This window comes from Hemiscyllium ocellatum, chromosome 34 (genome assembly GCF_020745735.1).
Source record: "Hemiscyllium ocellatum isolate sHemOce1 chromosome 34, sHemOce1.pat.X.cur, whole genome shotgun sequence".
In the NCBI taxonomy this organism is placed as follows: Eukaryota; Metazoa; Chordata; class Chondrichthyes; order Orectolobiformes; family Hemiscylliidae; genus Hemiscyllium; species Hemiscyllium ocellatum.
The window spans coordinates 41,929,540-42,001,628 of record NC_083434.1 but is presented as its reverse complement, the minus strand read 5'-3'; the positions used below and the strand labels follow the sequence as shown (position 1 = coordinate 42,001,628).

Genomic DNA, 72,089 nt, shown 5'->3' with positions numbered 1-72,089 from the left:
CCATTCCCACAATTGCATTCAAATAAACAGAAGATTAATTCTCTTGAGATACTTGCTCTTTTACTGCAAACTCTATCCTGTTTGCCAATATCATACCTACTGTTCACCTCCAATTATTGAGCCAATTTCTTTGTGATGGGGGAACATACCCCAGGTATGTGCTATTTTCACATGCAGGTCATTCTGCTATAATGCATTCCATCAATATGAATTCACTGTAACACGATTGACAAATCAGGGATGCTGTTTCTACAGCATAAATTTTTAAAATGTGCGCTGGATGTTTTTCGATTACAGCACCAACACTTTCAGTGCTGTTTCTAGAGTGTAATTCTTCGACAACATGGGGCCACACACGTACTCAACCATCACGTTATAGAAGGTTAGGATTGTTTCCATCAGAAAAAAGGAGATTGAGGGAGGACCTGATTGAGGTCTACAAAATCATGAAGGGTATAGACAGATGGAAATAAGCTTTTTTCCAGGGTGAGGGGTTCAGTAACGAGAGGTCATGCATTCAAGGTGAGAGGTGTAAAGTTTAAGGGGGATACACACAGAGGGTGGTAGGTGCCTGGAACACGTTGCCAGCAGAGGTAGTAGAGGCAGGCACGATAGATTCATTTAAGGTGCATCTGGACAGATGCATGAGTAGATGGAGAGCAGAGGGACACAGATCCTTAGGAATTGGGAGATAGATTTAGACAGTGGGTTTGGATTGGCACAGGCTTGGAGGGCCGAAGGGCCTGTTCTTGGGCTGTAAATCTTTTTTGTTTTTGGTTCTAACTGACTGCATGAGAAACTAGCCACAAACGTGCTGTGTGAGTGGAGGGACTGGCATTATATAGCTCACGTCAGCCTTTTGTGCAAAGCCCATTGTCATCACAAAGCAAGCACCTGAACACAAAAGACATCAAATTAACCTAGCGATTGCCTGGTGTGAAATCTGCGGGTTGTTTCGATGCTGTCTGTCAGCTGTGGTAATACAGACAGTCAAAGCGACCACAGCAGCTTGTGAGGATCCTTGGATTTGATCGTCCAACTATTGGGGAATGTGACTTAAGTTGCCGGAGCCTAAAGTCTGAATTTTCTTTCCAAAACTTCTCCATTTCTCAGTGTCTTACCTTGAAGACACTCTTTAAAACCTACTGGTTTGACCTAGTTTTTGACCATAAATAAAAACAGTAACATCATTAGGTTGGTATTTCATGCTAATTAATGTTGTTGAGGTACAGTTTAAACCCTACACTGTAGCAGCTGGTGCAACTTTAAAACTGAGTTCATAACTCTGAAATGTAAAACTGATCTCATTAGTGCTGGCGACCATCACAACCATCGTTGAGCATTGGTAAAATCCCATCTGGTTCACTAATGTCATTCAGGTCAGGATCTCTGCCATTCCTTACCTGCTCTGGCCTTCTTGTGACTCCAGATCCAGAACAACATAACAACAAAAAAACAAAGAACTGTGGATGCTGGAAATCAGAAACAAAAACAGAAATCACTGGAGGAACTCAACAGATCGGTTAGCATCTGTGGATTTATCAATAGCAACATCTGTGAAGGGTCACTGGATCTGAAATATCAACTCTGCTTTCTCTTCATAGATGCTTCCAGACGCGCCAAATTTTTGCAGAAATGTTTAACTCAAAACCGTCCTCTGCAATGACCTAGCAAGCCATTCAGTTCAAAGGTAATTTTGAATGAGCAACAAAAGCTGGTCTTACTCGCAATGCACACATCACATGAAAGAAAATGAGGAAACCTCTGATCTAATATCTCTTTGGTTGGCATGTTTTCATATTCTGCTTCATCATAATCCTGTGAATTACCTCAGGACCTTTTATTGTAATAAAGGTGAAATGTAAATAAAAAAGTTAAAAATCACACAACACCAGGTTATAGTCTAACAGGTTTATTTGGAAACACTAGCTTTCAGAGCACTGCTCCTTTATCAGGTGGTTGTGAAGTGTAAGATCGTAAGACACAGAATTTATAGCAAACGTTTACAGTGTGATGTAACTGAAATTATATTGACAAAGACCTGGATATATAATTTCAGTTACATCACACTGTAAACATTTGCTATAAATTCTGTGTCTTACGATCTTACACTTCACAACCACCTGATAAAGGAGCAGTGCTCTGAAAGCTAGTGTTTCCAAATAATCCTGTTGGATTATAACCTGGTGTTGTTTGATTTTTAACGTTGTCCACCCCAGTCTAACACCAGCTCCTCCATGCCTGTAAATAAAAGTTACTGTTGTTGTGAAGCAATAGTATTCCAAAAGGTATTTTTTAATATTCAGTCACGAGACGTGGGTGTCACTGGCTAGGCCAGCATTTATTACCCATCTCTAATTTGCCCAGAAGGCCATCAAGAATCAACCACATTGCTGTAGACTGGGAGTCACATGTACGTCAGACTGGGTAAGGATGGCAGTTTCTCTCCCTAAAGAACATCAGTGAACCAGATGGGTTTTTATGACAATCAATGCTGGTTTCATTATCATCATTAAACACTTAATTCCAGATTTTTATCGAATTTAAATTTCACCACTGCTCAGGGTGGGTTTCAGACCTGGGTCTCCTAAAGATTACCTGGGTTTCTGGATTAATAATCTCAAGGTAATACACTAAATCATTGCCTTCCCATTTCATTCAGCGTTTCGAGTCATAGAATACATGGAGTCATACAGCGTGGAAACAGACCTTAGGGTCCAACCAGTCTATAACAACCATGTTCCCAGACTAAATTAGTGCCACTTGCCTGCACTTGGTCCATTTCCCTCCAAAACCTTCCTATTCATGTATTTATCCAATTGTCTTTTAAATGTTGTCGTTGTATCTGCATTCATCACTTTCTCCGTCGGCTCATTCCAGACATGAACCACTCTCTGTGTAGAAAGAGCCCCTGATGTCCTTTTTAAAACTTTTTCTCTCACATTAAAAGGAACCCCTCTAATTTTGGAACTCTCCCACCCTTGGGAAAAGACTTTTGTCATTCACTTTATCCACACCCCTCATGGTTTCATAAATCTTTGTAAGGTCACTCCTCAACCTCCTACGCTCCAGTGAAAAAAGTCCCAGCCTATCCAGCTTTTCTTTATAACTCAAACTTCCATTCCCTGCCACACCCTGGTAAATATTGTCTGAATCCTGTCCATTTTTAATAATATCCTTCCTCTAACTGGGCTAAAAATGTGTTGCTGGAAAAGCGCAGCAGGTCAGGCAGCATCCAAGGAACAGGAGATTCGACGTTTCGGGCATAAGCCCTTCTTCAGGAATCTGAAGAACTGGGCTACCAGAACTGCACACAATATTCCAGAAGAGGCCTCACCAACATCCTGTACAGCCTCAACATGACGTCTCAACTCTGACACTCAAAAATCTGAGCAATGAAGGCAAGTGTGCCTGGGTTTGTGAAGATCACCTTTATTTCTCATTTCTTTCACTTATTTTTTTTCTCCTTCCCAATTTAGGATAAGGAAAAATAAATTTTACTCAGGGGTAAAACAGTTCCAAATAAAATGTTTAAAGTTGGCAATGAGTCCAGCTTCAGAATTGCGCAGGTTCTTGAGATGTTGTAGTTCTGCATCGAAACTGCTGCAAATCTCCAGGAATACAGAAATGTGGAATATAAACATGATAATTTAATAATGTCAGCTTTAAAAACACACAGCTTGTTTCAAATTCCTGAGTTATAACATGTATTTCTCATGTGGTAACTACATTCATTATTAAATGAAAGTAGGCTATAAATTATTAAAGCAATAACTAAATTAATAAGAAATTCAGGCTTCAAACAAATTAATTAAATAGAGTGACTAATTTAGTTTTTGGGTATAAGGTTTTTCACTATTTATTAAATTTAGGGAACAAATTCTCAAAATGGAACCAAGTGACTGACTGAATGGTAAATGTTGAACTCCAGGAGAGATTTATTGTCAGGGCTCAATACTATTCAGTGCACACAGTTAGCAGTTTTTGCAACCTGTGTTAGCCCCATTACTTTATAGTTCTTTATCAATTCTATTAGAATCATAGAGTCCCTACAGTGTGGAAGCAGGCCTTTGGCCCATTGAGTCCACACTAGCCCTCTGAAGAGCATCTTGTAACCCTGCATTTCCCACAGCTAACTCACCTAGCCTGCAACGCCCTGGACTTTATGGGCAATTTAGCATGACCAATCCACCCAACCTGCACATCTTTGGACTGCGGAGGAAACCTGTGCAGATGTGGGGAAAATGTGCAAACCCCACACAGACAGTCACCTGAGACTGGAATTGAACCTGGATCCCTGGTGCTGTGAGGCAGCAGTGCTAACCACTGAGTCACTGCTCCACCCCACGTGTTCTACCTACAGTGAACATCACCACTCCAAAAGCAGTGCAGCTCTGTCCCAGTATTAAGCTTCTGACCTCATTGTGTCCCCATTACCCTCAACCAAAACCCAGTCTCAGGTAGTCCAGTCAACTGGTGTCCATCGCTGAGATCATCCAGCTTTGTCACATTGCCCATCTCCACTTCGGTTTCATCCCTTTAGTGACCTCCAGACCTGCAGGGCTCTGCTCACCAAACTCCTACCTTGCACCTTCGGTAGAACATAGAACATAGAACAATACAGCACAGAACAGGCCCTTCGGCCCACGATGTTGTGCCGAACATCTATCCTAGATTAAGCACCCATCCATGTACCTATCCAATTGCCGCTTAAAGGTCGCCAATGATTCTGACTCTACCACTCCCACGGGCAGCGCATTCCATGCCCCCACCACTCTCTGGGTAAAGAACCCACCCCTGACATCTCCCCTATACCTTCCACCCTTCACCTTAAATTTATGTCCCCTTGTAACACTCTGTTGTACCTGGGGGAAAAGTTTCTGACTGTCTACTCTATCTATTCCTCTGATCATCTTATAAACCTCTATCAAGTCACCCCTCATCCTTCGCCGTTCCAACGAGAAAAGGCCGCGAACTCTCAACCTATCCTCGTACGACCTATCTCCATTCCAGGCAACATCCTGGTAAATCTTCTCTGCACCCTCTCCAAAGCTTCCACATCTTTCCTAAAGTGAGGCGACCAGAACTGCACACAGTACTCCAAATGTGGCCTAACCAAAGTCCTGTACAGCTGCAACATCACTTCACAACTCTTGAATTCAATCCCTCTGCTAATGAACGCTAATACACCATAGGCCTTCTTACAAGCTCTATCCACCTGAGTGGCAACTTTCAAAGATCTATGTACATAGACCCCAAGATCCCTCTGTTCCTCCACCTGACTAAGAACCCTACCATTAACCCTGTATTCCGCATTCTTATTTATTCTTCCAAAATGGACAACCTCACACTTGGCAGGGTTGAACTCCATCTGACACTCCTCAGTCCAGCTCTGCATCATATCTAAGTCCCTTTGCAGCCGACAACAGCCCTCCTCACTGTCCACAACTCCACCAATCTTCATATCATCTGCAAATTTACTGCCCCACCCTTCGACTCCCTCATCCAAGTCATTAATAAAAATTACAAACAGCAGAGGACCCAAAACTGATCCCTGTGGAACTCCACTTGTAACTGGGCTCCAGGCTGAATATTTACCATCTACCACCACTCTCTGACTTCGACCGGTTAGCCAGTTTTCTATCCAATTGGCCACATTTCCCTCTATCCCATGCCTCCTGACTTTCCGCATAAGCCTACCATGGGGAACCTTATCAAATGCCTTACTAAAATCCATGTACACTACATCCACTGCTCTACCCTCATCCACATGCTTGGTCACCTCCTCAAAGAATTCAATAAGACTTGTAAGGCAAGACCTACCCTTCACAAACCGCTCTGTATCTTAACTTGCATCAGGTTCCATTCATCCCAGCCCTTGCTCAACTATACTGACTCTCCTCCCCTCAATGCTTCGATTTTAAAATTCTCATCCTTGTCTTCGAATCTGTCCAGTACCTCACCTCTCCCTATCACAGTGCCTGGCTCTGTCACTGTTTTGAATCCACCTTATAAACCTCTGAGATCTCTGTGTTCCTGCCCAGTTTGATTTGGATCTCACATCCACTGGTGTTAAGGCATTCAACAGCCTATGCCCTGAACTACGGAATTCCCCTGTAAACCTCTCTACCTGTATCTTCTCTACTAAATTACTCCTTAACACCTACCTTTAACGTGTTTGGTCACTGTTGTGGCTTATGTAGCGTAAAGGGTTAATAATAAAGACATAAGTAACCAGTCTGCATCATGAGTGATGGAAAAGGTCACATAAAACTAACTTGCACTTGAGAGAGAGAGAGAGAGATGGTTCTGTGCTTTGACAGGGTGCTTTTTTTTTAACAGGTTCATTCATGGGAGATGGTCATCGCTATATGGGCCAGCATTCAGTACCTGTCACTCGATTGAGAAGAGGAGGGTGAACTGCCTTCTTGAACGACTGCAGTTCAAGTGCTAAAGGTAGACCTAAAATGCCATTAGTGAGGGAATTCCAGGAATTTAACCCAGCAACACTGATGGAACAGTGACATATCTCCAAGACAGGGTGGCCAGAGGCTTGGAGGTGAACTTGCAGGTGGAGGTGTTCACACGTCCTTGTCCTTCGAGGTGGAAGTGGTTGTAAGTTTGAGAAGTGCAGTTCAACAGTCTTTGGTGAATTTCTGCAGTGCATTTTGTAGATTTTAAACACTGCTGCTACTGAGCATTAGCCGTAGAAGGAGTGCATGCTTATGGATGTGGTGTCAACCAAGTGAGCTGCTTTGTCCTGGATGGTGCCAAGCTTCTCGAGTTTTGTTGAAGGCAAATGGGGAGTGTTCCATCACACTCCTGACATGTGCCTTTTAAATGATGGACAGATTTTGGGGAGTCAAGAGATTAGTTAATTGCTACAGTATTCCTAACCTCTGACTTACTCTTGTAGCCACTGTGATTACATGGTGAGCCCAGTTGAGTTTCAGGTCAATGGTAACCCCCAGGATGTTGATAGCGGGGGATTCAGCGACGATAATGATGATGTTGATGGGTGGTGTTAGTTTGTCTTTTGTAGGTGATGGTCAGTCGCTCATCTGTCACCTTCTCTGTGGAATCCAGCTCTTTTGTCCATGTTTGAACCAAAGCTGTGATGAGGTTAGAAGCTGGGTGGAAATGATGAGACACAAACTGGGCTATAGGGATTGGGTAATTACTCCAAACAAACATTGCTTGATAGCACCTTTGCTGACAAGTTCCATCGCTTTACTGATGATTGAGAGTAGACTGACTGGCCAGGTTAGATTTGTTCTGGAATAAACTGACAGCTATGTTCCTCTGTGACCTCGTGCTATAGAAAACTATGCAATGGAAAACTGCCGAAGAAACTCACACTGTAGGAAATTGCTATGGGAAAAGGCACTGTAGAAGACTACTATGGAAAATGACACTGAAGGAGATCGCTGAGAAAAATCGCACTGTAGCAGATCGCTATGGAAAATTGCGCTGTGGCAGATCGTTGTGGAAAAGCGTTCTGTAGGAGATCGCTATGGAAAATAACACTGTTGAATTTCAACGTGGAAAATCACTCTGTGTAGGATCACTATGGAAAATCACTCTATAGAGGATCGCTATGGAAAATAACACTATAGGAGATCGCTATGGAAAATCATGTTGTAGGTCGCTATGGAAAACCATGCTGTAGGAAATCATTATGAAAAATTGCACTGTAGGAGATCGCTATGGAAAATCATATTGTAGATCGCTATGGAAAACCGTGCTGTAGGAAATCATAATGGAAAATTGCACTGTAGGAGATCGCTATGGAAAACCACACATTAGAGGATCATTATGGGAAATCGCACTGTAGAGGATCACCACAGACAATCACCCCGTAGGAGATCACTATGGAATATCGCGCTATAGGAGATCATTATGGAAAATCATTCTGTAGGAGATCAATATGGAAAATTGCACAGTAGAGGTTCACTATGGAAAATCACTCTGTAGAAGATCGTAGTGGAAAATAATGCTGTCGAGGATCGCTATGGAAAATCACTCTGCAGAGGATCAGTATGGAAAATCGCGGTGTCGAGGACCACTATGGAAAATCACACTGTAGAGGATAGTTGTGGAAATCCCCACAGTAAAAGATCATTATGGAAAATCATGCTGTAGAAGCTTGCTATGGAAGATCGCATTGGAGAGGATCGTTATGGAAAAACATGATGTAGGAGATCACCATGGAAAATCACACTGTCAGGGATCGCTATTGAAAATCACATGTAGGAGATCGTTATGGAAAATCACTCTGCCAGAAATCGCTGTGGAAAATCACTCTGTAGAAGGTCACTATGGAAAATCACGGTGTAAAAGATCACTGTTGAAGATCGCGCTGTCAAGGATCTCTATGGAAAATCACTCTGTAAAAGATCGCTATGGAATATCACACTATAGGAGATCACTATGGAAAATCACGCATTTGAGGATCACTATGGAAAATTGCACTATAGAGGATCACTATAGAAAATCTCACCATACAAGATCGCTATGGAAAATTGTGCTGTTGAAGATCACTATGGAAAATCACACTGTAGAGGGTCGCTTTGGAAAACTGCACCGTAGAAGATCGTTATGGAAAATCGTGCTGCAGAAGATCACTATGGAAAAACACAATATCGGAGATCGCTATGGAAACACACGCGGTAGGAGATCACTATGGAAAATCGCACAATAGAGGATAATACAGAAACTTGCACTGTCGAGGATCGGTGTGGAAAATCACTCTGTACAGGATCACTATGGAAAATCATGCTGTCGAGGATCGCTATGGAAAATAGCGCTATACAGGGTCAGTATGGAAAATCACGCTGTAGAAGATCACTATGGAAAATCGTGCTGTCGGGAATCGCAATAGAAAATCGCACTGTAGAGGATCAGTATGGAAAAACTCTCTGTAGATGATCGCTAATAAAAATCGCGCTGTAGGAACTCGCTATGGAAAATCGCGTCGTCGAGGATCGCTATGGAAAATCGCACTATAGGAGATCGCTATGGAAAACCACACAATAGAGGATCACTATGGGAAATTGCGCTGTAGAGGATCACCACAGAAAATCACGCTGTAGAAAATTGCTGTTAAAGATCTTGCTGTAGAGGTTCGCTATGGAAAATCGCACTGGAGGGGATCACTATGGAAGATCGCGCTGTCGAGGATCACTGTGGGAAATCACACTGCAGGAGATCGCTATGGGAAATCACGGTGTAAAAGATCGCTGTTGAAGATCGTGCTGTCAAGGATCACTATGGAAAATGGCACTGTATAGACGATCGCTATGGATAATCACTCTGTTCAGGATCACTATAAAAATCACTCCGAAGGAGATTCCTATGGAAAATCAATCTGTCGAGGATCGCTATGGAAACTTGCACTGTAGAGGATCAGTATGGAAAATCACGCTGTAGAAGATCACTCTGCAGAAGATCACTATGGAAAATCGCACTGTAGGAGATCACTTGGAAAATCATTCTGTAGAAAATTAGACAATAGACAATAGGTGCAGGAGTAGGCCATTCCGCCCTTCGAGCCTGCACCACCATTCAATATGATCATGGCAGATCATCCTTAATCAGTATCCGCTCCCTGCCTTATCTCCATAACCCTTGATTCCACTATCCTTGAGAGCTCTATCCAACTCTTTCTTAAATGAATCCAGAGACTGGGCTTCCACTGCCCTCTGGGGCATTGCATTCCACACAGCCACCACTCTCTGGGTGAAGAAGTCTCTCCTCATCTCTGTCCTAAATGATCTACCCTGTATTTTTAAGCTGTGTCCTCTGGTTCGGCACTCACCCATCAGCGGAAACATGTTTCCTACCTCCAGAGTGTCCAATCCTTTAATAATCTTATATGTCTCAATCAGATCCCCTCTCAGTCTTCTAAACCCCAGGGTATACAAGCCCAGTAACTCCAGTCTTTCAGCGTAAGGAATTGACCTGGATTGCTACGGAAAATCACACTGTAGGAGATCGCTATGGAAAATCGTTATACCTGTTCAATAGAAAGTTCACATTATCTGAACAGCAATCACATTATAGCCAATTCGCATTGATGAAGTGTGCATTATACAAGAACGACCTGTATCAATAGTACTGAGGACCACTGCAGGAGGCTAAGATTGATCACCCAGTTGACACTTCTGAGTGAAGATTGCTATGAATGTTTCAGCTTTATTTTCTGTATTGATATGTTTGGCTTCCCCATCATTGAGCATGGATTTGATCTTGATTTGATTTGAATTATAACTGTCATATGTACCAAGATACAGTGAAGAGTATTGTATTGCGCACTAATCAGATAAATCATTCCTTATATAAGTACATCAATATTTATAACTACATATTTATGGAGCCTCTTCCCCCAGTGAGCTGTTTAATTATCCACTAGTTTTCATGACTGGATGCAGTGGGACTGCAGAGAATCTGATCCATTTGTTGTCTTAGATCAGAGTTGAGCTAATCTGTTCTATGATGACATGATGTGGTTCTACAGAGCAATAGCGAACTTTCAATTCGAAAGCAGATCAGAGTTAGATTTATTTCTTTCGTGTCTCTAGCTGTTTCATTTTTTCATTACACAAAGAAGGATTGGGAGAGATGTTTCTGTTTACAGGTTTCTGAATGTTCTGGCTGCGTTGCACTTACCGACGTGTATCACAAAGCAGATGAACCAATTTGAAGGCTATCATTAAGCAGCTTCTCTTTAACTCAAAGGCTCCTGGTGTCACAGTGTCCCACAATGTATCCACCTCACTGCTCTGAAAATCACATTAGTCCTCCATTGCTAGAGTCTAGCCCACACAATCCCATTTCATCTTCAAGTTACGGAATAAAAATATCCACTTCCCATACTCTGTAGCTGCATGGCGTTTTCCAATTTCCACTTTCCAATTTATAATACAGAAGAAAAAGTATGTAGTCACTTTAAACCATTCAAGACATGGATTGTGAAACTTAAAAAAGTACTGGAAATATTCAGTGAGTCCGCTATTATCTATTGAGAAAGAAACAAATTTCTCATTTTGTTCAATGGCCTTTCATCAGATTTGGAACCAAGAATGGACATTCAGAGACACAGTCACAGATACATCCTCACGAGCACGCACTCACATACTAACATGTACATGCACAAAAGCACAAACACGCACCCATATATAAACATACCAATGCACATTCACCCGCACATATGTAATGATACATAGACACACACACCCAGACCCACAAACACATACACAACTACATGGACACACACACACACGTAAACATATGCCTAAATATGAAACCCGTTCACAAACACGTAAACTCATGCGTACAAACATAACATCACACAAAGATATACTTTTCACACGTACACCTGAACGTGAGTACATGATACAGGAGCACAGACACAGACATGCATAGACACACACACACACAGATACACACCCGCACATACACACACATGACAAACACACAGATATACATACATGCAATTTCACCGTAAATGATCAGGTTTCATTCAGAAGTCCTTTCTCCAACTTACCTACAGGCTAGAAGGGCTGAATGGCCTGCTCCTGCTCCCATTTTCTGTTTCCCTGAATTCTATCCTCAACTGCAAGACGTTGAATGCGGAGCCAGGCTACATTTAGTGTGTTTGGTGACACCCACTGGGCAATTGTGGGAAAGCACCCATTCGCAATTATTCTCATTCTCAATTACTTCAACACAGGCTGGAGGCAGCAGAGTGGGGTCAGAAATTTATCACAGGATCTTACCTGCTCCAGTCTCCACCAAGAGAATAATGTGTACATGAAGGAGAGGCTTGGATTGGCTGCCAGGGTATAATAGCACAGTAAATTTGCATGTATAAAGCAATAAGCGAAGAGCTTTCAAACTAAATCCCAGGTATTACCTGCTGATGGGAGAAAGTGAACACCCAAGTATGAAGAGACAGACTGCAAATATTGCAACAAGTGAGTTGTTCAATATATATCCAAATGAAGTGTGCTGAGTAATTGATAATTAGTATATGTTAACGTGAACAGATCAAGGCAGTGTCCCCTTTTTGAAAAGTGTTGTAATGGAATATGATTTGAGAAAACAGCCAGCTGCAATTAATTCTGTTTCTTTTTTAGTTGTAATTATTTCTGCTGTCCATTTTCTTTGTTTAAGCAATTAAGTACATTGTTTAGAGGGAAGTTGATTAATTTCGTGATGTGATGCAGGTTTAGCTGAATTTTTTACAAATCTAATGTTATTCAGAATTAGAAAGCAGAGCTAACAGAAAATTAACTTCAAAGATCATCAAATCGTTTGGGGTTAACAGCACTTGTGAAAGTGTTACTTTTGTAACTTTGGGCCATCAAACTATACAGAACATCTAAATTTCTGGTACCACAATTCACAAGTAAAATTAATGACTGTCTTGAAAGTCTGAATGACCAGTTCTGGTTCTTACACCTAATTCAGCCATCAAACAGCCTAAAACACATAGAGAATTAAGACCAGAGTCAACCATTGTCACTGAGCACTAAACAGATGAACCACAAGCAGCAATAATAGTGTCCACTAAGCTGAAACTCTACCACCCAGTACCACTAGCCTAAAGGTCATTGTCCCTAAAGGTGCTGAAACAGTTCCTCACTTCCTTCGATCCCAGGTGAGGAGACAAGTGCAATCCAGATGACCCCTGACCTCTCCTTCCCTCTGCAATGTGGTAATGTGAGGACCCAGGGAAGGGAAGAGGAGAGACAGAGAGGAAACATCATGGTCTTTGCAGAAAGAAGGTTGGCAGCTCGCCTTAGTGTTGAGCTGGCTTCCTTGTCATGGTTCATCAACTCTGAAAGAGAATCTCGTCCACTTCCTAGTGGGAGAGTTGTCTAAGATCTGCCTCTTCCTGTCCTTGTTTCTCCTGTCCCTATCTCCACACTCCATTGGAGCCTCCATGTGTGTGTGTCTGTGTGTGTGTGTGTGTGTCTGTGAATGTGTGAGTGTGTCTGTGTGTGTGGGTGGGTGTGGGTGTGTGTGGGTGTGTATGTGTGGAGGTTGCTCTATGAAAGGCTGAGTAAATGTGATCGACATTCTCAGGCTGGGAGGTGATCTCATTGAAGCACGTACAATTCTGCAGAGACTTGTCCTGATAGATACTGAGAGGCTGGTTTATCTGGTTAGGCAATGCAGAACACAGGGGCACATTTCGATCTGAGATAAGGGGAATTTTCTTCATCCATGCAGCCGTGATTGTTTGAAATTATAGAGGGTGGTCAAGGCCCATAGTTGAATATAATTAAAGGGGGGAATTGATGAGTTTTGGTGTCTCCAGAAGTCAAGGAATATGGGCAGTGGGTAGGAAAGTGGTGCTGAAGCACAAGATCAGGATAGATACTGACTGGGTTGCATGATGGTGTGTATTCCAGACCAGGCTGCATTGTACCTTTAGGCCAGTTAAATACATTGTGATATTTGCCACCTCATCTATAGTCACCCTTTATGTATAATGGTGCCAGTGTAATGTGCTCAGTCAGTCAGGTATATGTAATATCAGTAACAACAGATTCCAGACTACGTATGAGTGTCACAACCAAGTAAGTAGTTAGCATTGTAAATAAACTTCAAGTCTTTGCATGATATGGTACATGGGCTAACACATAGAAACCACACATGGCTTCAATGTGATGACCCTAGTCCTTGAGTTCTTGTACCTAGTGAGACAAAGAAAATCCCATAGTAGGAGCAGTCAACTGGCATTTTTTTTGTTGAACTGAATTTTTAAAAAATCCCTGAAAGCTGCAAGATTCTCATGAAAACTCAACAGGATCTGTCTTCAGCAGGGGTACTGATTGACCTCTGTGATCTACTCTGTGTGTGTGTATCTTCAGTTCCCCATTGACACTCTTTTCCCTTACATCATATCGGAATTACCAACAAACACATCACCCATATTCCTTACGACGCAAGGGCAAGTATGTTTTACATTAAAAAAAGAATGGACTGCCCATTCATAATTCACTACCATAAAGTTAACTTGTAAAACTCTTTGTTGGTAATCATTAAGTCCTGTGTCATGATTTTTGTATTTTTTTGGCAATTTGAATCACTCAAATGGTTTGTACCAAAATATATTATGACTTTTTTCCTTACAATTAAAATTAATTTGTCGGAAAAGTTGGTTCACAATAGTAATAGAACTTCATGAACATGACCAATTGTATCCAATGTATTATCTTTAATCTGTTAATTTCAAAGCCTTAAACTTTCTCTAAATTGCGCATACTTCATATATTTCAAAAATTTCCTAGGATTAGCGATGGGCAAGTCCCTTGTGGATTCATCAATTGGCTTGTTTTAAAATTCTTGGAAATAGGCTGGACCGGCAAGTTTGTCAATGCTGACAAACATGCGCTTCATTATGAAGGATTCAAAACCTGACAACACCTGTGATGACAGCAGTTACAGTTTGTCAGCAAACAACAATTAAGTGTCAAAGCTAGGTTGTTAGGATTCACGTGTTATAGGCGATGCAAGCAAGATGATTGCAATAACCTGGTGACTATGACATTAGAATAAAAACAGGAAGTGCTAGACAAACTCAACAGGTCTGGTAGTATCAGTGGACAAAGTTAAAAATCACACAACACCAGTTTATAATCCAACAGGTTTATTTGGAAATACTAGCTTTCAGAGCACTGCTCCTTCATCAGATAGCTAGTGGGGCAGGATCATAGGACACATAATTTATAGTAAAGGATCAAAGTGTAACACAACTGGTGTGACGTATTGAACAAACATAGATTGCTGTTAAATTTTTAATCACTTGAATGGGTTGCAGGTTTCGATTCATTAATATGTAAATCCCAGAACTTCTATCAAGTCATATTCCTGAGGTGACTTAAGGTTTTATTTAAAAAACTGTATCTGTGAACAGAGAGAGAGTTAAGGTTTTGAGTCCAATGTAACTCTTCTTTGGAATGACAATCAGACTGGGTTAGCAATGCAACATTCTAGTCATTTGTAACCAGACTAGCTAGAGTGACAGTTAGGGTTGTTGACATTGAGAATTCACTTTAAAACAAAATCTTTCTCTAGTGAACAGATGCAAAGACATTTCTCATATGAAGATATGGAAATTTTGTAAATGATAACGCTTTGAATGTGTTGATGTTTGTTTAAAAAGAACATAAGGAACAGAAGCAGGTGATGGCCATCGTGTCTTCAAGTCTGCTCCACCATTTAACACGATCATGGCTGAAATTCAAATCAACTCTCCAGCACTATCCCTTGATTTCCCTCAGTACGTAAAGACCAATCAATCTCTATTTTCATCATACTCAACCACAAAGCATCACCAGCCCCACAGAAAGAAGAAATTCACCACTCACTCGGCAAAGAAATCTCTCTTCCTCTTAGTCCCAAATGGTAAACACCGTATCCTGACAAGCCAGAAGTCACATGACACCAGATTATAGTCCAACAGGTTGATTTGAAATCACAAGATTTTGGAGCACCGCTCCATCATCAGGTAACCTGGTGTCATGTGACTTCTGACTTTGTCCACCCCAGACCAACACCAACACCTCCATAACATGACCTTATCCTGAGACTGACCTTCAGTAAAAAGATGATAAAGGAAGTTCCATCTTTTCTTTCAGATGGACATAAAATTCCACTAAAACATTTTGAACAAGAGCATGGTAATTCTTCCTGGCCTCTTGGCCAGTATAAACTCCACAAAAAACATTGTTAAACAAAAGGGTTGCTGTTCATTGCTGTTTGTAGTATCTTGATCTGTACTAATTGGCTGCTGCGTTCGCTACATTATAAACAACATTGAATACACTTCAAACACACTTATTTAAAACAGATTGAGAACTGCTAATCATGCAGAAAACAGACAGTGGAATTAAAGGTTTGTTTTCAGGTTAACAGGCTCCAGTAATGATACAGTAAGAATTAGGCAAAAGTGAGGACTGCAGATGCTGGAGATCGGAGTCTAGATTAAAGCGGTGCTGGAAAAGCACAGCAGGTCAGACAGCATCTGAGGAGCAGAAAAATTGACATTTCGGGCAAAAGCCCTTCATCAGTGCTTGGGCCTCAGCTGTTCACAATAAATATTAATGGTTTGGATGTGGGATTACCCCATATTTCCAAATTTGAAGCTGATTTTAAACTATAGGCAAGAGTTAGGAGGAGTTTGAGAAGACTGCAAGGAGATGTGGAGAGACTAAGTGAGTCAGCAAAACATTGGCAGATGGAATACAATGTAGGGTTATTCACTTCATTCAGAATAAAAGAAATAAAGAGTATTTCTTAAATCCTAGGACTTTAGTCACTGGAGTTTAAATGAATATGGGGGGGGGGTGGGTGCAGTAATCTTGTAGAAACCTATAAAATTATAACAGCACTACTCAGGATAAATACAGGAAGGGTGTTCCCAATGACCAGGAAGTGCAGGACCAGGGGTCACAGTGTAAGGATATGAAGTAGGCCATTTTGGATTGAAATGGAGGGAAATTTCTTCACCCAGAGCACAATGAGCCTGTGGAATTCACTGCCACAGAAAGCAGTTGAAGCCAAACACTGAATGTTTTTAAGAAAGATTGGCTATAGTTCTCAGGGCTAAAGGGCTTAAAGGATATGGAGAGAAAGAGGGAACAGGGGATTGATTTGGATGATCGGCCATGATCACATTGAGTGGTGGAGCAGGCCTGAAGGGCTGAATGGCCTACTCCTGTGTTTCTGTGTTTCTAAATGGTGAGGTTCTGGGTAGTGTTGAACTTCAAAGGGACTTTGATTAACCTGTTTCTGAATTATTGGAAATAAACATACAGCTACAGGAAGCAGGTAAGGAGGCAAACGGTATGTTGAGCTTCATTAGAAGAAGATTTAAAACTAGGAATAAGGATATTGTACTGCAATTCTACCCAGCCTCAGTGAAACCATACCTGAGGCATTGTGTGCATTTTTAGTTACCTTACCTAGCAATGGGAGTCAGTTAGCTCAGTTAGTTGGATGGCTGGTTTACAGTGTTGACTACCACCAAGAATATGGGCTCAATTCCTGCACTAGTTGAGGTTACCATTGAAGGACTCTCCTATGGAACTTTTCCCCATAACTGAGGCATGGCGATCTTTGGGTTAAACCACCACCAGTTGTTTCTCCCCAATAACTGACCAGGACTTTGTCACTATCTTGAAGAATGTTTAATTGTCTAATGATTTTGCAAAGAGAAAGTGAGGTCTGCAGATGCTGGAGTATCAGAGCTGAAAATGTGTTGCTGGAAAAGCGCAGCGGGTCAGGCAGCATCCAAGGAACAGGAAATTCGACATTTCGGGCATAAGCCCTTGCAATGAAGGTTTACCAAATTAATTCCTGTATGGAGGGAATATCCTACAAAGAGACATTGAATCGACTGGGCTAGGGTTATACCCTCTGGAGTTCAGATGAATGAGAGGTGATCTCGTTCGATCAAACAGTGTTCCGTAGGGTAGATGCAGGAAAGATGTGTCACCTGACTGGAGGAGCTGGAGGGAGACGGTTTAGTTCCAGGGCATACAGCCTCAGAGTAAACAGCACGCCATTTAGGTCTGAGATAGGGAGGAATACCATCACTGAGGGGGTGGTGAATCCTAAAAATACTCACACCCAAAGGCCATAGACCCTCAGTCGTTGAGTATAATCAAGACAGAGACCTGTTGTATATGGGTCTGTCATGTTAATATCTGGAAATATTTGATCAGCATGGCCCACTGCGATGATGTCACCTGGGCGTTGTCAGCCTGAGTCAGACAGGAGAGTGGCATGGAAGGCTTCGAGCATAAAAAGCAGAGCTCATAGAAATTACTCACCTTACCTGGATATATTTGCAACAAAACAAATTTCTTATTGGTTATTTTAAGCAAATCACAAGATCTCAACAGACCACAGAAGAAGCTTGCCCTAATCCACGACAAAATTTATAGATTCCTAACCCATCAAAGGAATAGTGCAGAAGGATGGTGGGGTTTCTTGTTTTTCAGTTGCAGGATGTGGGCCTTACTGACTGGGCCAACATTTATTGCCTCTCCCTTTTTGCTCTTAAGAAGGTGATGGTGAGCTGCTTTCTTGAACTGTTGCAGTCCACTTAGTGTAGAAACACCCACAATGCCATTAGGGAGGGAATTCCAGGATTTTGACCCAATGACACAGAAGGAATGACGATGTATTTCCAAGTCAGGATGATGCGTCGCTTGATGGTCTTGAACTTGCAGGTGGTGGTGTTCCCATGTTTCTGCTGCTTTTATCCTTCTAAATGGAAATGCTCATGGGTGTGAAAGATGCTGTTAAGGATCATTGGTGAATTTCTGCAGTGCATCTTGCCAATGGTACATACTGCTGCTCCTGCGCATTGGTGGTGGAGGGAGTGGATGTGGCGCCAATCTTTGTCCTGGATGGTGTCAAACTTCTTGGGAGTTGTTGGGGCTGCACCTATTCAGGCAATGGGAGAATATTCCATCACACTCCTGACTTGTGCCTTGTAGATGGTGGAAAAGGGAGTCATTTGTATGACTAGTCCAGTCAGATTCTGGTCACTGGCAACTGCCAGGATGTGATAGGAGAAGATTCTGTGACGGTAACGCCATCGAATGCCAAGGAACATTAGTGAGAGCTCCCTCCCTTGTTGAAGTCAAATAATCAGCCACAATCTCAATAAAGCTCAAAGGGCTGAATGGCCAACTCTGATGTTCTTATAACAGGCTGTAAAGCACTTAGAATCGGACTGAGATTTAAGAGCAGATTTACATTCTGAAAATTACATAATTTTGTAGGTTTCTTGGAAAGGATGTCCAGAGATGGTCAAAATGATGTGAATCCAGACTTTCTGAAAACTCCACCAGCCTCCAGTCTGTGGCAGGATAAGGACAACCAAGAGTCTCTCACTGAACAGGATGGAGCAGATTTCTCCAACATTTTTGCAAAAGGTATAATGCGGAGTCTTTTACAATGGCACGGTGGCTTAGTGGTTAGTAGTTAGCACTGCAACCTCACAGCCAGGGACCTGGGTTCGATCCCAGTCTTGGGTGACTGTCTGTGGAGTTTGTACAATCTCCCTGTGTCTGCGTGTGTTTCCTCCGGGTTCTCAGGTTTCCTCCCACAGTCCAAAGATGTGCAGGTCAGGTGGATTGGCCATGCTAAATTGCCCACAGTGTTAGGTGCATTAGTCAGGAGGGAAAGGGTCTGGGTGGGTTACTCTTCAGAGGGTGGGTATAGACTTGTTGGGCGGTCGGGCCTGTTTCCAAACTGTGGGGAATCTAATCTAATCTAATAACATATTTCTGTCACCAGAGCAGAAAATGCTCCAAACAGAGTAATAAGAACAGAAGGAATGGTTTGGTTAAAGTTTTCAAGATATTAGTGGGAGCTGATTGGGCAGATAGACAAAAATTATTTACACTAGTGGGAGGAGGCCAGACCTAGCCTAAAGGTTAGAGACAGAACCTTCAGGAATGAAGAGCAGAGGCTCTTCTCCACATACACAGGGCAGACAGAAGGTCAATCAGCCCTTCAAGCCTACTCTGACATTAGACTGCATCATGGCTGCCCATCGTTTCTGCATAATTTTCCTATACTCTCAATCTTATTAGAATTTAGGCATCCAATAACTTCTGTTTTGAGCACACTCAAAGGCTGAGCTTCCACAACTCTCTAGGGTAGGAATCCCATAGATTTGCAATGCTCTGATTGAGGAAATTCCTCCTCATCTCAGTCATCAATGACTTGCTCCTGATTCTGCTGAATGCCGATCATCGTTATCGGTGGTCCCTCTCAGACAAGGATGACTTTCTCCCACCCTCAGAGTGAGTCCGTAGGTGACTGTACAGACAGACTGTGGCTTCCGCAGAATCTGTTACACTTGGGGCAGAAGGTGGTTGTGGGAAGGGGTGGGTTGGGCATTGGTGAGGCAACCTGCTCCTGGCTTCTGCTTTATCCCGACAGCAGATCACAAGGTGCTTGATGCCTTCCCGAATGCTTCTCCTCCATTTTTGGATGGTCTGGGGCCAGTGATTCTCAGGGGTCTGTGGGAATGCTGCACTTTCACCTGAGGATATCACTTGAAGCACAGCCTGCTCTTTGCTGTCAGTCACTCAAAAACCAACACTTTGTCATTTAGCTGAGGAAATTCGATCGGTAGATAAGTGGCTATTGATTTAATGACTGAATGCAATTTTGTTTTTACATTCTGCAGTTACCAGCTTTGTGAAATCCTTTTACACCTATTTTATTGCAAATGAATATTTACTTTTTTTTCAAAAATGTTTTCATAGACTTGCTGCCAGCAAATAATGGTGAGGAACCGACCATGCGGTTTTTAATGGAGGTCTTTGAAATTCTGCTGAATTACATCAGGAAAACATTCGACAGGACATCAAAGGTTCTGGACTTCCACCACCCCCACCAGTTTCTCAAAGGAATGGAGGGTTTCACTCTGGAGCTGCCTGATCATCCAGAATCTCTTGAACAGATCCTGGTCGACTGCAGAGATACATTAAAATATGGAGTCAAAACAGGTAACAAGGATTCTGTTCCAGATCTTTACTCTTTGATGGCATTTGGGTGTCACTGATATGGCCAGCACTTGTTGTCCATCCCTAATTGCCCCTGAACTGAGTGCCTTGATCTTTTTTTCAAAGAATAGAAACCCTACAATGTGGAAATAGGCCCTTTGGCCCAACAAGTCCACACCTTCCTCCGAAGAGTAACCCATCCAGACCTATTCCCCTACCCTATTAACCTACACTTATCTCTGATCAATACACCTAGCCTACACATCCCTCAACACTGTGGGCAATTTAGCATGGCTAGCTCACCTAAACCTTCACGTCTTTGGACTGTGGGAGGAAACCGGAGCACCCGGAGGAAACCCACGCAGACACAGGGAAAATGTGCAAACTCCACACAGTCACCCGAGACTGGAATTGGACACAGGTCCCTGGTGCTGTGAGGCAGAAGTGCTAACCACTGAGCCACCGTGCCACCTTATTAACCTATTTCAGAGGGTAGGTAAGAGTCAACAATGTTTGCTGTGATTTTGAAAACACGTGGGCCATTAGATGGTTTTTTACAACAATTGATCATCGTTGTTATGGTGAGCATCAATAATACCAACTTAATAATTTCACACATTTTTCACTGAATTTAAGTTCCACCAGTTGTTGCGGTGGAATTTGAATATGTGCTCCCAGGGCTTTTACAGCAGTACTGACAGCACAGAGCAGGCCATTCAGCCCGAAAGGTTCATGCTGGTGTTTGTGGCCTACAATCCTCCCACTTTACTTCATCTAATTCTATCTGCATATCCTTTTCTCAATTCTTTTCTCTTTTCCTCAGCACCTTATTTCCACTTAAATGTACTTTTACAATTCACCTCAACTACTCCCTGTTGTAGCTAATTCCTCATTCTAACTACTCTCTGAATAAAGAAGTTTTTGATGAATGCATTGTTGGATCCATTACTGAAGAGCGTACATTGATGATGCCACTGTGGCCACTGACAAGTGAAAACATAAACGTAACAACTACGCTGCGAACTTCTTACACAATCATAAAGACCTCGATCAGGGCTTTCTGGAGAAAACTGCTCCAGCCTATTCAGTCTGTTCCCAGAGTTATATCCTTCCCAGGAACGCTATCCCTTGTATAGAACAGTTAGTACTTGAAAGGGTTAATTCTCCAATGACCTGTTACATTTTTTCAGCTCCACATTTTATCGACTCTGACTTCCAGCATCTGCAGTCCTTACTATCTCAAACTGCAAGATCCAATGGGCTTATTGAGAAAACAATATTCCACAATTTTGAACCAGCAATAGTAGTTTTTCTGAAAATATTAGAACAGTAATGTAATCTACAATACATGTCAACTTATGTCAAAAACCCAGCTTTAATATCTGGTAAATATTGTCATTGAATATCCTTCACATTGAATCGCAAATGTGAATGAGACAGATTCCACAAATTTATTATCAACTCTCTTCTCACATGTTATTGACACGTTAGGTCATCAAACCTCATAAAACATCACAAGAGATTACAATCCTTCACTCTTGCCAATCTCACCATGAAAGTCTCTCTTAAGAGCCAGTCCATCATGGACTGTCTTATCAGTGCTATCATTCTTGTCAATCACCATCCTTCCCTGGTCTGTATACCCTGGACTCTAAAGTCAGCCTCAAATACTGATGCATGTGCATAACTCTAGCTCTTCACTGACAACTAGCTTGACCAAGCTAAAACTGCCCCTGGAGTTTTCTCTGAGCTCCAATCTTGTAGAATGGCATCTCATAAATACTGCTTCTGGAATTTTCAAATCTCTTTGTAGCTGTACTGAGGTATTAATGCTTGCAGGCTTCTTCTGAGCTCCTTGTGGTTTCTTCCAACATACAGCCACTCACCTATCCCTTTTTTTGAATTCCTGAGGGATTCATTTGAGGCCTAACTCCACCATTTAGCTATCTACTAACTCCCTGGACTCCCTCCCAAGTTCTGACAACACCGGAACACACAACTGCTCGTGATTCCCCACTCAGTGCCCTACTCAAAATCTGTGTAAAGATTGGAGTGATGCTGGAAAAGCACAGTAGGTCAGGCAGCATCCGAGGAGCAGGAAAATCGATGTTTTGGGCAAAAGCCCTTCATCAGGAATCAGCCTTTTCCTGATGAAGGGCTTTTGCTTGAATCATGGATTTTCCTGCTCCTCAGATGCTGCCTGACCTGCTGTGCTTTTCCAGCACCACTCTAATCTAGATCTAATCTCCAGCATCTGCAGTACCCACCTCTGTCTACTCAAAATCTGTGTTGTGTGAGATATTTATTTTTAGATTTATTTAAGAGTTTGGATTTTGTACAAGTGACATGTGGGTTTTGGTCTGAGAAAGTTTGATGATTAACTTGTCAGTATTTGTGCAACCAAGAGCATTTTTAAACCATGAAAGGGAGAGGGAGAGAGAGGGAGAGAGAGGGAGATCCATGATAGATAATGGGAATGTAATGACATTGGGAGAGCTTTACAAGCAGATAGATAAACATTAATGAACAAGGATGGCACAGTGGCTCAGTGGCTAACACTACTACCTCACTGCATCAGGGAGCTGGGTTCAATTCCAGCCTCAGGCAACTATGTCTGTGTGGAGTTTGCATGTTCTCTCTGTGTCTGTGTGGTTTCTGTCCAGATGCTTGGGTTTCCTCCCACAGTGCAAAGGTGTGCTGGTTAGGTGGATTGGCCATGTTAAATTGCCCATAGTGTCTAGTGATGTGTGGATTAGCCTTGGGAAATCTAGGTTTGCAGGGATGGGTGGGAACTTGATGGGCTGAATGGCCTGCTTCTGTACTGTAGGAATTCTATAATTAGCTGCCTTTGGTTAGATGAATCAGGAAGTGATTTTTATTTTGCTTAGGAAGTTTTTGTTTCAGTTGACAGAAATCCTAGATGGAGTTAGATGTTAAACATACTTCCTCCTTAGCAACGGCAATAATTCAGAACAGTTTGCTTATAAATTACATCAGTGTAAGGATGTTCATTAGATTAGATTACTTACAGTGTGGAAACAGGCCCTTCGGCCCAACAAGTCCACACCGACCCACCGAAGCGCAACCCACCCATACCCCTACATTTACCCCTTACCTAACACTACGGGCAATTTAGCATGGCCAATTCACCTGACCCGCACATCTTTGGACTGTGGGAGGAAACCGGAGCACCCGGAGGAAACCCACGCAGACACGGGGAGAACGTGCAAACTCCACACAGTCAGTCGCCTGAGTCGGGAATTGAACCCGGGTCTCAGGCGCTGTGAGGCAGCAGTGCTAACCACTGTGCCACCGTGCCGCCCACATTTGAATGTAGATTTCTCCAGCTTCCTCATTTCCCCTTCCCCCAAATTATCTCAGTCCCAACCTTCGGATTCAGCACGGCCCTCTTCTTCTTGCAATCTTCTTCCTGACCTCTCCGCCCCCACCCCCTCTCCGGCCTATCACCCTCACCCTCACCTCCTTCCACCTATCGTATTCTTAGCGCCCCTCCCCCAGATTCTCTCCCCCCTACTTTTATCTCAGCCCGCCCGGCACACCAGCCTCATTCCTGACAAAGGGCTTATGCCTGAAATGTCGGATGCTGCCTAGCCTGCTGTGTTTTTCCAGCACCACATTTTTCAACTCAGTTGCATGAATATTCAAGGAAGAGGTCATCAAGGTCTCAAGACTGGGAATTGAAAAAAACTTAAGACAGATCTAGATAGAGATATAGCAAACATAGGTGTGGTAGAGAAAGGAATTTTCTCTTGTGTTTGAACATTGTAAAGTGATGGTGTTAGAATTACATTTTTAGTAATGTTTCAAAATCTTTCAAAGTTTTTGTAAATACCTTGGTTTATTATAGTTGACCTTCATTTCTTTTGCATAATAAATGTCTGTTTAGAATAAAAATTAGACCTACAGCATTATTTCCTTGCATTTCAGTGAAATCTTAGCCTCATGGTGGCTCAGTGGTTAGCACTGTTACCTCACAGCACCAGGGACCCGGCTCCAATTCCAGCCTTGGGTGACTGCCTGTGTGAAGTTTACACATTCTCCAGTGTCTGCAGGGGTTTCCTAAGGGTGCTTCAGTTTCCTCCCACAATCCAAGGACGTGCAGGTTAGGTGAACTGGCCATGCTAAATTACCCCAAAGTGTTCAGGGATGTGTAGGTTAGGTGCATGAGTCAGGGGTAAATGTAGGGGCATGGGTATGGGTGGGTTACTCTTCGGAGGGTTGGTGTGGACATGTTGGGCTGAAGGGCCTGCTTTCACACAGTAGGGATTCTAATTCTCATTAAATGCAAAAAAATTATCTAGCAAGTCAAGTTTCCGTCTGGGACCATCTGAGGTCATCATACAATTTCAGCTGTCTTTACAACAGCACAGCTAGCTGTAGCATTCCTGGTGTGGAGTCTACCTCTAGCATCCTCACTCACCTTCTCAATTGCCTGAAATCATTGAGTTCCTCTCTTCTGTAACTCACATACAGTCCTATTGAAAACCGTGCAACTCTTTGTCAACCCATTGGGCCAAACTTGATGTAGCCACTCGGCAACTCGTGGGACTGAGTGTACTCTCTGTGCCGCAACTCACAGGCGGCAGGTTTCTGCAGTACAATTGGATACATCAGGAAAGAGATTTCATCACGAGTCATGTCTACATACTTTCCCTGTGCAGGCCACCCTCGCTTTTTCAATCAGCTCTCAAGTGGACTGGACGTGGTCGGGTTGGTGGGTGAATGGCTGACATCTACAGCGAACACAAACATGTAAGCAAAATCAGGAGTGGAAATTATTGTATTTGTGATGACAAATTACACTGAAAATATTCAACACGTCCGGCACCATATGCAATGAGAAAGACAAACTTAATTTTGCGTGACTGGAGATGTTAATCTTTTTCCAAATTCCACAGATGCTGCCAAACTAGTTTCATCAGCTCTTTCTGTTGCTTTTGTTTTGCAAATCAGATTTTCAGCACCCACAGTGATTCTTTTTTTAACATCGTATTGTTATGTGGCTTTGCAAATAGGAATAACATTGAAAACATTCATAACTGTTGCAGCCATAAGTCTCTTACTTAACTTCATTCTTTGTCTCACTGTCTTTCTCAACATTAGCGAATCCTCTTGCAAGAATGCCTACCTTGAAGAAGTTCTCCTCCTCTCTCTACTCTTGGCTACCTTCTCCTCAGCCCCATTCCCCCTCCCATTTATCGCTCCACCCCAGAGGATCCCTTCTTCCTTCCATTCCTGATGAAGGACTTTTGCCCAAAACATTGATTTTCCTGTTCCTTGGATGCTGCCTGACCTGCTGTGCTTTTCCAGCACCACTCTAATCTAGACTTTGATCTCCAGCATCTGTATTCCTCACTTTTGCATAAGTGAAAGTTGCACATCTCCTCAATGGGATCTTTATTTTATCCACTTTTTTTAACATATTTTTATTTTTTGCACATTTCTTTTTCTCAGAACGGCCATAAACTCTTTAAAAAATGTGTCCAAAATGTCCATGTTGACTCTATTTCTTTGGTGGCCTTTTTCCACCTTCTTTCAATCTTCTGGATAAGGTCTTTGTTTATTTTATTCTTTCACATGATGTGGGCACTGCTGGCAAGGTCAGCATTTATGACCCATCCAAACAATGCCTGGGGAAGATGATGGTGAGTTACCTTCTTGAACTACTGCTGTCCATTTCTCTTAAGCCGACCCACAGTCCAGTTTGGGAAGGAGTTCCAGAATTTTGACCCAGCGAAAGTGAAGCCGCGATGATATGGTTCTCAGTTCAGTTGGTGTGTGGCTTTGTAAATGGAGGAAGTATCCTCCCTACCCTTATCTGCATTCCGTAAAGACCATTCCCTCTATGACTCTCTCTTTAGGTCCACGCCCTCACCAACCCACCTTTCACACCCGGCACCTTCCCCTGCCACAGAAAGCGGTGTAAAACCTGCACCCACCTACCCCCCTCACCTCCATTCAAGGTCCTAATTTCACATCCAGCAAAGATTTTCCTGCACATCCAAACACCTCATCTACTGTGACTGTTGCTCTCAATGTGGTCTCCTCTGCACTGGAGAGACAGGGCACCAATTCACGGAGCATTTCCGAGAATATCTCTGGAACACGTGCATCGAACAAACAAAATCACAGCTCCGTGGCCGACCACTTCAACTCCCCCCCTCCACTCTGCCAAGGACATGCAAGTCCTGAGCCTCCTCCACCACCAAATCCTAGTCACCTGATGCCTGGAGGAAGAACATCTCATCTTCTGCCTTGGGACCCTTCAACCGCACAGCATCAATGTCAACTTCACCAGTTTCCAAATCTCCCCTCATCCCACCTCATCCCAGATTCAAAGGTCCAACTTGGCACCACCCTCTTGACCTGTCCATCTTCCTACCTAGCTATCTGCTCCACCTTCCCTCCGACGTATCACTTTTTCCCCCCACCTGCATCCACCTACCACCCTCCAGTTACATTCACCCCAGCCCCAGCCCCACCCTCACCCTCCAATTTATCTCTCAGAGACAGTAAAAGTCCAGCTAGGATGAAATCATCTAGACTCAAAATATTAGTTTACTCTGTCTCCAAGGATGCTGCCTGACCCGTTGTGATTTTTAGCATTTTTTTTGTTTTCAGCTGAGGCTCCAAAACCTGCAGTAATTTTCTCATGCATTCTCTCAAATTATCAGACCTCTACAAGAGGTGTATTTTGAGAATTTTGTTCTTGAATATCCTTGAAACACGGTTCTATCAGAATAGCTTTACCTGTTAAATATCCTGCTGATTAACTGCATTGAGTTTATCAATATTTCAGTGCCTCATAGTCTCCACGGTGTTTTTTTTTTCTGACTTTGATACAGGTTCACGTTTGAAATTGCTCCAGTGTTCACCATCATGGAAGAGGTCCTTTTGAAGAAAATGTCTACAGTGCTTAGATGGTCCCATGATGAAAGTGACGGGATTTTCTTAGCCGGTAAATTTGCCAGAAGGCTTACAATTATAGCAGTCAGTTAGCTCGATGGTCTGAAGTGTGTTGCAGAGTGATGTTAACAGCAGGGTCTCATCCCCATTCCGACTGAGTTCATGAGGGTTTTGCATTATATAGCTACGTTCGATAAGGAGTAGTTGTCGGAACAAAAAACTCTAATAAATGTAGCAAGACATCGACGATCCTTCAAGGACTCTGGTGATTTCCTCAGGGACTCTGATGATTTACTGTAACTACAATTATTCTAGGGTATTTTCCCCAGTAGGATGTCACAATCCAAATGTATTTACCCACCACCTGCATTGATGTGCAGTCTGACAAGAATGACTGTGACTACTTGAACTCCTTGACCTGTCTTCCAGGAGTTCATAAGGCAATTGAAGAGTGAATTAAAGTATCAGTTTGGCAATTTAGAGTAAATCCCTTTGTCTGGTGGGCAAGCATGTTCACTTAAAACAATTACTTTCATCAGAAATATTTATGGTAAATTGCCTTCTCAACACGGCACAGAGGGGAGGTGGTGACTGGGCTAGTAACCCTCAGGTTGAGGATTGGTTTAGCTTGGATGGTTGGTGTTGCAAAGTGCTGTGATGCCAACAGCATGTGCTCAATTCCCATCACAGGCTGAAGTTAGCATTGAAAGGCTCTCCTTCTCAATCTCTCAGGTTAAATCACCACCTATTCTCTCTCTCTGTGTAATACAAGAGCAGCCCCATGTTCTGGTAAGACTATGCTGATAGTAACAACAGTCCCCAGGATATTGCTGGGGAATCAGGGTCAGTATCCCAATGTGGTAGCTGGTAGAGTTTGAATTTGTTTTTTAAAAATCTGGAATTAAGGTAAAGTGACTAATCTAACGGCAACTTATGAAGCAATTGTCACAAAAAACAATCTGATTCACTGATGTCCTTTAGGGAAGAAAGCTGCCATCCTTAACTGGTCTGGCTGACATGTGACTCCAGACCCACAGCAATGGGGTTGACTCTAATTTGCCTTCTGGGTAATTACAGTCATAGAAATGTACAGCACGGAAACAGATCCTTCCGTCCAACTCATTCATGCTGACCAGATATCCTTAATTAATCTAGTCCCATTTGGCCCATTTCCTTCCAAACCCTTCTCTTCATATACCCATCCAGATGCCTTTTAAATGTTGTAATTGTACCAGCCTCCACCACTTCCTCTGGCAGCTTATTCTATACACGTGCCACCCACTTTGTGAAAAATTCACCCCTTAGGTCCCTTTGAAATCTTTCTCCTCTCACCTTAAAGCTGTGTACTCTAGTTTTGGATTCCCTACCCTAGGGAAAAAAGCCTTGTCTATTTACCCTATCCATACCCCTCATGATTTTATAAACCTCTATAAGGTCACTCCTCATCTCCGACGCTCCAGGGAATATAGCCCTAGTTTATTCAGCCTCTCTCTACAGCTCTAAAGCACTAACCCTGGCAACATCCTTGTAAATCTTTTCTGAACACTTTTAAGTTTCAATATATTTTTCTGATAGGAAGGAAACCATAAAATTATACACAATATTCCAAAAGTGGCCTAACCAATGCTCTTTAAAACCAGAACATGACCTCCCAACTCCTGTATTCAACACTCTCACCAATAAAGGCAAACATACCAAACATCTTCTTCACTATCCTATCTATCTGTGACTCCACTTTCAAGGAGCTATGAACCTGCACTCCAAGGTCTCTTTGTTCAGCAACACTTCCCAGGAACTTACCATTAAGTACATAAGTGCAGCTCTGATTTGCTTTTCCAAAATGCAGCACCTCGCATTTATCTAAATGAAACTCCATCTGCCACTCCTCAGCCCATTGACCCATCTGATCAAGATGCCATTGTACTCTGAGGTAACCTTCTTCGCTGTCCACTACACCTCCAATTTTGGTGTTATCTGCAAACTTACTAACCATACCTCATGTGTTCATATCCAAATCATTTATATAAATGATGAAAAGCAGTGGACCCAGCACTAATCCTTATCACACACACCTGGTCACAGGCCTCCACTCTGAAAAACAACCCTCCACAACTACCCTGTCTCTTCTACCTTTGAGCCAGTTCTGTATTAAATAGCTAGTTCTCCCTCTCTTCTGTGCAATCTAATCTTACTAACTATGAGGAACCTTGTGAAATGCCTTACTGAAGTCCATATAGACCATGTCCACCATTCTGCCCTCACCAATCCTCTTTGTTACTTCTTCAAAAATCTCAATCAAGTTAGGGAGACATAATTTCCCAAGCACAAAGCCATGTTGATTATTTATAATCAGTCCTTGCCTTTTCAAATACATGTGAAGCTTATCGGTCAGAATTCCCTCCAACAACTTGCCCCACACCTATGCAATAACGGAAGAGCAGTAAATGCTGGGCCAGCCAGCAAAGCCAACATCAGTGAACAATTTCAAGACAAAACCTCAAATGATCTTTCTCCGACCATAACAAATTCAGGACTACACTGTGTCTTTTCTTGAGCATAATATGAGCAACTTCCTTACCAATTTTACTCCTAACTTCTTACAGCAGTTAATTTCCACTCTCCACATACGCACGAGTATACACTGTAATGGGATTGTGCTTCTTCTGCATTCCAGACCAGGTTTCCATGCAACTATTTTCCTTCTGTTTCTCCAGAATATTCTGAAATGAGACAGAGCAAAAGTGAGGACTGCAGATGCTGGAAACCAGAGTTTAGATCAGAATGGTGCTGGAAAAGCACAGCAGGTCAGGCAGCATCAGAGGAGCAGGCAAAAGCTCTTCATTCCTGATTTCTGTTCACAAACTATAACAAGAATGGAGAGCGTGCTGGATAAATCACTCAACTCTGAGTCAGACAGTTTCCAGTTCAAGTCTCAGTCTGGAATCTGATCAGGCAACTCAAGGTTGGACCTTCACTGCAGTGCTGAGGCAATGCTACTAGGTTCAGGGGTGTTGTCTTTCAAAGGAAGCATTAAAACAAGGCTCTGTTTGGTCAATATGAAAGGTCCCACCTTGAAGAAAAGATTACTCTACTCTCTCAGTCAACATACAAAAGCAGCTAGACTGTGCATGATAACATGGCTATTTGTAGGTGATGACTATACACAAACTTGCTGTTGTATTCCCTACATTACAAAACAGCTACAATTCCAAAGGACATCATTGGCAGTAAAGTGCTTTGGAATATCCTATAGATTTGAAAGACAGTCTTTCAATACAACCCTTTCTCTTTACTTCACAGAAACTGGCAAACAGAATAAATTTTCAGTCTTTCAGAATAAAATTGCAATATTGAAGGGAATTCTCCACAGAAAACTGAAATGGCAGCATGAACACTTCAAATAGGAGCAAGAGGAAACCATGCAATGGTAGATGTGGAGAGATTGTTTCTCCCTGTGGGAGAATCTAAAAATCAGATGGCATAATCTCACAATAAGGGGTTGCACATTTATCATAAAGTTTTGGGATGGCACAGTGGCTCGGTGGTTAGCACTGCTACCTTACAGCACCAGGGACCTGGGTTTGATTCGAGACATCGTGACTCTGTGCAAGGAGTTTGCACATTCTCCCTGGGTCTGTGTCGATTTTGTCCCTCAGTCCAAAGAGAGGTGGATTGGCCATGCCATAATGTGCAAGTGAGGTTAGCCATGGGAAATGCAGAGTTATAGGGATGGGTTTTTGGAGGGGCTGGATGGCCTGCTTTTACACCTTAATTATTCTATGAGAAAGAATTTCTTTTTTCAGATGGTTGTCAATCTGTGGAATTCTTTTCTGCAGGGGGCTATTGAGGCTTGGCAGTATAGGATAAAATTAAAAATCATACAACACCAGGTTATAGTCCAACAGGTTTATTTGGAAGCACTAGCTTTTGGAGCGGTGCTCCTTCATCAGGTGTTTATGGAGTCTAAGATTGTAAGACACAGAATTTATACTTCACAACCACCTGATGAAGGAGCAGCGCTCCAAAAGCTAGTGCTTCCAAATAAACCTGTTGGACTATAACCAGGTGTTAGATGATTTTTAACTTTGTTCACCCCAGTCTAACATCGGCATCTCCAAATCATAGTATAGGATATTCAAGGCTGAGACAGACAGATTTTTAATCGGGAAGGGAATCAAAGGCTATAGTAAAGGCAGGAATGTAGAATTGCAGAGAATTAGATCAGCCATGATCCTGTGGAATGGCTCATCAGTCTCAATAGGCCAAATGGCCTACTTTTGTTCCTATGTCTTATGGTCTTATTCCAGCTCCTCTTCCATTGGATAATAAGATTGTAGATCATTTATCTGAGGCTCACTTCCCCCTTCTATCTCTTGGATCCATGATCTCCAAAAACCTCTGTTGATCTCAGTCTTGAATACAAACAGTGAAACCTCCATTGTCTTCTCCAGTAGAGAAAGTACCTTTAATCATCAGAACTTTGCAAAAAGGTCATAATCTATTGCCTTATTGCTACCATGAAACCTGTGTGATCCAGAGAAGGGCTATAGAATTAGAATAGTGGCATCAAAACTGAAGCTGACTGATTGTAAACATGTCTTAGTTTCTGTTTTACAGGTGGGGCCATGTCAAACCTGTACAGCATCTTGGCTGCTCGTTACAAGCGATTTCCTGAAGTGAAGACTCAAGGAGTAGCCAATTTTCCCAGGATGGTCTTATTTACTTCAGAGCTTGTGAGTACTTTTCAGTTTAGAATGCAATGTTGAACTAGGGCTTATCTAAAAAGGGACTCTTGTTCATTCAGTAATCAAATGATAACACCGAGCCCACAATGTACATTGGTCTGTCTTCATTTGAATACCATCACTTTTTCATTAATTCTTGTGCTGTGAGCATTGATGACAAGGCTAGCCTATATTGCCCATCACTAGTTGCTGTCGGGTAGTTGGTGAATCATCTACAAGTGAGAAGTATATTCGACCATTTAAGAAAATAGAGTCAAGAGTGTGATGCTGGAAAAGCACAGCAGGTCAGGCAGCATCTGAGGCGGAGGAAAATTGACTTTGTGGGCATTCTGCTCCTCAGATGCTGCCTGACCTGCTGTACCTTTCCAACACCACACTCTTGGCTTTAATCTCCAGCATCTGCAGTCCTCACTTTCACCCATTCAAGAAAGTAGTTAAGTGATAAACACATTCACGTGTTCAGAATTACATATTGACCATATGATTTGGAGCAACAATCAATGACTTTCTAGTGCAATAACATAACCACTACACTCCCATTCCTGCTTCACTCACATACCATGGGTAGTGAGAATATGACCATTTCCAACAGATAAAACCAGGCAAAGATCTTGGTGACTTAATTTCTGGAAGTCACTAGTGGTTTTTACATCTCCACTGATCAGGAGGCTCACACACACACACACACTGCTTGTACATTGGTGTGCGTTCTTGTTGCCTGCTCCTTACTGAGAGGGTGCTTCCAATTTCTGCGGGAAAATGCATCTCATCCCCTTCAGGGTTCTAAAGATTTTTTGACAATTGCTGAGCAGCAGAAGTTTTATCATCAAACTAACATCGAAGGCTATGATTAGCAATTGGGAATCGTCAACAAGAAAGAGTTTCATCCCTTAAATAAACATTGCATTCATTATGATTTCCACACAAATTCCAACATTATAAATTTCCATTACCTAGGAGATCCACGTTACATATATTCAGGTTGGATTCCCAAACTCAACAGATGGAAACACTCCATTGTGCATCTTCATCCAATCTAAATCAGCCCAGAATCTACAGATGTTGCCATTTTAAGTAAATGCAAACTATTGGACTATTGTGCAACAAATCCTTCAAGAGTTGTTGTACGGGAATTTATTTTTTCTTTGAGCCTTCCTTGCACAGGTCAGGAGAAGATTGTGCTGATTGAAGAAGATATTTTGACTGAAATGGGAAGTTTCACTGAAAATAGGTGAAAATCGTCAGTGAACGTGTTACAAGCTGAGCTTAGCATTGTCTTGGATGTTGGTTTTTGAGATTCAATAAAGACTCTTTCTGATTTTCCTTAGGGTCATTACTCAATCATGAAAGGAGCTATGGTACTTGGGATTGGTACAGATAATGTGATTCCAGTAAAATGCAACAGCAGGTAATAACCATTAATAAATTAATAATGCTCAATTTGTTTCCAGTTATAAAGTAATCAATAATTAGTCTACTTTTTATTTTAATCATTGAAGAGTTGGAGGAGGTGCCATCAATTTCTAACATAAAACTAACATGCTGCAGTTGTAAGTTCACAATGATTCTACTGAATTGATATAGTACAGACTTTCTGAAAGCACTTTAAAATTGTATTGAGTTTGTATTTATAAAGTTTGTATTTATATATTTCATGGAATAAATGTTACAATTTTTGAACAGACCAATAACCTTAAAAAAGATTTGAACATCCTGTTGGTAGCTGAAAGGATGACAAACATGGTTTTACAATTTAAGAGAAAACTCAAAGAACTGCAGATGCTGTAAATCAGAAACAAAAACAGAAACTGCTGGAAAAGCTCAGCAAGTCTGGCAGCATCTGTGCAGAGAAATCAGAGTTAATGTTTCAGATCCCTTCTGAGGTAGGATCACCAGACCTGCCAAGCTTTTCCAGCAACTTCTGTATTTGTTAATAAACTAAGACTTCTACTGTAATAAAACAACTAAAGGAACTATTGACTAGACAATACCTTTGTTAGTAACTTATAATGAAAGTCACAGAACAGAGCTTCTCATTTTTTCTTTTAGTACATCCTAAGACACACTTCACAGATATACGTTAAGAAAGACTGAAAGTTAACACTGCTGCATCTTGAAACACTCCATCTCTTCCTTCCCCTCCATTACAGTTTGCTGCTCTTTAAAAGCTGAAAGGCCATTGATGGGCACAGTTGTTGTCTTCTGATCACCAGTCCACCAAACCATACGAAATCAGAATTGGAGCAGGCCATTCAGCCCCTTGTGTCTGCTCTGCCATTCAATAGGATCATAACTAATCCAGCAATCCTCACATCCACTTTCCTGCCCTTTCCCAATAACCTTAATTCCCTTGAAGTGGTCTCACCAGCCCCTTGTATAGTTACAGTAAGACTTTCCTACACTTACACTCCAAACCCCTTGAAACAAAGGCCAACATTCCATTCGCCTTCCTGATTATCTGCTGTACCCTGTGTGCTAGCTTTCTAAGTTTCATGCACAAATATCCCTAATTCCCTTTGTGCTGCAACTTTCTGCAGTTTCTCTCCATTTAAATAACACGATGCTCTTTTGTTCTCCCTTCCAAAATGAATGACTTGCCATTTTCCCACATTATACTCCATTTTCCAATGTTTTGCCCACTTATTTAACGTATCTACACCTCTCTGTAACCTGTTTGTATCCCTCTCACTTTCCAAACATCTTTGAATAAAGTGTGTACTCTCATTATCTATGATTCATAACCCTTCAGTTTGTTTTATTTTGTCATTGTCATCTCCAGAGGCTTATATATAAGAATGTGTCACTTTTTTTGTCTTAACAATATTCTTTTGTTGTCCCTTGGGGATTTTACTACATTAACTGTGATTTTAAATACATATAAATAAGTTGGTGTTACCCTTCAGATAAGCTCAGTATAATATTGAAGATTTGAGTGCTCCAACACACAGGGGATATTTTAATAATTAAATTGCATGGTGTAAATAAGAACAAAAATAGGTTTCTCAATTAAATATTTATGTTTGTCTAATCATGCTCACAGAGGGAAGATCATTTCAGCTGAATTGGAAGCAAGTATCATTGAAGCTAAGCAAAAGGTTTGTGACTGTTACAAATCTGAGGGAATATCCATTTTCCTTTTCCGGACTAATTGAAGTATGAAAAACTGAATTTCGAATTAAGGTCATCTTTCAGTTCAGCTCATGCAAATACAGGTACCATGTATTTGCGTTTTGTCACTGAAGAAGTAATTGGCCCTTTATTTAATATTAATGAACCAAGTGAAAATAGTGGGTGTGTTTAATTTAGCTGCAAATGACTTTGTTGAATACAATTTAGAATGTGGAGTAAAAAGCGATGTATCTTTTACACTTTTCAATTAGGTTCCCTGTTAACCAAGCTGGGGAGTGTACATTACTTTATGAATCAAATTAAGATACAGAAATTGGCAACTGAAGCACAAGATGCGGTGTTCCGCAAGGATCTGTTTTGAGACCATTGATGTTTGTCATTTTTATAAATGACCTGGAGGAGGGGCTAGAAGGTTGGGTGAGCAAGTTTACGGATGATATGAAAGTCGGTGGAGTTGTTAACAGTGGGGAAGGATGTGGCAGATTACAGCGGGATGTAGATAAACTGCAGAGCTGGGCAGAAAGGTGGCAAATGGAGTTCAATGTAGCTAAGTGTGAAGTGATTCACTTTGGTAAGAGTAACAAGAAGATGGAGTACTGGGCTAATGGTCGGATACTTGGTAGTGTGGATGAGCAGAGGGTGTCCATGTACACAGATCTCTGAAAGTTGCCACCCAGGTAAATAGTGCTGTGAAGAAGGCATGTGGCGTACTGGCTTTTATTGGTAGAGGAATTGAGTTCCGGAGTCCTGAGGTCATGTTGCAGTTGTATAAGACTCTAGTGCGGCCGCATCTGGAGTATTGTGTGCACTTTTTTGGTCACCATACTATAGGAAGGATGTGGAGCACTGGAATGGGTGCAGAGGAGGTTTACCAGGATGTTGCCTAGTATGGTAGGAAGATCGTATGAGGAAAGGCTGAGGCACTTGGGGCTGTTTTCATTGGAGAAAAAAAGGTTTGGGGTGACATGATAGAGGTGTACAAGATGATTAGGGGTTTAGATAGGGTTGACCATGAGAACCTTTTTCCACGTATGGAGTCAGCTATTATGAGGGGGCATAGCTTTAAATTAAGGGGTGGTAGGTATAGGACAGATGTTAGGGGTAGATTCTTTACTCAGCGAGTCATGAGTTCATGGAATGCCCTGCCAGTAGCAGTAGTGGACTCTCCCTCTTTATGGGCATTTAAACGGGCATTGGATAGGTATATGGAGGATAGTGGGCTAGTGTAGGTTAGGTGGGCTTGGATCGGCGCAACATCGAGGGCCAAAGGGCTTGTACTGCGCTGTATTTTTCTATGTTCTATAAAAGAAATTGTGCTTCCCAGTTTAGGATTCCTCGGGAAACAATACAGACTCCATTCCTTTATTACACAAAACCTAACAGACAAAATGCAAACATCATGATTTTGATGTGAACAGCATGGGAGGAAATGGAATGGTATGTGAAGAAAGTTGATTCGTTGGACAGGGGGAGGGTAACTATCTGTTGTTCAGTTTGAAGAAGCGATGGAAATAGAGTTCCTAGGGGTCACTATGAGATTCATTGTTTTGGTCACAATAATTTACACTGGAGAAAACGGGAAGGAAAGTTGCTGTTAACACAGAGCCTCACAGTTTTGATGAAAAGTGGGGAGGACACAGGAAAGTTATCAAAACAGGCAGTAGCAATTTAATGTGAAGTAATGTCTTCTGGGAGGAAAGGTACAGAACAGAATTATATACTTAATGGAAAAAAATTATTGAAGGGAGTGGATGGACCTATCAGTCCAATTACAGAAGTCCCTGAAAGTGCAAGTGCAGCAGATAGAGACAGAAAATGGTAAGTTTAAAGTTTTATTCTTTGAACTGATACAGGTGGGAGAGGAGTGTGAGAAATAAAATGTAATTTATAGCAAAGCTGTATTGAAACTGATTGAAATGCTAGGAGATGTTTGATCAGGCCCCTGACTGTCCACTGTATTTCTAGCCCTTCTGGTCATTTCCCTCACCTTTTCACACACCAATGATTGACCCCCTTCTGTATTCAACTTCCAGCTGAAGTTAAAGGGTTGTGAGTTCAAGTCCCACTCCAGGACTTGAGAACTAAAATCAAGCCTGACTGTCCAGAGCAGTACAGAGGGAGTAAGTACATCAGTGTTAAAGGTGTCACTTTTGTCAGGATCTGAGTGGAAGAACTGGACATCAGATTTTCCAAGTGAAAATCGGACTTTTCTCTCTGGAGAGAAGGAGGAAGAGAGGAGACCTGATCGAGGTGTACAAAATAATGAGAGGAATAGATAGAGTCAATAGCCAGAGACTTTTCCACAGGGCAGGATTGACTGGTATGAGGGGTCATAGGTTGAAGATATTAGGAGGAAGGTATTAAGGAGACGTCAGAGGTAGCTTATTTATGCAGAGAGTTGTGAATGCATGGAATGCATTGTCAGCTGTGGTGGTGGAAGCAGAGTCATTAGGGACATTTAAGCGACTGCTGGACATGCACATGGATAGCAGTAAGTTGAGGGATGTGTAGGTTAAGTTACTATATTTGACATTAGGATTAAATCTTGGCGCAACATCGTGGGCCAAAGGGCCTGTTCTGTGCTGTACTTTTCTATGTTCTATGTTTATGAACCCCAAATAAGAAATTGCAAACAATATTTCACTTTCAGTCTTCTGCTTTATCATGAGTCAGAACGAACACAAATTAAATGTGAGTTGACAGGTAGATGATGTTTCAGATAGAAAGGTAAATTTCAGTTTAGTTTGTTGATATAGCTAAGGTCCATTGTGCAGAACCACAACAGTCACATCTCCCCTGGAAGATAAACGGCACTCCGTGCAATTACAAAAGTATCTAACTTCACCTCTGTATGATAAGATCTCTCATTTTCCAACTCAATTGATTCAACACTTAGGGTGTGTTCACTCATAAAAGAAACAGGAATAAAAGGGCCAAAGATGTAAAATGATTACCAAATTAACAAGGGCAATATTTGAGAGAGAAAGGCTTGTTCACATAGCGAATAGTTAGGTTCTGGAAATGTGATGGAGGCAGATTCAATTGAGGCTTTCAAGAGGGGCATTATTTGGATAGAAATAGAGTGGAGAGATATGGGGAAAAGGCAGAAGATGGCCACTGGGGAATAAAACCGAATTAGGTAATAGAGCTGGTCAAGTGGCCTCTTTCTGCACAGTAACAATTCTGTGATTCTGCGATCTTCCATTCAAGGTCCCTGGAGACACAGAAATGACATAAATTGGCAGAATCTTCTTATTTATGTTCTGGAAAATCGAGATGGCACCAATTTCCTAGAGTAACCTTGATCTAGTCTTTTTAGCAAACTACACTGAATGATCTGGTCAATGCTGGCAAAATGAAGTAGCAGCTGTAAAAATACTCAAATAACAATCCTGTTCTGATTCTGTCTTCGTCTTTCTTTACCATTTGACTGTATTATAAATGTTAACTTCGTTGTCTCTCCCATCTCCTTGGTCTACAGCTTTGCTTTGTGTCTGACCACATGACTCGTGTATATTAGCTTTGTCCCCATATGTACTGCTTCCAGGTCAAGTGTTGCTAGTTCATATGGACCACTTTGTATTCAAAGAAAATTGCAATCGATTCCTTTATAAATGAAAAACATTCTTAAAAGTGCCTTTTAAGCAATCTTAACACCAATAATAGATACCACAAGCATTTGAAAAAACTAAAACTTTCCTTACTGTACTACCTTTCGGTCAAAGGCCATCACAGTTCCCAATCTAAGCCATGAAACTGAGGTACAATCTGTCTTGTCAGGTGGATAAGAAACATTAGATAGCATCTATGTGAAGAGGAGCTGATAAGTTATTGCAAGTGTCTTGGTTAAATAAACATCACAGACATATTACCATCCCAAACATTTCCACTTATCTGGCTGTGGGAACATGCTTTGTCCAAATTGATTGCGACATTGTTTGTATTACGACAATAATTAAACCTCAAAAATACATTGGAAGTAAAATGCTTTGGAACGTTTAATATTTTTGTGTAAATGTTGCCATTGAAATGTAACTCTGTTTTCCAACTAATTGGCCTCCCTGTTGACCAAATCAATATCTTCATTTCCAAACTCAACAACATGAACGCCTACTTCGTGTTCAGGTTTCTCAAGAGCAGCGCTTCCCAGACCCTTTTCTGCTGAGACCATGTTTTGCAGATTTCAAATTGTCAGGAACCTCCTCAGAGTAAAAGCTATGAGAGCCAGGGAGGGGTAAGGCTGTGAGAATATCGAGGTGGTAAGGGGAGCCTGTGAGGATGGGAAGCTGTGAGAGAGGGAGCCTGTTAGAAAGGAAGCCTGTGAGAGAGGGAGCCTGTGAGGGTGGGAGCCTGTGAGGGTGGGAGCCTGTGAGAGAGGGAGCCTGTGAGGGTGGGAGCCTGTGAGGGTGGGAGCCTGTGAGGGTGGGAGCCTGTGAAGGTGGGAGCCTGTGAAGGTGGGAGCCTGTGAAGGAGGGAGCCTGTTAGAATGGGAGCCTGTGAGAGAGGGAACCTGTTATAGAGGGAGCATGACTATATTGATTCAGCTGGAGCACCACTGCATCAGAACTTGCAACCATAAAATTACAGCTTACGATCCTGTCCTGGGGTCCTGACCCCAATGCTGGTGAACCCTGCTGTAGGATGTCTTTGCTCACTTAAACCTGCAAGATGGCCTGTGTCTGACACTTCTTCCAACAATGTTAGCAGGGGCATCACTTGCTCATACATCTCATCGTGCATTTTTTTTTTCCAAATCTCCAAAGATTCCTTCCAAAGAATGCAAGAATTAAATGAAATTCCTGGCAGCCCTTATGCATGGCTTAAGCATGGCGTCTGGAAGAGCAAACACAGACCAGGTGACAGCTTTGTTGATCATGTTCAGCGTATTCACAAGGTCAGAGCTCCTCAAGGCTCATTACTTAACTCACCCTTTTGTTCTCACGCTGATGTTTAAGCCTTAAGGCCATTGAAACCAAACTCAACGAAAGCCTAAGAAAGAGTAGTCTTTCCTTCGCCAGGATATCCTGCATCATTCTGATCTGAGCATACATCTGAAATATTTCGGAGATGGTTAATTCCCCACAATTCTTGTATACATGAGGGGCATGGATAGGGTAAATAGACAAGGTCTTTTCCCTGGGGTGGAGAGTCAAAAACTAGACAATATAGGTTTAAGGTGAGAGGGGAAAGATTTAAAAGGGACTTAAGTTGCAACTTTTTCATGCAGTGGGTGGTGTATGTATGGAGCTGCCAGAGGAAGTGGTGGAGGCTGGTACAATTACATCATTTAAAAGGTATCTGGATGGATCCATGAATGGGAATGGTTTAGAAGGATCTGGGCCAAGTGCTGGCAAATAGGACTAGATTTATCTAGGGTATCTCGGTGAAAGTGAGGACTGCAGATGCTAAAGATTAGAGTCAGGAGTGTGGTCCTGGAAAAGCACAGCAGGTCAGGCAGCATCCGAGGAGCAGGGAAATCGACATTTCGAATTAAAGCTCAGGCTTTTGCCCAAAACGTTGACTCTCCTGCTCCTCGGATGCTGCCAGACCTGCTGTGCTTATCTAGGATACCTGGTCAGCATAGATGAGTTGGACCAAAGGATCTGTTTCTATGATGTACATCTCGATGACTCCAGGATGGATTGGAGGCAAGTCAATATGGACTGTGTCAAAACATCTTTCTGGAGTTTGGGACAGAGTCTGCATTCCTTTGTGATTTGGGTGTGAAGTTTGGTGAAGTTACTGATTTTTCCAGTGTGTTTTATTTAAATTTCATCTTTTGCATTTGTAACTTGTTTAGCAATCACCAACTGGAGTTCACCTCCTTTGATGATCCTCTAACATTCTGGGACATTCACTCTTACTTCTTGCGACAGAGTTTTTGTAATCGATGTAGAACACTGTTCTCACATAAAATTCATCTTCTAAAGACTTGCTTTACAGATTGCTTCTATAGCGACAGCCTAGAAAATAATAATAAAACATTATAATTCATGAATTAAATTACTTCATGGCATCATGATAAAATAGCCTCTGACCTAATCCATTTTTCAAAAAATGCTAAGTGACTCCCCACTTAGAAAATCTACAACACGAGGTCAAAATCTTCAGAGGAGGGATTGGTCATTTAGAATCATGATGAGGAGAACTTCCTTCAGTCAGAGGATTGTACGTTGTTGGAAAAAAGGTCTCTAAACCAGGGAGCTCTCACTGCTCAGTCACTCCGTTTATTCAAAATTGAGATCGATGGATTTTTAGGGGCTAAGGGAACTGCAGATCTGGCAGGAAAATGGAATTGAGGTAGAATTACTTTTACTCATTGGTGCAATATGGGCATCGCTGGCTAGACCTGTGTTTATTGCTATCTCTTATTGCTCAAAGGGCACTTCAGAGTCCATAAGACCATGAGATATAGAAACAGAATTAAGCCATTTGGGTTATCAAGTCTGGTCTGCAGAACAATCATGACTGATATGTTTCTTGCCCTCATTCTCCTGCCTTCTCCTCATACATTTTGATCCGTTTATTAATCAAGAACCTATCTATCTCTGCCTTAAATACACTGAATGTCGTGGCCTCCACAGTCCTGTGCAGCAATGAGTTCCACAGAGTCACCACTCTCTGGCTGAAGAAATTCCTCTTCATCTCAGTTTTAAAGCCAACCACATTATTATGGCCTCGGGTCACTTGTGGGCTAGGTTGGGTAAGGATGCCACTTTCCTTCCCTGAGTACATTAGTGAACCAGATTTTTTTTCTCTCTGACAAATGACAATGATGACACAGTCACCATTAAGTTAGCTTTTTTATCCCAGGCCTTAATGGATTCAAATTTCACAATTTACCATGATGGGATTTGAATCCATGTGCTCAGTAAAATAGCCTGCAGTTCCCAATTGTTGGTTCAGCGACATTACCTCATCCGTCTTTCTTCCCTGTAACTAATGGCAAAGCCCTTGGACGTTGGTTAGATAGATTAATTATATCCTTAAGTAAAATAGCTTCAGTTGTCAACAAATTTTGGTTCCTTTTATCTCACTCTGTGGGAGAGCCGTTATGCATAGCTTTTACAATTTGAAAACTTAAATGAGATAAAGGGGTATCAGTATTTTTCTGAAAGTAGAAAGACATCTGAGCCTTTGAAGAACAACTTCCAAAAAAACAACAATTGTCACTAATGTAGCATGTGGACGGTATACACTGTACTAACTAAAGTTAGCATTGTGCACTACAGCAGATCAGTAGAGTTAAAGACGGGGAAAAATCAAAATGGATTGCTTTCATGAAAACACAAAACGAAAGGTCTTTTTATACTTGAGACAGTTGTTTATGCTCTCATGTAGAACAACATCAAAGTAATTCAAATACAATTCAGTGCTTTTGAAGTTAACACAGTGATGTTTCTGAATACACCAAAGCCCACAAAGAGTAATTAGATCATGGATTTGTTATTCCATTGTTTCTGTGATAGTGGTTGGAAGACAAATCATCGTCTTTGCTTTTCATTCCTTCCATTGTCTTGTCCCCGTCCTGCCTTTGTAACTTCCTCCAGCCCTACAACTCTCCAGCGTATGTGTACCTTTCTAATCCTGCTCTCCTGATTTTAATCATTTCATTATCAATCGTGTGGAGGTGCTGGTTTTGGACTGGGGTGGACAAGGTCAGAAGTCACATGACACCTGGTTATAGTCCAACAGGTTTATTTGAAATCACAAGCTTTCTGAGCGCTGCCCCTTCGTCAGGTGAAGTCACTAGTGATCACCTGCAGAGACTTATTATTCACCCTGTCGACACTCCACTCACACCATTCGAATGATCTTTTGATCTCTCTGCCTATAAATTCTGTGTCTGTGTGTTTCTCTCTCATTTCACCTGAGAAATGGGGAGCACTCCAAAAATTTGCGATTTCAAAGAAACCTGTAGGACTATAACCTGGTGATGTCTGACTCCATTATCAGCAGCCACGGATTCAACTCACAAGTCTTCCGTGATCCGTAATCCCCTCCTACACCTCTTCATCTCCCTGGGTCTCTTTCCTCCTTCAAGATACTGCATAAAAACTATCTCATTGGCTGTATTTTTAATCAACTACCTCATATTTTATTGAGCAGCCCAGCATAATATTTTATTTGTATTAGTTCTAAAAGGCACCTTGAGATATATTACAATATCTAAGCAGGTATAAACGTAAAGACAGTTTTGGCTTATATGTTCACTGAATGTAGATGTTGCTAGCAAAGCTAATATTTGTTGCCCAACCATAAATTCCCGTGGTGTTCCTGTTCTTGTCAATGTCTCATGAACGCAGAGATTCACCAGGATGTTGCCTGGCTGGAGTGATTCTGTCATGAAGAGAGACTAGATTGTGTGGAGCTGATTCCTTTAGGACAGAGGAGGCTGAGGGAGACTTGATTGTGTTGTACAAAGTTCAGAGGAGCAAAGACAGAAACTTCTCCAGGGGCTAACCAGGGGCTGTAGATTTAAGGTAAAAGGCAGGAGATTTAGAGTTAACAAAGAATCTTTTCACCTAGAGTTTGCATGCGATTCTGGTCTCCTGCCTATCGGAAGGATGTTGTGAGACTTGAAAGGGTTCAGAAAAGATTTACAAGGATGTTGTCAGGGTTGGAGGATTTGAGCTATAGGGAGAGACTGAATAGGCTGGGGCTGTTGTCCCTGGAGTGTCGGAGGCTGAGGGGTGACCTTATAAAGATTTATAAAATCATGAGGGGCATGGATAGGATAAATAGACAAGGTCTTTTCCCTGGGGGAGTCCAGAACTTGAGGGCATAGGTTTAGGGTGAGAGGGGCAAGATATAAAAAGGACCTATGGGGTAAATATTTCACGCAGAGGGTAGTGCGTTTATGGAATGAGCTGCCAGAAGTGGTGGAGGCTGATGAAGGGCTCTGGCCCGAAACGTCAAATTTCCTGTTCCTTGGTTGCTGCCTAACCTGCTGTGCTTTAACCAGCAACACATTTTCAGCTGGTACAATTTTGACATTTAAAAAAGGATCTGGATGGGGTATATGAATAGGTAGGGTTTGAAGGGATCTGGGCCAAGTGATGGCAAATGGGACTAGATTGGGGTGGGATATCTGGTCGGCATGGACAAGTTGGACCGAAGGGTCTGTTTCCGTGCTGTACATCTCTATGATTCTATGACTAGGTGGGTATCTGAAACTCAGTGCCTGGTTCCTCAGTGGTGGAGGCAGGAACCATCACAACATTGAGGAAATATTTAGATTAACACTTGAAATGCCGTACAGGGTTAATGGAAAGGTGTTAGAAAATGGGACGAGAGTAGACAGCATCAGTTCTGAAGAAGGGTCACCAGACCTGAAACATTAACTTCTTCTCCACAGTTGCTGAGATTTTTCCAACAACTTCTGTTTTTGTTTCTGATTTACGGCATCTGCAGTTCTGTCAGTTTTTATCTAAATAACTTGTTTCTGCACTTTCAATCCTTTTCCTGGTAGATTAAAACTTCTTTGGGGTGGTGGGGGAGAGAGTGGGGAGTGGCAGGGTGGAGGAGGCACTGGGAGTGGTAGGTGGGAGATGGGGGAGAACGTCTTGGTTCCAAAGTTGGCAATTTTGTCAAAACTCTTGCCTGAACCAGGCAGCTGAAATGCCTTAAAGTAGGCCTCAGGCTTCACCGATGTCAATGGAGCTACCTAACACACTGCGTCTCCATGCCCAACAAACCCATCTGAGAAAATATTGCCACTTTGGTCTCACCACCAGCAACCCAGAAGTTAGGTCTGGAGAAGTAGATCTAGAGTTGTGTGGGGATGGGGAAGGGGCAATTAAGATAGGTGAAGGGTGTGTTTCCATGCTGTACACCTCTCTGACTCTATGGCTCAGCGAGGTTGGGCAGTTGCTTGGCAACATTTCTGAAAATGTAGAGAAAGTAATTCTGCCTTTTTGATAAAGGCCATTGCTGACAGGCCAATACTGCTCCCCTCTGCCATATCCAGATTCTATTAAGGGGATCCAAAACAGATATTGAGTCTTTCATTTCCACCTGTGAAGGACTCAGTTCCTGTTCCTTGTGAACACCAACTCTGGAGAATACAGATTTTATCTGGTCATCTTAGAGTCAAGGACATCAATCCCTGAAGTTTGATTTTCTTGTGTCTATTTAATTTCCAACCATGAAAGAGGTAGGTTTGTCACTCACTATACTAGTTCAACATGAAACAACCAAAATGTACCTAAAATTAAAACATAACTGGCTAGGCCCTTAGTGATTGAGGGGAGAAGGTGGGATAATATAACATCACTGGGCTTATAATCAAAACTCTAGCTTAATGGGTGGCACAGTGGTTAGTACTGCTGTCTCATAGCGCCTGAGACCCGGGTTCAATTCCCGACTCAGGCGACTGACTGTGTGGAGTTTGCATGATCTCCCCGTGTCTGCGTGGGTTTCCTCCGGGTGCTCCGGTTTCCTCCGACAGTCCAAAGATGTGCGGGTCAGGTGAATTGGCCGTGCTAAATTGCCCGTAGTGTTAGGTAAGGGGTATGGTTGGGTTGCGGGTTGGTGTGGACTTGTTGGGCCGAAGGGCCTGTTTCCACACTGTAAGTAATCTAATCTTAATGTCCTGGTGACTTGGGTTCAAGTCTGATTTGTCACATTTAGCAAAACAAATTTAAGAAGCTAGCCCAGTGGTGACCAGATAATCTGCCACCTTACCTGGTCTGCCCTACACACGACTCCAGACCCACACTAACCTGGTCGTCTCTCACCTATATAAACTACAACTGCACTCAATAATAAACATTGGGCCTAGCCAGTGATACATTCTCGTGAACAAATAAGGAGTGTGGGAGCAGCCTTTTTTTAAAGAGGTATGCATTACCTGCACGCATTCAGCCATGAGCTAATTATGGGTTTTGTTTACAGGGTTTTGTTCCTTTGTATGTCAATGCTACAGCTGGAACCACTGTGTATGGAGCATTTGATCCTCTCAATGACATTGCGGATATTTGCGAAAAGCACAACCTTTGGATGCATGTTGATGTAAGGATTTTTCAAATACAATAAAAATAACCACGCCTGTTCAAAGACTTAATAAAATAATCCCATCACTATGAGTAGACAGAAAAAAATGCTGAAATGCTTTGCAAACCTAACAGATGCCATTGACTCAAACTGAAACTTGGCAGCATCCCAGTATAGCCCTTACCTCATTATAGAAAGACTTGGATTTATATAGCACCTTTCACAACGGCAGCTTGCCACACCGTGTTATACAGCCAATGAAGCACTGTTGAAGGGGAGTCAACTCAGTTGCTAGATTGCACACAGCAGGTCCTTCAACCACCAATGTGATGAGGAGCACATCATGTTTGTGTAATGTTGTTGAAGCGATAAATATTGACCAGGACTAATTCGGCTGTGCCTCTTCGAAGTAGTGTGATGGGGCCTTCTACATCCTCTTGAGTGGACAGGCAGCATCTTAATTTACCAACTTGCCCAGAAAGAGAGGATCTCCAGCATTCCCTTAGTACTGTGCCAGAGAGTCAGCATCTGATTTTGATACTCAAGAACTGGAATGGGATTTCAATTTAACAACTCCTGACTCAGAAATGTTGGTGCTACCCAAATTCAGCAGAGCCCAATTTTACGCTCCTGCTTATTTTTCAAGGGGGTTCTGGTTGGCGAAAGGAAAAAGAATGACGATCAATTTATTCTGGTTTTCTCTATGTGGAAAGACAACTTGCTAGAGGGATAGCATAGAGATATTACGAGGTTCTAACTGAATGTGCAAGAAGGTGGCAAATGGAGTGTAATGTGGGAAACTGTGAATTTGTTGATTTTGGAAGGGAGAAAAAAAGAACAGAGGGTTACTTAAAAACACTGCAGAAAGCTGCAACACAGAGGACTTTGTGGTACTCATACATGAAACACAGTAGGCTAGCACACAGTGTGAGGCAGGTAATCAGGAAGGCTAATGGAGTGTTGGTCCTTATTTCAAGGAGAATTGGAGTATATGAGCAGGGAAGTCTTACTGCAACTGTACAAGGTGCTGGTGAGACCACATCTGGAATACTGTGAGCAGTTTGGTTCTCTTATTTAAGAAAATATATTATTTTCTTAGCAGTTCAGAGAAGGTTCACTTGGATGATCCTTGGTGGAGGGACTGTCTTATAAACAAAGGCTAAACTGTTTGGGACTCTACTCACTGAGTTTATGAGAGATGATCTCATAGAAACATTTTGGCAGGGCCAATGCTGAGAGGATGTTTCCCCTCCTGGGAGAGTCGAGGAGCAGAGGGCACAGTTCAGAACAAAGGGGCATCAATTTAAGACGGAGATGAGGAGGAACTTTTTCTCTCAGAGGGTTGTGAGTCTTTGGAACTCCTTGCCACAGAGAGCAATGGGGGCAGAGTTAGTGCCCATAGTTAAGGCTAAGATTGATAGATTCTTAATCGATCAGGGAGTCAAGAGAGGACAAGAACGAGGAATATCAGATCAGCCATGATCCGATTGAATGTAGGGGCAGACACAAGGGGCTGAATGGCCTGCTTTCTGATGATCTTCTGGTCTCTCTCATTCACCTGGTCAGACTGTGTTGGTTTCAGCAATCCATTCAAAATCACCACAATCCTGGGAGTCTGCTGAGTTGTCTGGTTAAGTCACACATTTTGTGACTGACCAAATCAATCTGCTGGGGTTCTTTTGTAGGTTAAATATAAAGCATTGCAAAAGACAAATTAAATGGATTGCTTTATTGTTGTGACATGTACCGAGATAGAGTGAAACGTGTTGTTTTGGGTGCTATACAGGCAGAGTATACCATACATAGTGCATCAGGGAAGCAGAGCAGAGTGCAGAGAGTTACAGCCGCAGAGAAGGTGCAGAGGGAGAGAGATCAGAATTAATATTTGAGAGGTCCGTTCAAAAGTCTGAAAACAGCAGGGAGGAAATTGTGCTTGAATCGGTTCATATGTGTATTCAAACTTCTACCAATGGAAGATGGTGGAGGGAAGTATAATTGAATTGAATTGAATTAGCTTTGTTGCTACATGTACTCGGATGAGCATAGTGAAAAGTTTATAAGTTGCCATTTACAGCGCCAACTTAAGTACAAAGGTACCTACGTACAGATTTTTCAGTACAAGTTCTTAGGGAAAATAATTAGAAAGTAAAGAAATAAAAAGTTATAAACAATGGTTCTGGGTGGGAGGGGTCCTGGATGATGTTAGTTGCTTTCCCGAGGCAGTGGGAAGTATAGATGGAGTCAATGGATGAAGGGTTGCTTTGTGTGATGGACTGGGCTAGGTTTACAACTCTCTGTAGTTTCTTGTGGTCTTCAGAAAAGCAGTTGCCATACCACACTGTGATGCATCCAGAAAAGATGCTTTCTTTGGCCCATCTATAAAAACTGGTAAGAGTCCTTGCAGACATACCAAATTTTCTGAGCCTCCTGAGCAAGTAGAGACGTATTTGCTTTCTTGACTGTCACATCAACATGGGTGGACCAAAACAGATTGTTGGTGATCATTACTCCCAGGCATATGACACTTGACTATCTTCACCTCAGCCCCATTGACCATAAGACCATAAAACACAGGAACAGAAATTAGGTTATTCACCCATCGAGTCTGCTCTGCCATTTGATCATGGCTGATAAGTTTCTCAATCCCATTCTCCCGCTTTTTCCTCCTTGACCCTCTTGATACTCAAGAACTTATCTCTCTCAGTCTTCCCTTTACTCTAAGGCTATGCCTCAGGTCCTCGTCTCTCCTACCAATGGAAACATCTTCTCAACATCCTCTCCATCCAGGCCATTCAATATTCTGTATGTTTCAATTAGATCCCCACTCATCATTCTAAACTCTAGCGAGTATAAACCCAAGTCCTCAAATATTCCTCATATTTTAAGCTTTTCATCCCTGGGACCATTCTCGTGAACCTCTTCTGAACACACTCCAGGGCCAGTACATCCTTCCTGAGACAAAATTACGCTCAATATTCCAAACTTGGTCTGACCAGAGCCTTAAAAAAACACAGAAGTACATCCCTGCTTTTATATTCAAGTCCTCTCAAAATAAATTCCATGAATTAATTTGCCTTCCTAACTACTTACTCAACTGCAAGTTTACCTTGAAATAATCTTAGACAAGAATCCCCAAGTCTCTTTGCACTTTAGACTTCTGAATTTTCTCACCATTTAAGAATAGTGGCTATTCTTCTTACTAAAATGCCTGCCTTCACCCTTTCCCAAGTTGTACTCCATCTGCTCCTTCTTTGCCCACTCTCCTAACCTGTCCAAATCCTTCAGCAGCCTCCCAACGTCCTCAATGCTACCTGGCCCTCTACCTATCTTTGTATCATCTGCAAAGTTAGCCAGAATGCCCTCAGTTCCTATATCAAGATCGTTAATGTAAAAAGTGAAACGTTGTGGTGCCAACACTGAACCTTGGAGGACACCACTAGTCACCAGCTGTTTTCCTGAGAAGGACTCTTTTATCCCCACTCTCTGCTTCCTGCCAGACAGCCAAGCTTCTATCCATGCTGGCACCTTGCCTCTGACACCATGGACCCTTATCTTACTCAGTAGCCTCCTGTGCAGCACCTTGTCAAAAGCCTTCTTGCAGTCCAGGTAGATAACATTCATCGGCTCTCCTTGGTCTGACCTGCACGTTATGTCCTCAAAGAATTCAAGCAGATTAGTCAGACATGACCTCCCCTTGATGAAACCATTATTTTGCTGTGCACTTCCAAATCTCATCCTTCACAATGGATTCCACGATCTTATTCATGTCACCAAGGTTAGGCTAATTGTCTGTAATCTTCCGCCTTTTGCCTTACTCCCTTCTTAAACAAAGTGTCACATTAGCAATGTTCCAGTCTTCTGGGACCCTCCCTGATTCTAGCGATTCCTGAAAAATCACCACTAATCCCTCCACTATCTCTTCAGCCATCTCCCTTAGAACTCTGGGGTATAGTTATCTAGTCCAGGTGATTTATCCACCCTCAGGCCACTCAGTTTTTTCTATCACTTTCTCTTTGGTGATGGCCACCATACTCAGCTCTGCCCCCTCACTGTCTTGAATTTTTGGGATATTACTCACGCCTTCCACCGTGAAGATTGATGTGAAGTAATTATTCAGTTCCTGAGCCATTTTTCCTTGTTCCCCATTCCTACCTTTCCAGTGTCCCAATGTTTATTTGTGCCTGTCTTTTGCCCTTTATATGTCAAAGAAACTCTTACAGTCTTTCTTTATATTACTGGCTAGCTTACCCTCATATTTAATCTTCTCCCTCTTTATTTCTTTTTTTCTTGCCTTCTGTTGGTCTTTGTAAGCTTCCCAATCCTCTGGTCTTCCACTGCCCTTTGCTACATTATATGCTTTCTCTTTTGCTTTGATGCTATTCCTGACTTCCCTAGTCAGCCATGGTCACCTCATCATCCCAGTACCATGTTTCTTTTTTCCTTGGGATGAATCTCTCCTGTGTCTCCTGAATTACTCCTCGAAGCTCCTGCCATTGTTGTTCCACTGTCCTTCCTGCTGGGCTCCTGTCCCAGTCCAATTTATCCAGCTCTTCCCTCATGACTTTGTAGTTGCCTTTACTCAGCTGTAATATTGTTACTTCTAATTCTATCTTCTCCCTCTCAAATTGCAGAGTAAATTCAATCATATTATGATCACTACCTCATAAGGATTCATTCATCCTAAGCTCCCTTATCAAGTCTGCCTCGTTGCACAATACTACATCCAGCATTGCCTGTTCCCTTGTGGGTTCCACCGCGAACAGCTCCAAAAAGCCATCTCATAGACATTCCACACATGCCTTTTCTTCCTGAAATCAATGACCAGCTCCTTGGTTTTGCTGATGTTGATGGAGAGATGGATGTCTTTACACCATGCTGCGAAACATTCAGTCTCCTTTCTGTATTCTATCTCATCACTGTAGGAGTAATGCAGGGGTATAAGGAGTAAGGCAGGGGTATAAGGAGTAAGGCAGGGGTATAAGGAGTATAGCAGGGGTATAAGGAGTAAGGCAGGGGTATAAGGAGTATAGCAGTAAAATCTGAAAACAAACTGAATTCCAAAAGTGCTAGTGCAGAGGTAGCATCAAAATTGATAACACCCTCGAGGTTAAAATGTGACTTAAAAGACAAATTCACTCGTGAGCCTGGTTCACAGGAGAATGATATAGATCAGAGCACTGTGATGCTGAAGGATGGTTTGAGTATAAGGGAGCTCAAGTACGAGAAAATAACCCTCTCCTCACTGAAAGACCCTCTTCCAGTGCACTCCGAGACTAACAGACATAGGGGACATGCTGAGGTGGGAGAATAAGAACTGCACTTATTCCCTTTTTTGGGGGGGGGGGGGGGAATGGCGTGGAGAGCATCTGGAATTCAGCCATGCTTTATTTCTAGTCATTTTAGCCAAAATGAAAGTGATGCATTTGGTTAGGGTGTTGACTGATGCCTGGTTTAATAAGTGTTCAATAATTTTGGGCTCACACAGAAACTTACCACATCAATTGAACAAAGGAATGTTTATTTTCTAAATTTTCGCAGATTAATAAAAGCCTCCATGATAACAAACATTGTAGCAATGGTTCCAAAAAGGCCAATCCAAGGTCTGTTTGGGAGTCCTTTAGGTTTTCATAGGCACAGTTTATGGGGAGGTCAATTAGCTCAGTTAGCTGGATGGCTAGTCTCCAATGTAGAGTAATATCAACAGCGTGGGTTCAATTCCCACACCAGCTGAGGTGACTATGAAGGACTCTCCTTCTCCCTCTCCCCTTGCCTGAGGTGTGGTGACCCTCAGGTTAAACCACCACCAATTCTCTAATGAGAGAGACGCCCCTTCTCAGTCTAGGGTGATGTTATCTTTATGAGGTGACAGTGGCATAGGTGTGTTATTTGGATAGTAGTCCAGAGACCTTAGCTAATGCTTTGGGGTAGGGGTTCAAGTCCCACCAGGATAGCAGAAAATAGAGCTCGCAAATCAGAAATTATCAGTAATGTGCCCATAAAGGTATTGTTAATTGTCCTGGACTTAGGAACAGGATTCATGTTGCTGTTGATTTCATAGATCAGACATGTAAGCATTCGATCGTATTTGCTGACAGACGTTTTATACTTTACTGGATTGTGTTCCGACTTGTGTATAAATCAACTTGCAAATATACTTAGGAATGGAACCCAATCATAACCCAGGGCTGCCAGTGAAGTTTGATTAGTTGATGCAGTATGGTTCAGGACAAACCCTGCGTCATAGAACTACAACTAATCCTGGGGTTGCCAAATGCATCAATTTTATTTTGACAAAAAAAATCCAATAATAAGACGATCTTATTACAGATCTAACATCACACTTGTTTAATGAGGCAAGATGTGAAGGTATCCCTGCAAGTCAGGTCAAGTGAGATTATGATTTGGAGGAGCTGGTGTTGGACTGGGGTGTACAAAGTTAAAAATCACACAACACCAGGTTATACTTCAACAAGTTTATTTGGAAACACTAGCTTTCAGAGTGCTGCTCCTTCATCAGGTGGCTGTGAAGGAGGACCATAATACACAGAATTTATAGCAAAAGATCAGCTGCATTTGCTCTAAATTCTGAGTCCTATGGTCCTGCTTCACAGCCACCTGATGAAGGAGCAGCGCTCTGAAAGCTAGTGTTTCCAAATAAACCTGTTGGACTATAACCTGGTGTTGTGTGACAAATAAGATTAGAAGTTGTTTTATTCACTCACAGAGTGAGGACAATGCTGGCTGGGCCAGCATTTATTGCCCGTCTGTAATTTCCCAGAGGGTAGTGAAGAGTCAAGCACATTGCTGTGGGTCTGGAGTCACATAGAGGCCAGACCAGGTAAGGATGTAAGTGAACTAGATGGGTTTTCCTGACAATCAACAATGTTTAGATGGTCATCATTAGACTCTTAATTTCAGATTTTTATTGAATTTCAACTCCACCATCTGCCATAATGGGATCCAAATCCTGGTCCCCAGAACGTTACCTGGGTCTCTGGATTAATGGTTTAGTGGTAATACCACCATGCCATGACCTCCTGAGCATTGCTTGGAGTGTTGCAGGGATTCTAAGTGCACTAACCTGAACCCTTCACATAACAATACCCAAACAAAGATTTGCATTTTGAATGAGTCTTTATTGTGTCAGTATGAAAGATCCTAAAATACAATTTCAAAGAAATCAGGGTGATTTCTTCTTGGTGTCCTGGTCCTCACCGAAACCTGATTACCTGGTCATTATCACACTGCTGTTTGGAGCCACTAGCAGCTTACTGTGTGCAAATTGGTTACTCTGCTTTCAACTTTATAGCAACAGTGACAGGACTTGTTCATTGGCTGGAAAGCAGTTTAGAACATGCTGAAAGGTGCTATTTAAGTGCAGGTCTTCCTTTAGTTATTTTTTCCCTGTAGCCCCCTACCCCACTCCTTGCCAGGTGAGCATGTGCTGTTCAATTTTACGGGAGAAGCCACAATGTCTCACCTGTTCGTGAGACCTGGGGGTTACTATGCTTCAGCCCTGTTTTCCTCTGTTGTGGATGAGTGTCTGAAACACCTCATGTTTCACCATCCCACAGTTGAAACAACCGAGCGACACGGAGTGCTATCACAATGACCAGATCAACCACAATCTCATTGAATGGCAGACCAGATTCGAAGGGCTGAATGGCACAATTCTACTCTTACAGTCTATGGGTCTTACTGAATTTGGCAAATTACTCAAACTATTGCAGCGATGATTAATCTTCTGCTACATTGTATGGCTCCTTTGGGAAGTGTTCAATGAAAAAATTCACCTGCCACTTACTGGAATAGTGTTAATACTTTTAGGGTGTAAATATTTCCGCTTTCTGAGGATCTAGCTTACACACCATAACAGTGTTTTGTTTCGGAAAAGCATTGCGTTCTCAAATAAATTAATCTCTGCTTTTTTTAAACAGGCAGCTTGGGGTGGTGGCCTACTGATGTCACAGAAACATCGTTATAAATTAACAGGGATTGAGAGGTAAATTCTTGGCATTTTGTAACAATACCCATGAAAATTATTATGAATGTAAAATGTAGACAGTGTGTGGTGATTTTGTTTTGCAAGCAACAGTAATGCTATTCTCTGTATCAGAGCCAATTCTGTTACGTGGAATCCACACAAGATAATGGGGGTCCCTCTGCAGTGTTCCGCAATTCTAATCCATGAAAAGGTATGTTTTAGACATCATTGACGAGCCCAGAATTTTGCTATGGTTGTTAAGAGAGACGTGTTGTCCATTTTTTTGTCTTGTACTCATCAGGACAAATGCAAGAATGCCAAATTTCAAGTGATCACAGCAACCTACGCAATAGGAACAAAGGTTGCTAATTGGTCGACAAATCAAAAATAAAAACAGAAGTTGCTGGAAAAGCTCAGCAGGTCTGGCAGCATTTGTGGAGAGAAATCAAAGTTAACGTTTTGGGTCCAGTGACCCTTCTTTTGAATGACTGGTAGCTAGGAAATGTCAGGTTAACTGCAGAAGATAGGATGAGGGAGGGGGTCAGGAGTAAACAGGAGTAACAGTTAGACAGACAAAGGAGTGGATAACAATGTGGCTAGGAGGGTCAATAGTGTTAATGGAGAACTTTAGTGGTGAACACTGGGGTGGGGTATGTATGTAATAGCAGACTTTGAAATAACAAGGCCAGGTGTGTGTATTTTGGGGTAAGGCCATGAGAGAGCTCAAGTCCTAAAGTTATTGAACTCGATATTGAGGCCAGAAGGCTGCAGGGTCTCCAAATGGAAAATGAGGTGCTGTTCTTCCAACTTGCTTGGCTGGAACATTGCAGCATGCCTGAGACAGAGATCCTGGCCAGAGAACACAATGGTGTGTTAAAGTGACAGACAACAGGAAGCTCAGGGTCGTTTTGCAGACAATTCTTTCAGCTGATAAGTTAATCTGATTTGCCAATATATTACTGAGGAGAAAGTGATGATATACCACAGGTTCCAGGGAGCTTGCTATAATCATTTGCAATTTGGCAATTTGGGATTCTTGCATTTCTTGGTGAATGCAACACAAAAAGTTCCTCAATTAGGTTGACATACTGTTTCCAGGTCATTGGTCTAAAGAGCGCCAGAATCTAATAGGTGTTTATCCACTGTTTTCTGATGTTCATCAAATCCATTCAATAACAAGTTAATTTAAAAAAACAGACTAACGTGAGACCAGAGTTCCGCTTATCATCTCTAAATTTCCAAAAATGCCCCTTTGGAGCAGTCAGCTCTTCAGAGATCTCACAGATAACGCACACACCTTTCCAAAGGAATTTCTCTGTTCATATGCATTGAGGACAAGGGTGGCATGGAATTGGAATCAATAGTTAGGGAGCACAAGGAATGAGGCTTACAAGATCTTGTTATAACTTGTCCGAGCTGCCTCAGCTCTCTGTGTTTCCTCTCTGAGGAAGCTGCTGGCTAACAAATGGCAGATCGCTTCCACCAGCACTGATCAAACTTTATTCCTGTCTGTGCACTATAGATGTTTTTACAACAGTGTCACTCCTGTCCAGGAACCTTGAACTGTCCAGATATTGTTTCCGTCTTCTGATTGCCAGAGGGATGTGACTTTTTCAGTCAGCTGTGACTTCCAAATGAGTACACACACCCCATGGTGACAAGACGCAACAATGTTCTGTCCCTTTAAGCAATTTGGAGGTTAGCAGAGGTCCTGTAGTAACTGTTATGAGTTGATTGAATGATGGAGATTGAATTAAATATTTCCAAATGTTCCCCCTTGTTCAATGGTGTTTTGTTGACATCCACATAATGACTGGAACATGAAAGGCAAGTGAGTCTAACACTGATACAGTAATCCTATCTCCCTCAGAAGTGTACAACTACTGGTCCTAACCTTCCCCCAACACAGGAGGGAAACCTGAGGTAATAGCGAAAGTGCACAAAGAATTGAAACCTAAACTTCCAAGATCTAATAAAGGATAATGATTGTGAAGCAAAATGCAGCATAATTTCAAAAATTGCTTTGGTATTTTATCATCTGCTTATGATCTTTGACAGGGTTTGCTCCAGGACTGCAATAAAATGGGTGCACAGTACCTGTTCCAAAATGACAAGCTGTATGATGTATCATATGATACAGGAGATAAAACCATTCTGTGTGGTCGTCATGTCGACGTCTTCAAATTCTGGTTGATGTGGAAAGCAAAGGTAAAGAAGTTTGAAAGAAACTGAAAAAGATTAATTCTGAAATGATGCTGTGAGTTACTTAGTGTTCTCATGTACAATTCTCCTGGAGATAGACAGAAATACCACATAGAAATAGGCCATTCAGCCTATTTGATCCATGCTGGTATTAATTCTCCAAACTTCTTCCCACTTGAATGACCTCTTTCCATTCTTGATGAATATCCCACCACACCCATTCCCTTTCCTCATTATTTAACAACCCACCCTGATGCATCAATTCTCTCTGTCCAAACAGCAACAAATCACATATTCTCCCCATTCATTAGGCAAAGACATTCCCCTAAATTTCTTTAGTTTATTTGTTAGTGACTAGGAATATTTATTCCCTGTCACTCCAGTGGAAGCAGTTTCCCTACACTAATACATCGGAACCCCTCCATAATTATACTAACCTCTGTTAGATCCCCTAACCTCTCTTAAAGAGGAAAAGAGCTTCAATCGTTTTGGTCCTTTCTCATTGGTGATTGTCTGTTCCAATCTGGTAACTATCACTAGGATTCACTGCCTCTTCTATCTCCAGTCCCTGCAACATCCCTCCTCTCAAGTGGAAACTAAATCTACACCCACATTCCAAGTGTGATCCAACCATCAGACAAAGTACGTTCAGCAATATTTCCCTGCTTCTGTATTCTATTCCTCTAGAAACAATTCCAGTACCTTCTTTGCACTATTTATGATCTTATCAAATTGTCCTGTTATTTTTCACAATGTATATATTGGTATCACAGAATCATTACTGTGCAGACAGAGGCCATTTGGCCCATCATGCCTGCACTTGTTTTCCCAGGTCTCTTTGCTTTTGTGCATCCTATACTTTTGTAAGCCGCACCACCTCCCCCGCCCCCTGCCACCGTATCCTTATTTGGTCAAAATGTTTGAGCCCAAATGTCAATGGCACACAACAATTCAGACAATGTTTCATTAAATACAACATACCTTTATTCCACACAAAACATTAGTACTTACTCCCTAATGTTTCATTAAATACAATATACCTTTATTCCACGCAAAGCATTAGTACTTACTCCCTAATGTTTCATTAAATACGATATACCTTTATTCCACACAAAACATTAGTACTTACTCCCTAATGTTTCATTAAATACGATATACCTTTATTCCACACAAAACATTAGTACTTACTCCCTAATGTTTCATTAAATATGATATACCTTTATTCCACACAAAACATTAGTACTTACTCCCTAATGTTTCATTAAATACAATATACCTTTATTCCACACAAAACATTAGTACTTACTCCCTAATGTTTCATTAAATACAATATACCTTTATTCCACGCAAAGCATTAGTACTTACTCACTAATGTTTCATTAAATATGATATACCTTAATTCCACACAAAACATTAGTATTTACTCACTAATGTTTCATTAAATACAATGTACCTTTATCCCACACAAAGCATTAGTACTTACTCACAATGATATCACTTGTTTAGAAATTCCACGAGCCAGGATCTGTATCTGGTGATCAATCTATTGATAAGCCTCCAACTGCAGGTGACCAAAGTGCTCAACCCATTACAGTGTTGAGTTATTTTCAAAACCCTTCTTTATACATTTTCCTTGTTATGACTGTGTGCCATTCAATGCATCTTTTTGGCTCATTTAAATGGTTTTTAATGATATCACTATCTTGTTTGAAGCTGTACTCGAGAACCCAATTTCAAACAAACACAGGCAGTTGTCTGGGACAGTAGCTCCAGTACTCTTAACCATCTCCAGTGTTGGAGTGAAGAAGACACTTTTATGGTCACTCATTGGTTCCCAGTTTTCATCCCAGCTCTAGCACTGTTTACAAATTACTTTGTACACCTTAGCAAATCTTCACATTGATCAAACTTCCCATCCTGTCTTCCTGATCGCAAAACGCAAACTGTTGTTTCTCAGGATGGCTCAATGGTTAACACTGCTGCCTCACAGCACCAGGGACCTGGGTTCAACACCACTTTCAGGTGACTGTCTGTGTGTAGTTTGCACGTTCTTCCTGTGTCTCTGTGGGTTTCCTCCAGGTGCTCTGGTTTCATCCCGATGAGCAGGTTAGGTGGATTGGCCGTGGGCCTTGCAGGGTAAAGGGATGGATCTTTCTGGGATGCTCTTTCGAAGATTGGTGATGGGCCAAATGGCCTACTTGCACACTTTATGGATTCTACAATTTCGTCAGGTTGCCATTTCTCCTTTTAATGTTCGAATCAACCACCATGACATAAACCCAGAGCTTGGAACTCTTCCACCTGGCACTTTAGGGAAGGGACTGGCCTGCCCTACATTTGACTCCAGATCCCAAGCAATGTGGTGATGCATAACTGTCCCTGAAATGGCTAAGCAAACCCTTCCATTCAAGTGCAATCAGTGTTGGATGATAAATATTGGCCTCATTGTTAACTCTCAGGAACACTGTCACAGAAATTAATAATTAAAAATGCTCAATTTTCAACAAAAAGAACATTCAGAAGTATCTTGGTTTATTGGCTACATTCACCCAAGGCTTGGAATATTTCCATTTAGGTCCATGCCACTATTTATGACAGACAGTGAAGTTTGAAATCAATAAAGATAATTTGGAATTAAAAACTAGCCCCTGTCAATTTTCACAAACATCTAATTGGTTGACTAATATCCTCTATGTCATGAAATCCATCATCTTTACCTGGTCTGACCTACACGTGACTCCAGAACCACAGCAATAACCCATAAACCTAACCAGCACCACTCAAATGCCATTGTCAAATAAATAAGTAGAAATCACTTTAGTGGCTTGCTTGCTGATCCAGGGACATGATCTTTGCTTAGGTATATGTCGGGAATTATTGTGCAAAAGCACCTGGGTTCAATTTCCTAACAAGCCTTACCTTAACTTCAAAGGGGAGATGGTCCCGATACAGTCAAGGTACATTCTCTGAAAAGGGAAAGGCTGGACAATCAAATCCAGAGCTCTCTGGATGACAAAAGAAGATAGAAATCAAAACAAAGAAGAAAATGTGTGTTTATGACTGGCAGAAAATGCTATTGAGAATGAAGAGGAATAAAGAGGGTTCAAAGGAGAGATAGAAAAACAAAGAGGAAATATGAGAAAAAACTGACAGGTAACATAAAGGGAAACCCCAAAGTTTTCTATAGGCACATCAATGGTAAAAGGAGGATCAGAAAACAAAAGAGGATATTTACACATGGAAGCAGAGACGTGGCTGAACTATTAAATATATACTTTGCATCTGCCTTGAATAAGGAAGGAAATATTGTTCACACCATAGTGACAGAAGAGAAAACTACAAGGATTCAAAATTATTAAGGAAGGAGCATTTAATGACAACGTAAAGTTGACAAGATCCCAGGATCAGAGAAAATGCATACAAAGATATTGAAGAAGTGAGAGTGGAACTTACCATAATCTTTTGACCTTGACTTGACTCAGGGACGGTGACAGAGGAGCGGAGAATTGCAATCAATTCCAGCCTTGTTCAGAAATGGTTTTGACGATCAGATCAGCAATTACAAATCAGTCAGTTTAACTTCAATTTCATAAATTGGGGAAACTTGTCGAAGCAATTACTCTTGAAAGAACTAATAGTCACATGGAAAATGACGTGTTGATGATGAAGAACCAACATGGATTTCTAAAGGGGAAATTATGTTTCTGTGTCTTGTTGGAATTTTTTGAAGCAGAAACAGAGACAGTTGATGGCAATACACTGTTGAAGTGACAAAAACTTCTAGAAATCAGACAGCAGATTTCTGAGAAAATTTAGAGGCTATGGAATGAAAGACATTGTAGCAACAGGGTACAAAATTGGCTGAGATATAGGAAATAGAGATACACTTTACTTGATATTCACCTCTCAAAGTGTTGGTTTGAGAGGGTTTGCTCTGTCTCCCACATTTGCAATGATTACATTTCAAAAGTATTTCACTGACTGTGAAAGACTTTGGGAAATCCTGTGGGTGTAGACGGTGCTATTTAAATGCAAGTCATTTTTATCCCCCGCAATGAGCAGCATAAGAACTGATCTTTGTGCTTCTCTTTGTCACTGAACTTACTACAATTGCATTTCTTATCACAGAAAAGTATGGTGTACATTGATTTACGCTGTTACACTTCACAGGGCACATCAGGCTTTGAGAAGCAAATCAATAAATGTCTCGAACTGGCAGAATATCTCCACAGCAAACTCAAAAGAAGAAATGATTTTAAGCTGGTGTTTGATGACAAAGTAAGTTTCCAACCAGAGTGCTTTTATATTGTCAGTATTGTTTAAGTGCATTGAAACATTATACAAATGTAGTAAACATGGTTCTGGTAAAGATCTTCTTGTCTTCAACAAAGGTTTATCACACTAATCCACATGCAAATTACTTTCCCTTCCTACAGATTAGCCTCCATTTGGTGAAAGCTGGTCCTTATACTCTTCTGAAATAAATTAACTTTAAAATCAAATTAATTAATTCACAGAGGAACTGGTTCTTAAAGGGACATTATAGCAGAAAAAAACTTTAAAGACAATTTAAAGACCTTTCGCAGGGGAGATAATGCATGTGAGCTACGTGGTATGCATGAATCTCAGAAAGTCTGGAACAAGCCCTGAGTGGATGTTGCACTCTTTCACCTGGACACATGTGCATTGACATAGCCACAGCAGAGAGACAGGCAGGCAGTGCTAACAACCCTCTCCATAGCCTGCTGCCTGGATTGTTCAGGACTATCCCGGGCAGACACTGGAACAGACCTAGAAGGTGGTTCTCCAGCTTGCCCACTGCTCTCCACAACAGAGGTCTTTGTGTATTGTTGTCCTTAATTGTTGCCAGCTCTTCTTCAGCACAGCTACAGCATGCACACATACACACTCAGCATGTGCATAGTAGTAAATTAGCACAATAACCTGCCCTCCTTGACACCTTGGATTACAATTGAACTAAAAGAAAGGGAATTAAATTCCTGCTTTTGCCATTTGGCAAGCATCGTCTGGTCACATGTTGTGAAGAAGAATGTTATGCTCAGTATGCAACATGACCAATGTTCTATATTGTGGGTGGCACGGTGGCTAGCACTGCTGCCTCACAGCACTGGAGACCTGCGTTCAATTCCCGCCTTAGGTGACTCTCTGGGTGGAGTTTGCACATTCTCCCCGTGTCTGTGTGGGTTTCCTCCGGGTGCTCTGTTTTCCTCCCACAGTCCAAAGATGTGCAGGTCAGGTGGATTAGCCATGCTAAATTGCCCGTAGTGTTAGGTGAAGGGGTAAATGTAGGGGAATGGGTCTGGGTGGGTTGTGCTTCAGTGGGTGGTTGTGGACTTGTTGGGCCGAAGGGCCTGTTTCCATACTGTAAATAATCTAATCAAAACATCTGGTATACAGTGAGACTGCCAAAGTGAAACATTAACCCATCGTTTTCTTCTGAAACTGCTTGTCATCTTAAAGGGACAATTTTGTCAACACAAAGACCCCAGATAAACACAATCCTCTGGGATCATGTTTCACAGTGATTTATTAAATGGCTGTCAGGATCATACCCTCATCATTTGTTCTTTTCCAATTTTCTAATGAAAGCCTCAAATTTTTGATGCTGTATCCTGGGAGAACGCAGGCGGGAAATCAGTCCACGTGTGGTACAGATGTGTCGCTGTTTTACCTTAAATGTTAGTTTACAATTGTGACACGTTTGTTGATTGCAATTTGTTTCCTGCATCTTAGTGATTGTGTGAAGATGTTATTCAAGAGAATTCTCGTATCCTGTATCTCTCTGCACTGTGCAGCCAAGAGGACAGGATGAAATCCTTTATTTAAGCGTTCACCAACACCACTGGGAAATGCATGTGTCCACACAACCTCTTATCATTTTGATCGTGTTTGTTGAATCATGTTTGGATTGCACTCAGCTTTGTCCCACAGCCACTCCGTTGGAGATTGCACACACAGATCATGATTCTCCATCACTCGGTGGTACTCTGTATTCAGCTTGTGACTCAAAGAGAATCACAACATGAGGTCTCTCCAGCATGGGGTTCAACCAAAGGTTCCTCCTTCATTGCTGCAGCGCACTGGAAACTGACAACATGCGTTAGCCCATGTCTGCTTGAAATTGTTTGCAGGGATGAGGACATTGAACTGCAAATTCAGGATGGAGAATTTAGGTCATTTCGCTTTGAGAAAGGGAAGCTGAGGGGAGATCCGATGGAGGTGTGCAAGATGATGGATTGGCATCAGTTGGACAAAGGAAAGCTGCTCCCATTAATCATCGCACAAAGACTGGGGACGCAATGATATAAGGATTTTTGGCGAGAGATATCATTGGTTGGGAGGAAACTGTTCTTTAATTGTGAATGAACTCACTGCCTCTGAGCATAACAGGCATAATCAAAGATTTCAAAAGGAAATTGGACAGACATTTCAGCACTATGGGGATCCGGGGGGAGGGTGGGGGGAATAGGGCTGGCCTGTTGCTCCATAATGATCTAGCAGAGACTTGATGACCTTGATAAAGTTGGGTATGAAGTAAGCTGAATTCGCCATTGCCCACTTTGTGAGGACTACTTTCACCATCCTCAGTATGAAACAGATCTGCTTGGTTGTATTGTTTTGCGATTTGGATTAATGTTGCTGGAGATCTTACCAAAGAATTGCTCAAAGGGTAGCAGAGTGGCTCAGTAGTTGGCACTGCTCCCTCACAGCACCAGGGACCCGGGTTAGATTCCTGCCTTGGGCAACTGTGTGGAATTTGCACATTCTCCCCGTGTCTGCGTGGATTTTCTCCCACAATCCGAAGGTGTGCAGGTTAGGTGGATTGCCATGCTAAATTGTCCAAGGTGAGCAGGCTAGGTGGATTAGCTATGGGGATAGGGTGGGGGTCTGGATGGGATGCTCTTCAGCTGGTTAGTGTGGACTCAATGGGCCGAATAGCCTGCTTCCACACTGTCGGGATTCTATGATTCTACTCTGCAGAATGGCAAATTATAATGCTGACATATATATCAGCAGTTTCCTTTAAACATTTCTGAATAACAACATGCACTCTGTCTCTTACATTTTTATCTTCCCACACAGCCTGAGCACACCAATGTCTGCTTCTGGTACATTCCACCAAGTCTCCAAGAAATGCCTGAAAGTGCAGAGAGGGATAGCCAGCTTCATCAGGTAAGTTTCTACGTGATGTTATTTATTCCACTTGACAACAAGTAAGAATAAGCTGAATACTCTCACCATTGTCCATCTCCACGGCCACAGACTAGTTAATCATCCAGCAGGGGGCACAATTCAAACAGAACCATTTCCTGGTTGTCAATAAACCTCTTGCATGAAACAGCACAGGACGCGAAGAAACCAAAAGCACTGGTGTAAATGGGAGCTATTCTTGCAGGATTCTGGAATATATACCTCTGATATTTTGTCTGACATTAGTCCAAATCTTTTATCTCATGAACAAAACATTACATAATGAATGAACGAAGGGCACCAATAGACATTAATGGGTATGATAGTACTATCTTTACATAGAGATGGTTACAAGGAGATTAACAAAAATGTGTGGTGATTCAGTGGTTAGCACTGCTGCCAGGGAGCCTGGTTTGATTCCACCCTCAGACAACTGTCTGTATGGAGTTTGCACATTCTCCTTGTTTCTGCATGGGTTTCCTTCGGGTGCTCTGGTTTCCTCCCACAGTCCAGAAATGTGCAGGTTGGGTGGATTCGCCATGGTAAATTGCTCATGGTGTCCAGAGCTATGCAGACTGAATGGGACGGGAAATGCAGGATAGCAGGAAGACGAGTGGATGTGGATGGGGTGCTCTTTGGAGGAGTTCGCTCTGGACCCGATGGGCCAAATGACCTGCTTCCACATTGTAGAGATTCTGTGATTCGAAGTGAGTGGTTCAAAACATGACAGGGAGAATAAAATGTGGGAAAATTTGAAGTCATGCAATTTGGCAGGAAGAATTAAGGATCTGAATGGTATTTAAATGGATAAAGACTGCAGAAAGTTACAGCAGAGTGGAATTTGAGAATCCTGTGCACAAATCACACAAAGCTAGCATCCACGTACACTGGGTAATAGGGAAACTAAATGGAGGATAAAATTAGGAAAGTTTGCTGAACTGTACAAGGCATTATTCAGACCAAATGTGGAATTCTGTCAACAGTCTCGATCACTTATTCTCAGGAAAAATATATTGACATTAGAAGCAGTTTAGAGAAGGTTCACTAGATTGATAAAGTGATTTGTAAAGTGTTTTTGTCTTATGATGCAGAATAGGAGTCTCGGAAAAGGAGAGGCAACCTCATTGAAACACATAAGGTTCTTCCAGACCTGACAGGGGAGATGCAGAGTGGTTGTTTCTTCATGTGGGGGGGTCCAGAGGCTGTAATCTCAGAAGAAGTGGTCACACATTTAATACAGAGATGAGGAAGAATTTCTTCCCTCTGAGGGTAGTGAATCTCGGAAATCTCATTCCTCAGAGGGCTGTCAAGGCTATTAAACAGAGTCAAGGCTGAGATAGAAGTATTTTTAACCAGTAGGTGAACTGAGAGTTCTGGGAAAATGGCAGGAAAGTGGGAGTAGAGGATAATTAGATCATAGAACAAGATTCGATAGAATGATGGAGAGGGTCTGATGGGCTGAATGGCCTACATCTGCTCCTACGTCTTGTTCATGGTCAGTCTCCCGATATCACACATGCCCAGGACCACAGGTATATGGGGAAATGGTGACATAGTGGTAAAGATTTGAATCCCGCCATGGCAGACAGTGAAATTTGAATTCAAAGTAACCAATTTGGAATTATAATTTAGCTTAATGGTGACCATGTTTTGTTCGCCATGAAAACTCATCTGATTCACTCAAATAAAAGCAAAACACTGCAGGGGCTGGGAAGCTGAACTGAGAGCGAAATCGCTGGAGAAACTCAGCAGGTCTGGCAGCATTGGTGGTGAAAAGATATAGAATTAACTTTCCAAATCTGATATGATTCTTCAGAAGATGATGATGCCTGTTTTTCTCTCAGCTCACAGGGGAGCAGTGCATCTCTGATATTGACATAGAGATCCCCAAACACTTCTTTTCAATTTGTAGATAAATGGCAGTAGATTGCCTCAGTTGGCTGGATGGCTGGTTTGCAATGCAGAGTGCTGCCAACAGTGTGGATTCAATCCCCACACTGGCCGAGGTTACCATGAAGGGTCCTGCCTTCTCAACCTCTCCCCTCCCCTGTGATGTGGGGACCCTCAGGTTAAACTCAGCACCATTCATCTCTCCCTAAGGTGAGAATAGGACTGTGGCTGCTATGAATTAGATAGCAGTGTGATCACTATGGTTTATGCAGAAAGTACTGACCCATATTCTCATTCATTGTACACAGTTGGCCAAAAGCACGTGTTTAGATTAGATTAGACTTACAGTGTGGAAACAGGCCCTTTGGCCCAACAAGTCCACACCGACCCGCCGAAGCGAAACCCACTCATACCCCTACATTTACCCCTTACCTAACACTACGGGCAATTTAGCATGGCCAATTCACCTGACCCGCACATCTTTGGACTGTGGGAGGAAACCGGAGCACCCGGAGGAAACCCACGCAGACACGGGGAGAACGTGCAAACTCCACACAGTCAGTCACCTGAGTCGGGAATTGAACCCGGGTCTCAGGCGCTGTGAGGCAGCAGTGCTAACCACTGTGCCACCGTGCCGCCCACTAATTCTTCTTTACTTCAAAATTTATTCCATTTGATCTAAGCTCAAAAAACAAGAACCATCTGACAGAACATCCCAAATGCTTTGAGACCATCTCAGATTCTTGAAGGAGGTGGCTTTTATATCTAAAATTGAAATTCCAACAAATAATTAAAATGCTGAGCTTTTCACGAGCATCTTGTTGGCAATATGAGCAACACACCTATGTTTTATTTTCTTAAGATCTGGAAACAGACAAATGAAATCGGAGGGTAGTTTTGCAAGTTAACCCTTGCCCCAGTTAAAACAGCTGAAAATGTGTTGCTGGAAAAGCGCAGCACGTCAGGCAGCATCCAAGGAACAGGAAATTCAACATTTCGGGCATAAGCCCTTCTTCAGGCTTATGCCCGAAACGTCGAATTTCCTGTTCCTTGGATGCTGCCTGACCTGCTGCGCTTTTCCAGCAACACATTTTCAGCTCTGATCTCCAGCATCTGCAGACCTCACTTTCTCCTCCAGTTAAAACTGCGCCAGTCACTCCACCACGTTCTTCCAGAACTGACACAGAAACAGGAAATGCTGAAAAGACCCAAATGGGTCAGACTCCATCAACAGATAGAGATTCAGAGTAAACACTGTCAGGCCATTGAGCTTTCATTAGAAGGAGCTGAGTCAGAATTCCCATCAGAAGGCCCCAAGAATCTCCTTTTGAATACACCTTTGTTCAACTGGAAGTCATGAACTCGTGTCTTTGTTGATATTCAGGTGGCACCAAAGATTAAAGGTCGGATGATGGAGGAGGGGTCATTGATGGTCGGGTACCAGCCACAAGGGCACAATGTGAATTTCTTCCGCATGGTCTTTTCGAATCCAGCTACAAACAAATCCGATGTCGACTTCCTGATTGAAGAGCTTGCGAGACTTGGGAAGGATTTATAACAAGCGAGCAAATGAATTAGAAGCAGAATTAGACCATTCAACCCCTCAAAAATGCTTCAGCATTTAGTAAGGTCATAGCTGATCTATTTGTGTTTCAAATTCCATATTCCCCTCTATCCCCAGTAATCCTTCATTCCCTTGTCCAGCAAGAACCTATTCCTCGCCTTAAAAATATTCGATGACCACCCAACCCAAGTCACCCTGTACCCCCTCTGCTGAGGCACACAACCCCCCAGGAGTAAAAATATAAGCACATCTCTGTGATCTAACCTGAACATGGCCTTTGATAAAATGTTAGTGAAACCTTTTTTAGCTTACTTGCTTTTTGAACCATTTCATTTTGGAGAAAATTTGTGCTCCCAGTGCCATCGAATCAAACCAAGCAGTTAGAATATTGGCTTTAAAGAACTAAGCAAGTTAATGCCATCATTAACTGAGGAACTCGCTGTGTTATTTCACAGGGCAAGCTAAGGGTTAACCACATTACTGTGGGTCTGGAGTCACTTGTAGGTGGGACTGGGAACAGGCAATGGATTTCCTTCTCAAAAGATTGGTAAACCAGATCTGGGGTTTCACAACAGCCATGGATACATGCTCACCACTGCTAACTTATTTCGTTAAAATTGTAAAGATGCAAGAATTTGAATCCATAACATGAGGTCATGCTGTTGAATTAGTCCAATAACACAACCACTGTGCTACTTGCATGAATTTTCTTCTTTGTTGTTTTGGGAAAAGCACAGAGTCTTCTGTCTTTCACACATTAATAACAAAAAGAAATCTGATTCAGAGAGGCAGGCCAAAGCTTCTCTGCTCCCATGCTAACATCACTTTAACCCATCATCTATGTTGAAGCTTTCACTGTGGTCGGTTCGGAGGTACTCCTGAATGTTTCTGATGAGCTTTGGTTGTTCCAGTTGTAATATGAAGCTATTTGATGTGCCACAATTGACCCAAGCACTGACACTTTGTTATGGGCTGTGCAGTAGCACACACACAGATCTTTGAACTGGAATGCTTTGGGTTCAGAGAAGATCAAGTGAGTTGTCTCCAGTGTCCTCATCCACAATATTTATTCCTCAATCAACATTAACAAAAACACAGCAGGTTTAAATTATCCAGTCATTAACAGACTATAATCTTGAGAAAGTTTGGCAGGTGAAAATTAGCTGGTGTCTTTCCTTTACTACAAAAGTGATTGCTCCATAAAGCACTCTCAGACTTTGTTAAAGATCACAGCGGGTCAGGCAGTATCCACGAAAAGAAAGCGTGCTCACGTTTCGGGTCTAGAAGGCTCTTCACCAGAGCTGATGCACGTTAATAAATGTATTTTTCAATGCACTTATAATGAATAAGTAAAAGCATGTGGTATGTTTTAATGCTAATATATAATAACTCTTCTCAGTTTGTAAGCAGTTAAAATGTAATATCTATTTGTGAGATTTAAACCAACACCACTCTCGCTGATTTGACAAGCCAGCATCAGGAACAGTACAAAACATTAGTGAATCCTAATTGAATCTAACTTTAACACCGATACTGCGCTGTCTTTGACATTCATCAATGAGATGAACAGCAAATGAATTTGATGTGAAAATTACAAAATGCTGGGTCTGCAAAGTTACACAACAATAAACATAGAATGGAAAAAGCTCAGGCTGTGTGCTTCATTAACCCAATAACCTTAATAATCAAACAGTCGTGTCATTGATTAATGAGACATGACTATATGAAAATAAAACCTTGACATTTTATGAAATCTACTTTGTTTGCTTTAAATCTGTAATAGAGAGATTATTTTATCATTTGGAGATATCGTACATGGTAGATTTCATATACATGGTAAAGGTGAAGTGCCTATGGATTCATAACAGAATTTAGGGTTAACATTTACTCACAGGGAGGGTAGTTGTGACAATGTAACTGCAGTGAGAATCCCAGAGAAATTATGTAAATGATCAAGGACTTTGGACTTCCAACCAGGCTTATGATGTACCCCTCATGATCTCGTTGTCCCTCCCCTGTCTCCATCCAGTACCATTCAATCTGGCTGACTACCTAAATTGGAACAGGGGATAAAGAATTCTGCTGTTAAACTCTGGAGGCCTCCCTATAGCCCACATTTTAGGATTTTCTGACCCGCTATGCCCACTGCACCTTTCCCATCCCCCTTACCCCTGAAGTGCCTCCTCCTTGCAGTGATTTCAGCCAATTTTGTCTTTGCTTTGCCTCCTCTACTTATTCTTATGCTTTCTTTCTGTTTGTACAAGTTTTTTTTTTGTCATTTATGGGCGTGACTAACTGGGCCAGCTTTTACAGCTGATCCCTAGTTGCTGGAGAAATTCATGGTGAGCTGCCTTATTGAACGACTGCAGTGCTTCCAGTGCAGGGTCAGCCACAATGGCCTTAGGGAGGGAGTGCTTGGAATTTGACTCACCAACAGTGAAGGAATGGCGATATATTTCCACGTCAGGATGGTGGGTGGCTTGGAGGGGAACTTGCAGCTGATGATCTTATAATATATCTGCCTCTTGTCCTTCCAGATCATCGATTTTCCTGCTCCTCAGATGCTGACTGACCTGCTGTGCTTTTCCAGCACCACACTCTCGACCCTTGTAGATGGTGGACAGGCTTTGCAGTGTCTTGTGCCACATGCAGCACATTTTTGTCGCACACAATCCACTTCAGTTCAGCATTTGATGTACACCTATTCCTTTCCATCACTAAAGTAAGGAGAAAGTGAAGTCTGCAGATGCTGGAGATCAGAGCTTAAAATGTGTTGCTGGAAAAGCGCAGCAGGTCAGGCAGCATCCAAGAAACAGGAGATTCAAACAGGAATTCCTGAAGAAGGGCTTATGCCCGAAACGTCGAATCTCCTGTTCCTTGGATGCTGCCTGACCTGCTGCGCTTTTCCATCACTAAAGTAAACCTGACAGAATTGCGATCGCTGTCTCCAAAGTGCTTACTTACTTCAAATCTAACACCTGGCCAGGCTCGTTACCCAGTACTAAATCTAAAGTGGCTTCTCCCCTTGTAGGTCTGTCTACATACTGTGTCAGGAAGCCCTCCAGCACACACTGGACAAAAACTGACCCATCTATAGTACTCATACTGTAGTGATCCCAGTCAATATTTGGATAGTTGAAGTCCCCCGTGACAACTCAGGTTATGCAAATGAGCACAAAGTTTAGAGGAGCTGAATATTATTTAAATGGAGAAAGAGAGCAGAAATCTGTCGCACAGTGGAATCCTTGTACATAGATCACAGAAAGATAACATCCAGATTCAGCGGGTAATAGGGAAAACAAGTGGAGTTTGTGGCCTTTATCTCAAAGAGAATGGAACATAAAAATAAGGGAATTTTACTTAAACTATACAAGGCACTAGTCAGACCACAGTTGGAATACTGTAAACAGTTTCGGTCCCTTTATCTAAGCAAACATACAATGGCATTGGAGTAAATCCAGTGAATGTTCTCCTTCTGAGGAGATGTTGAGTGGTTTAGGCTCGTGTTCATTAAAGTTTTAGAAGGGTGGGGTAATTGAAATATTCAAAAAAAGTCTTGAGATAATTGATAGGGTAGATGCTGAGAGGCTGTAGCCCTTTGTGGGAGAGTTTCAGCACAGGGGGAATAATCCCAGAGTAAGAGGTCACACATTTAAGTCAGGGATGAGGAGGGATGTCTTCTCTCAAATGGGATGGGTGCAATCTCATTTTACTACAGGGGGCTGTAAATTCTGCGTCACTGAGAATATTCAAGGCTGAGGTACTCAGACTTTTAATCAGTAAGGGAATCGAGGGTGATGGGAAAAGGCAGAGAAGTTGAGGATTCCCAGACCAGCTGTGAACAAACTCTTTCCAAACACCTGGACCTGCTGAGTGTCTCAAGGACACTCTGTTTCGATTGCAGATTTCCATAATCTGCAGGTTGTACTTTTGGAAAGCAAAGCTGTTGACAGTTATCTGATTGCTCACTGGGCTGGTTCGAACCCTGCCACCTTCCAGTGCTGATGTCACATTACAGGTGAGTGAGAAATGAGAAGCAGAGGTGAATGACGGTGCAAATTCCTATCGTTACTCCAAGAAACTGAATTACCTCTGACATTCCAGTTGAATATATTCCAACTATGAAGGCAGAAAATCATTCTATCAGGAATTACAGGAATGTGCCTAATTTATTCAGACTCCTCCAACACTGCGCAATCTCTGCAAGATTGCTCAGTGAGAGATTTCAATCAATACCCACTATTTATTTCTCAAATCTTAAATATGACTGTTCAACATCGATCTTTAAGTTGTTTCGTTCTGTGGACGATCAAGCAGGTTGTTAAATAAAATCCCACTGCCAAATTCTCAAGGGGAATTACAAGTGGTCAACATTGATTTCCAAATTCTACAAAAGCGCTTGAATAATCTCCAATTTTTTCATAACAGCTTTCTCCATCTGTCCTGGTATCGTCAATGATTTTTGTGCAATCATATTTATGTTCATCCGTTCCGCTTGCACTGTCACTGCTCTGTAATTCCATCTAAAGTTTTTACTCATTCAAGGGACAAGGGCATTTGCCCATCCCTAATTGCCCAGAGGGCAGGTAGGAGTCAATCATATTGTTGTTGGCCTAGCATACATGTGTAGGAATGACCTGGTAAGGAATGGTGCTGGAAAAGCACAATCTATCAGGCAGCATCCAAGGAATAGGAGAGTCGACCTTTTGGCCATTAGCCCTTCATCAGGAGTGTCACGAGAGAAGGAGGCTAAGAGATAAATAGGAGGGTGGGGGTGGGGCTGAGTGGAAGGCAGCTGGGAAGGCGATAGGTGGATGCAAGTAGGGGGTGATTGTGATAGATCTGTGGCAAGGGTAAAGGAGATGAGTGGGAAGGAAGATGGACAAGTAGGACAGTTC

General features: G+C 42.1%; 1 protein-coding gene across 2 annotated transcripts; it reads left to right on the top strand.

Annotated features, from left to right (window-relative positions):
- Positions 1-11,781: 11,781 nt before the first annotated feature.
- On the top strand, positions 11,782-68,806 carry LOC132832299 (glutamate decarboxylase 1-like). 2 transcript variants are annotated; one of them, XM_060850182.1, is made up of 15 exons: positions 11,782-11,975; positions 18,807-18,959; positions 20,304-20,546; positions 25,226-25,316; positions 27,410-27,522; positions 32,088-32,203; positions 33,544-33,623; positions 35,256-35,310; positions 46,241-46,357; positions 54,277-54,341; positions 54,456-54,534; positions 56,382-56,531; positions 60,696-60,803; positions 63,630-63,719; positions 67,012-68,806. In XM_060850182.1, the coding sequence occupies exons 1-15, from the start codon at positions 11,921-11,923 to the stop codon at positions 67,183-67,185; spliced, it is 1,689 nt and encodes a 562-aa protein (XP_060706165.1). In that variant the 5' UTR covers positions 11,782-11,920; the 3' UTR covers positions 67,186-68,806. The 2 variants fall into 2 exon arrangements, with proteins under 2 accessions (XP_060706165.1, XP_060706166.1); XM_060850183.1 differs by lacking the exon at positions 46,241-46,357.
- The last annotated feature ends 3,283 nt before the right edge of the window (positions 68,807-72,089 follow it).

Coding starts and splice junctions, on each gene's coding strand:
- LOC132832299 (XM_060850182.1), top strand. CDS start 11,921: ATGGGAGAAAGTGAACACCCAAGTATGAAGAGACAGACTGCAAATATT. Junction 25,317..27,409: donor TCTACAGCGAACACAAACAT/GTAAGCAAAATC, acceptor ACTTTGATACAG/GTTCACGTTTGAAATTGCTC. Junction 32,204..33,543: donor TCTTATTTACTTCAGAGCTT/GTGAGTACTTTT, acceptor GATTTTCCTTAG/GGTCATTACTCAATCATGAA.